Below are 72,089 nucleotides of genomic sequence, written 5' to 3'. Positions count from 1 at the left end.
GGCCGACCTTACTCTTTTCAACCTGGATAATGTTGTGAGGGATGGTAAGATTATCCCTGATGACCAGGATGATGATGATGTTGAACCTCCCCCTGTGTCTTCTGCGAAAGTGTCAACCTCTTCAGTTCCCCCAGTTGTGTCTGATCCGGATTGCCAGATTCTGAACCGGGATGATGGAACCGTGGATGTTGTGCCTATTCAGACTCGGCCTCCTTCTCCCCGTACTGATGCTGCCGGGAAGGCTCCCGATCTTTGCTGATTTTTCTTTGGATATTCGTGTAGTCGGCCTGGCTTGTGGGCTTTTAAACTCCTTATTTGTAGTTTGAATATTTTGCTGACTGTTGATATTCCTTTTGGTTGCTGGTTTGGCAACTTTACTTTGAAAAACAATAAGTAGCTTTCAAGCTTTTGGGCCTGACCCTGAAGCTTTATAATATTATATTTTATATCCTGCTTGTTTGCGCTTGTCTTAGCACTTTTTGAAAATGTCGGAGCTTTCGGCCTCTTTGGATTGCTTTGCACTTGTTGCTTGTGGGTTGGATCCTTTGAGGTCGTGGATGGGTGGTTCCAACTTGTTTCTTGGTTTTCTGGCTCTTACTAGCAACCCATAACCGTTTTCTTTTCATTGGTCCTTTTTCCAGTTATTTTTGTAGTCCTCTTTTTTGGACCTTTGTCAGGTCTCTTTCAGGGACTACTCTATAACTTGTTGGTTGTAGGAGACCGTCTTCTTTGCGTCGTCCTTTTTCAAGTTATTTTTGTAATCCTCTTTCTTGGACCTTTGTTAGGTCTCTTTCAGGGATTACTTTTATAACTTGTTTGTAGGAGGTCGACTTCTTCATGTCGTCCTCTTCTAAGTTATTTTTGTAATCCTCTTTCTTGGACCTTTGTCAGGTCTCTTTCAGGGATTACTTTTATAACTTGTTTGTAGGAGGTCGACTTCTTTATGTCGTCCTCTTCTAAGTTATTTTTGTAATCCTCTTTCTTGGACCTTTGTCAGGTCTCTTTCAGGGATTACTTTTATAACTTGTTTGTAGGAGGTCGACTTCTTTATGTCGTCCTCTTCTAAGTTATTTTTGTAATCCTCTTTCTTGGACCTTTGTCAGGTCTCTTTCAGGGATTACTTATATAACTTGTTTTTGTAGGAGACCGACTTCGTTAGGTCGATCTCTTCTAAGTTATTTTTGTAATCCTCTTTCTTGGACCTTTGTTAGGTCTCTTTCAGGGATTACTTATATAACTTGTTTTTGTAGGAGACCGACTTCGTTAGGTCGATCTCTTCTAAGTTATAGCAATTCCTCTTTTATAGGGTTGGCCAGACCTCTTTCCAGGAATTTGCTGATAACTTGGGTTGACTTGGTCCGACTTCTCTATGTCGGCCAGTCTTTAAGTTATTATTTAGCAATCCATAAGACCTCGTCAGGTTTTTTTTTCGGATCACTTTCGATAACTTCTTGCATTATTATGTGTTCATCTTTGCCGATTTGTAGAAGGTGGTTTTTGTCTTTTTTCGGTCGACCTTTAGATGAATCGCGTTTTCATCTTTATTGGTCTTCCATCGTGATCGTGCAGTGAATCTGTTTTTTACTTTCTGCCGATCTGTTACTTTATAATCGGACGATGCATGCTTCAGATTAATGCATCTTGAGAATTTGTAGAATATCTAAAAATATATTTTATTCAAAAGCAAGTGCAAATATATACATGCGGGAGTTTTTTCATCCCTTTAAGTCGGATAATTTCTGGATCTCAACTTGGTGCCTCATTAAAAAACCTTTTCAGGAAAAAGAGTGCCTATGAGATCTGTTACCTTCTCTAGCTATAATACCTTCTTAGGTTGCAGGCGTGCCATGATCTGGGAAGCTCTCGTCCATCGAGTTCGGAGAGTCTGTAATAGCCTTTTCCAAGTACTTCTATGACTCGGTAGGGTCCTTTCCATTTTGCTGCCAGCTTTTCTTCTCCAGGTCGAGTTGTTCCAATATTATTTCGGATTAGAATGAGATAATTCTCAGCGAAACTCCTTGGCACTACCCTTTGATTATATCTCGAAGCCATTCGGCGCTTTAGCGCTTCTTCTCTGATCCGAGCTCTTTCTTGGATTTCTGGAAGTAGGTCGAGCTCTTCTCTTTGAAGTTGAGAGTTGGCTTGTTCATTGTAGTGGACCACTCTAGGGGACCCTTCCTCGACCTCTATTGGGATCATTGCCTCCACTCCGTACGCTAATCAAAATGGTGATTCGTTTGTGGTAGAATGTGGCATTGTTCGATATGCCCATAGGACTTGTGGAAGTTCTTCGGCCCAAGCTCCCTTTGCTTCTTGTAGTCTCCGTTTCAGCCCAGCCAATATGACTTTGTTGGCAGCTTCAGCCTGTCCATTGGCTTGAGGATGTTCGACGGAGTTGAACTGGTGTTTTATGTTCAAGTCGGCTGCTAATTTCCTGAAACCTGCATCTGTGAATTGAGTGCCATTGTCCGTGGTGATGGAGTGTGGAACCCCGAACCTCGTGACAATGTTCCTATATAGGAATTTCTGGCTTCTTTGAGCAGTGGCATTGGCTAGGGGATCTGCCTCAATCCACTTTGTGAAATAGTCTATCCTAACTATGAGGAATTTGACTTGTCCCGATCCCTGGGGAAAGGGTCCGAGAAGGTCCGAGTCCCCATTTTGCAAATGGCCAAGGTGAAGTTACGCTGATGAGTTCTTTTGGCGGGGCAATGTGGAAGTTGGCATGTTTCTGGCATGGGAAACATGTCTTTACAAACTCTGTAGCTTCTTTTTGTAGAGTTGGCCAGTAAAATTCTGCCCGAAGTACCTTTTTGGTGAGAGCTTGTGCTCCAAGATGATTACCACAAATGCCGTTGTGTACTTCGTCTAAGATTTCCCTTGTATTGGAGGTCGGCACACATTTTAACAATGGTAGCGAGATCCCTCTCTTGTATAGGGTGTTGTTTATGATAGTATAGTACTGAGCCTCCCGTTTTAACCTCTTTGCCTCCTTCTCATTTGTGGGCGGTGTTTCTGTTTTGAGGTAATTAATTATGGGGGTCATCCATCCTTGATCCTGACTTGTTATGGCTAGGACTTTTTCCTCTTCCGATATTGATGGATTTTGCAGCATTTCCTGGATGAGGCTTCTATTGTTGCCCCCTGGTTTGGTGCTGGCTAGTTTCGAGAGTGCATCAGCTCGGGCATTTTGTTTGCGGGGTATGTGGCAGATCTTATATTCCCCGAGTTGTCCAAGCTGTTCCTTGGTTTTATCCAAATATTTTTTCATGGTGGGATCTTTGACTTGGTAGCTCCCTGTTATTTGCGAGGTGATTACTTGTGAATCGCTGAAGATGTTGAGTTTTTGAGCTCCAACCTCCTTAGCCAACTTCAAACCAGCTAGTAACGCTTCATATTCCGCCTGGTTGTTCAAGGCGGGGAACCCAAATTTGAGGAAAAGCTCAACTTGGGTTCCTTGGTTGCTTTCTATTATCACACATGCGCCGCTTCCAGTCTTATTTGAGGAACCGTCCACGTAGAGATTCTATTTTGTGGGGGTTTCCAGGGTATCTGTGAATTCTGCAATGAAGTCGGCTAAGTACTGTGATTTGATGGCTGTCCGAGCTTCATATTGGAGGTCGAACTCGGATAATTCGACTGTCCATTGTAAAATTCTGCCTGCTAGATCTGTTTTCTGCAATATCCCTTTTATGGGCTGGTCGGTTCGAACCTTAATGGTGTGAGCCTGGAAGTACGGGCGAAGTCGTCGAGATGTTAGTATGAGAGTATAGGCAAACTTTTCTATTTTTTGGTAGTTTAGCTTGGATCCCTGCAGCACTTTACTAATGAAGTATACAGGTTGTTGCCCTTTGTCGTCCTCCCGAACCAGTGCTGAGGCTACTGCCCGACTTCCTACCGCAAGGTACAATATGAGTGGTTCTTCCTTTCGTGGTCGAGTTAGAATAGGTGGTTGTCATAGGAAGTTTTTGAAATCCTGGAAGGCTTGCTCGCATTCCTTTGTCCATTCGAAATTTTTTCCTTTCCTTAAAGTGGCATAGAAGGAGAGAGATCTTATCGCTGATCCCGCTAAGAATCTGGATAAGGCTGCCAATCTCCCGTTGAGTTGTTGTACCTCTCTGACACAAGTTGGGCTCTTCATGTTGAGTATGGCCTGGCATTTGTCTGGATTCGCTTCAATTCCTCTTTGTGTGAGCATGAAACCTAAGAATTTTCCCGCTTCTACTGCAAAGGTGCATTTTGCGGGATTGAGTCGCATGTCGTGCTTCCTTATAGTGTCGAACACTTAAGCCAGGTCGAATAATAATGTCTCTTCGCTTTGTGTCTTTATCAACATGTCGTCCATATAGACTTCCATGATTTTTCTGATGTGATCTGAGAAGACTTTATTCATTAGCCTTTGATAAGTAGCTCCCGCATTCTTGAGATCGAAAGGCATCACAATGTAGCAGTAATTTGCTTTTGGCATCAAAAATGATGTCTTTTCTTGATCTGGTGGATACATGGGGATTTGGTTGTATCTGGAATATGCATCCATAAACGAGAGGTATCTATATCTGGAGGAAGCATCTACCAGAGCGTCGATACTTGGGAGTGGGTAAGGATCTTTTGGGCAGGCTTTGTTGAGTCGGTGTAGTCGGTGCACATTCGCCACTTCCCATTTGATTTTTTCACCAAGACAACGTTAGCTAGCCATAGTGGGTACTTGACTTCTCTTATGAATCCTGCCTCCAGTAGTGCTTGTACCTGTTCTTCCACAGCTTGGGATCGCTCTGGCCCAAGTTTTCTTCGTCTCTAATGTACCGGCCGAGATCCTGGATAGACCACCAACTTGTGACACATTAGCTTGGGGTCTATGTCTGGCATGTCTGCAGCTTTCCATGCAAAGAGATCGACATTATCTCGCAAGAACTATACTAGTAATTCCTTTGCATCTCCTTTTAGGATCATGCCAATATTAGTCGTTTTGTCCGAGGTGTCTCCGATCTGAACTTTTTCTATTTCACCTTCGGGCTGTGGACGGAGTTCTTCTCGTCTCTGAACTCCACCAAGCTCAATTGTATGGAACTCTTCTCCTCTGCCTCTGAGGTTTAGACTTTTGTTATAACAGCGGCGTGCCATCTTTTGATCTGCTTTTATTGTGGCTATCCCCTCTGTAGTTGGGAATTTCATGCATAGATGTGGAGTCGAGACTATTGCGCCGAGTTGATTTAGTGTTGTCCGACCTATTAAGGTATTGTAGGCTGAACTCACGTCGACCACAATGTAGTCTATCTTGAGTGTTCTGGATTGGTTCCCTTTTCTGAAGGTTGTATGTAGTGACACGTATCCCAGTGGTTGTACTGAGGTATCTCCCAGTCCGAACAGGCTGTTCGGGTATGCTCTAAGCTCCTTTTCTTCTAAGCCGAGTTTGTCGAAGGCTATTTTGAATAAGATATTGGCAGAACTCCCTTGGTCTATTAATGTGCGGTGGAGATTGGCGTTTGCTAGTATGATGGTGATGACCATGGGATCGTCGTGTCCTGAGATGATATCGGATGCGTCTTCTTTGGGGAACGTGATCGCAGGGATGTCGGGTGCTTCCTCCTTTCCTTCGACATGATATACTTCTTTGAGGTATCTTTTGCGGGATGATTTGGAGATTCCACCTCCTGCGAATCCTCCATGTATCATATGGACATGTCTTTCTGGCGTACGAGGTGATCGCTCAGCTCGTCCAACATCTTCATCTCTTCGTCTTTTTCTTTGCTCATCATCTCGGGTGGCCAGATACCGATTTAGTTTTCCTTCTCTTACTAATTTTTCTATAATGTTTTTTAAGCCGAAGCATTCATTGGTGGAATGCCCTCGGACCCGATGATATTCACAGTATTCGTTCCGATTTCCTCCTCCTCTTTTGCCTTTGAGTGGTCGAGCTAGGGGTATCTTTTCTGTGTTACAGACTTCTTTGTAAATATCCACAAGGGACACCCGAAGAGGGGTGTAATTATGATACTTTTTGATTTTTTTGACCATTCGATCTTCCTTCTTCTTGGATTCTTTATCTCGGTAGGTGAAACTGGATTTCGAGGCTTCTCCAAGTCGGAAATTTTCTTCCATGTTGATGTACTTCTCTGCCCGCTCTTGCACCTCGTCTAGAGATGTGGGGTATTTCTTTGATATAGATTGGCTGAAAGGTCCCTCTCGTAGGCCATTAATGAGGCCCATGACAGCAGCCTCTGTTGGCAAGCTTTGTATGTCTAGGCATGTTTTGTTGAATCTTTCCATGTAGTTGCGAAGACTTTCCCGATCTCCTTGCTTGATACCCAGTAGACTGGGAGCGTGCTTAGCCTTGTCTTTTTGGATGGAGAACCTGGCCAGGAATTTTTTGGCCAGGTCGTCGAAGTTTGAGACGGACTTTGGAGGTAGGTTGTCGAACCATCTAATTGCTGTCTTTGTGAGAGCCGTTGGGAAAGCTTTGCAGCAAACGGCATCTGGAGCGTCGGTGAGGTACATTCTGCTTCTGAAGTTGCTGAGATGATGGTTGGGATCTGTGGTGCCATCATACAAAGTCATATCCAGAAGTTTGAAGTCTTTAGGGATTTTAGTCTTCATGATTTCCCTAGTGAATGGATCTTGATCCTTGCGAGAGTTGTCCTCAGGGGTGGTCCGGGTAGCCTTTGCTTTGAGATCGGCTTCAAGTTGTAGGAGTTTATCTTCTAATTCTCGACGTCGCCTTACCTCTCTTTGTAGATCCTTGCCAACTTCTCGTTGATGCTGGCTTTCTTTTTCGAGTTGCTTTAAACGATCTTGAAGCGCTTCTATTACTCCTGGATTTGATGAGTTTTTGTCTCCATTAGATTTCGGAGTATCTTTTGGTGTAGTGCCCGCGTTTTTATGCGGTGTTCTATCCTCTAGATCTGAATCATGGTCATTGTCATGGTCGTCCGCCATGGTGGTGGGATGACTTCCAGTTTCCCCGGCAACGGTGCCAATGTTCCGAGGGTTACCTGAAACTGTAGGCCGATCTCGAATGAGATCTTCTGTACTGGTCGGAGATGACGTGTCCGGCTGGCTGATTGTGGCCAGAGCTGTTGTGTCCGACTTGTTGGACTAGCTGCACTTCTGATCCTTGGTCACCGGAGGGTGGAGGGTACCTGCAAGAGACTCCGATGCTTAAGTTAGTACGGGTATTAAGCAGGTTTTTAGTAGAATCAGAGTATGAGTTATACCTGGGTGCTCCAGTGTATTTATAATGGTGTTCCGAGGGTTACCTGAAACTGGAGGTCGATCTCGGATGAGATCTTCTGTATTGGTCGGAGATGGTGTGTCTGGCTGGCTGGGGAAGGCCGGAGCTGTTGTGTCCGACTTGTTGGACTTGCTGCATTGCTGATCCTTGGTCACCGGAGGGTAGGAGTACCTACAAGAGACTCCGATGCTTAAGTTAGCATGGGTATTAAGCAGGTTTATTGTAGAATCAGAGTATGAGTTATACCTGGGTGCTCCAGTGTATTTATAGTAGTGAGATGTGACCTTCTTTGGATAAGATAAGTTAGTTATCTTATCTTATCTTATCTTTTGTTGAGGTCAGCTTATCTTTCGTGGAACCGCCCTTGTCTCTATCGGCTTGGGCTGCCTTTGGATCTGGGTCGTATTCCTTGAGTTGGGCCCTTCTTTGGGCTTTTCCTGCCGCTTTGGCCGACTTCTTCGTAAAGAAGTCGGTCCTCTTGACCTAAAGAGGTCGGTCGCTTTGCTACTGAACATCCCGGCTCGGTCATCTTGACCCAGGATATGAACAGTGCCCCTGCTTGAGCTCGGTCTTCTTTTTGAGGTCGAGTTCTTAACTTCGGTCCTTCTCTAGTGAAGCCGTACTCAAGCATTTTGTTGATTCCTTTGTAGAAGCTTTTGAATGTAGAACGTTTTTCCTCTAAAAGCGCGCGCTTTTATATCGGCGCTTTGGGAACGTGCGAGGGTTTAATGTTTTCATTAATTTTAAAATTAATTGCCCCGTTTCCTTTTGGCTCTTTATTTTGATTTTTGAAAACTCAGAAACGGTTTCTCTCCTTCGCCCTTTTCGTAACTTCTTTTCTCCGCTCTCTTTGCTCTCTGTTTTTCGTTTGCACTTCTGCTTTTCTTGTGTTGTGGCGTTTGTTTGGCGATTTTCTGGGCAGCTTTTATTTCTACGCCTCCATTTTTCTTCCTCGAAGCTTCTTTCGTCTCCAGGTTAGTCCCATTTCGTGCTTTCTCTTTGTTTTTGTGATGAGGTTTTGATTTTGATTTTCCTTTAGAGAAAGTTTGGATCTTTCTGTTTCTATCGTGCCTTATTGTTGTTGAAATGTGCGTTCTGGGAGTTTCTCTATCTTCTGCATGATCCTTTTTGTTTTTGCTTGATGCTTTTAAGGCTTTGCATGTTCCTTGTTGTTTCTGTTCTGATACCGCTATCCGCATCTGTTCGTTGCTTTATTTGAAGGTTGCTTTTATCTGATTCTGAAAAAGGTTGTATCTTTAATGGTCTCTGTTTGGCGTGCTTGATGTTTGGGGATGGTTTTTGCTGGTTTAGACTGTAAGGCAATGTTTTTGAAGACTTTTGTGTTTTACTCTGATGGAAAATGCTTGCTATTTGAAGCCTTCTTTTCTTGTTTTGAGAGATACTGGGGTGCGAGAAGTAGATTTTTACTAGAAACCTTGCTTTATTATTGCCTCCAAAGGATGCCCCAGGACTTTGGTTTGAGTCTTGGGGTTTTCCTTTTCTATGTGTTCGCCTGTATCTGATTGAGTTATTTTCTCCCTTGTCCGAGATGTTTTTAGTAATCTCATCTTCTTTTCTTACTTGTAGGATTAGTTGGCCTCATGTCTTCTTGCAATAACATTGTAGAGATGTCTTCTAGAGTTCCCGAGGGGATGTCCGATTGGCTGGACTCCCTTGTCTTGTTGTGTGTTTCTGTTGTGGATGCTGAATTTTGTACAGAGCTGAGGAAGTGCCATAGGATTTGTGGTAACAGTGCCCGTGAGGGGGATTATGAGCTTGTTGCCCCTGATTCTGATGGAAGAGTTTGTTTTCTGACTTCCATCGAGGGGGAGCGTCCCTTCTTCTATGCTTATGAATACTTCTTCAGCCAATTAAACGTTACTTTTCCTTTTACTGCTTTTGAAACTGACCTGTTGTGGTCATGTAACATTTCTCCGTCCCAGCTTCATCCGAATTCCTGGGGTTTTATCAAAACATTTCAACTGCTTTGCCAAGAGTTAGGTATAACACCTTCTGAAACTCTTTTCCTTTATCTTTTCGTCTCGGCCAAGCCTGGAGGTTCCTCCAAAAAGAAAGCTTCCTGGGTTTCTTTCAGATCAGCCCAGGGGCATAAAGTTTTTGCCATGTATGATGAGTCATTTAAATATTTTAAGAACTATTTCTTCTAAGTCCGTGCTGTTGAGGGGGTCCGCCCCTTTTTTCTTGATGAAAATGACGAACCTGCTTTTCCTCTAGAGTGGCAAAAGAATGTGAGAGTGCCACGTTATACATGGGAGATGCTTAATGAGGTTGAGCGGGCCTTTGTAGTTGTTCTTGAAGACTTGTGGGGGAAACCTCCCCATCTGGATACGAAGAGATTCTTGAGTGATCTATCTTTGGTTCGAACTGCTTTGGGTACTCTCTGACTTGTTTTTATACTTGCTTTTGAGCTTTTCTTCTCCTATGTTGTAACTTGTCTTTTGTGGTTGATTCTCTATTTTCAGAGATGTCAAAAAATAATGATTCCATGAAGGCCTACAAGAAGGCGAAGAAGGCAACTGCTGCTCTAAACATCTCGGCCAAGGCGGCCGGAGAGGGATCTTCTCAGGTTCCAGTGAAGCCTCCTGTGCCGAGTTCTCCCAGACCGAGAAAAACAATTCCTATTCCTCGGGTTCGTCTGGTCGATCCTCCACAATCTTCTGCTGCAGCTTCTGGTGCCCCTCCTAGTAAGAAGCAAAAAACGATTGAGCCTTTCAACCTTGATGCTCCTAACTTTGATGCGGTCGAGTTTGTATATCAACAAATCGGCCCTTATGGTGTCCTTCCTATGGATGACGTGTTACTTCTTCATCATTTTAGTTATATAACTTGGAGTAGTATCAAGATGGCACACATGGGAGCGGCTCTATATCGAACTGCTCAAAGTCTTCCTCTCCATGCCACTAAAGCTTTTATGGAGGAGGCCAAACAGAAGTTTAATCGGATGAAAGGCTTGAAGGAGGAGCTTGAAGTGAAGGTGGCCAAGTTGGAAAAAGATTTGGAGAATGAGAAGGCGAGTTCCATCTCTCTGGCAGCTTCTTTGAGGCTGGCCGAGGACACGGCTATGAGACATAAGGATAGTTATGTGACATCTTACCGGGAGGTGTTGCGCCTGAGGGAGGAGTTGGAGAATGCCCGAGCTGATTACTCCGAGCTCCAAGGTCATCTTGTTGGTAGTGTAACTGCTTCCTATGAGAACCTGAAGGAACAAGTTCGGGTTATTGCTCCCGAGGCCGACCTGACCCTCTTCAGCCTAGATAACGTTGTCAGGGATGGCAAGATTGTCCCTGATGACGAGGATGATGATGATGTTGAACCTCCCCCTGTGTCCTCTGCCAAGGTGTCAACTCCTGCTGTTCCTGCCGAGGTCGGCCCTCCCGCTTCTGATCCTGACTGCCAGATCTTAAACCGGGATGACGGTACTGTGGATGTTGTTCCTCTCCAGACTCGCCCTCCGTCTCCTCGGACTGATGCTGCTAAAAAGTCTTCTGACCCTTAGCCCATTTATTCTGGATATTTATGTATTTGGCCCGGCTTGTGGGCTTTTTAAACTCTTTATGTTTTGTTAACTGCTGATACTTTCTCGTTGCTTGCCTAGCAACTTTTTTTTTTTGACAAACAAAAGTAACATTCTAGCTTTTGAGGTAGATTTTGGTGGCCTCTGAAGCTTTATAACTTTGTAGATTATATCATGCTTTCGCGCTTAACTTGGTATCTTTTTTGTTTTCTGAGGATGTTGGAACCCTGCCGCTCGTCCTCTTTAGATTTGCTTTATTGTTTGTAGCTTGGATCCTTTGAGGTTATGGTTATGTGGGTCCAACTTGTTTTTCGGTTTTCTCGCTCTTGCTTGTATTTCTGATGATCTATAACCGATTTCTTCAAGTTGGTCCTCCAAGTTATTTTGGTAGTCCTTTGTCCGGTCTCTCTCAGGGGTTACCTTTGTAACTTGCTTTGTAGTAGGCCGACTTCTTTACGTCGTCCTTTTCTAAGTTATTTTTGTAATACTCTTTCTTGGATCTTTGTCAGATCTCTTTCAGGGATTACTTTTATAACTTTTTAGTAGTAGGAGTCCGACTTCGTTATGTCGGTCTCTTCTAAGTGATTTTTGTAATCTTCTTTCTTGGATCTTTGTCAGATCTCTTTCAGGGATTACTTTTATAACTTTTTAGTAGTAGGAGTCCGACTTCGTTATGTCGGTCTCTTCTAAGTTATTTTTGTAATCCTCTTTCTTGGATCTTTGTCAGATCTCTTTCAGGGATTACTTTTATAACTTTTTAGTAGTAGAAGTCCGACTTCATTATGTCGGTCTCTTCTAAGTTATTTTTGTAATCCTCTTTCTTGGATCTTTGTCAGATCTCTTCCAGGGATTACTTTTATAACTTTTTAGTAGTAGGAGTCCGACTTCATTATGTCGGTCTCTTCTAAGTTATTTTGTAGTCCTCTTTTTTGGACCTTTGTCAGGTCTCTTTCAGGGACTACTTGTATAACTTTTTCATTTTGGGCTGACTTTGTCATGTCGGGCCCTTCTAAGTTAAAGTAATCATCTTTAATAGGGTTGGCCAGACCTCTTTCCAGGGTTTACTTATAACTTGGGTTGACTTGGTCCGACTTCTTAACGTCGGCCAGTCTTTAAGTTATTATTTTAGCAATCCGTAAGACCTCGTTAGGTTCTTTTTTAGATCACTTTCGATAACTTCTTACATTATTCTGTGTTCATCTTTGCCGATTTGTAGAAGGTGGTTGCTATCTTTAGATCGTCTTTTGGGTGAATCGCGTTTTCACCTTTATCGGACGATTGTCTTTATCGTGATCGTGCAGTGAAACTGTTCATACCCTGGGTCGAACTGTCCGACCCGGGATGATTGGTGGCAAAATGACTGACCTCTTCAGGTCCAACTATCCGACCTCTTCTTAAAGAGATCGGACAAATCGACAGGAGAGCCCAGGAAAAGGCCCAAATGTAGGAACACGATGATGCGCATAAACTAGTTATGCTACGATTTAGGAAATTGCACGATCGGCAAAATTCCTTCCGGCAAGTGCACCGGTTATCGTCAAGTAAAAACTCACAATAGAGTGAGGTCGAATCCCACAAGGATTGGTTGAGTGAGCAATTCGGATTAGAAGTGTGTTCTAGTTAAGCGGAATCAAGATTTAGATGAGAATTGCGGAATGTAAAATTGGCGGGAAAAGTAAATGACAAGAAATTTAAATGGCGGAATCTTAAATTGCATGAAGTCAAGAGCAGAAGCTAGATTGCTGAAATTAAAAGGGAATGGGGGTGATTGCATGAATGTAATTGCAGAATGTAAAGAGAAAGTGGAAATCAGAAATGGGAAATTCATTGGGTTATAGGAGATATTGAGATCTCCGAATCAAAACATATTTATCTCCTCCTCAAGCAATGCGTTCATTGAATTTTGCTTGGCAATCTTATATGATTGGATCCCAATCCCTTGGCTCACCAATTCTCTCTAAAAACGAACAAATTCCCAATCCCTTGGTTTAAATGTTCATAAGAAGAGATGATGCTCGATCACTGATTATACCACACAGTTTCATGAACCACAATTTGGTAAGATTACATGTCACAATATCCATCCAAACCCCAATCCAATTCACTGTGAGAAAGCTTCTCTAGCATGAATCCTCCATTCCTTTCCCAAGGTTCCGAAGGATTCCAATTATGGGTAGTTTCTTTCCCAAGACAACTACCCAATGGAATTAGATCGAGAAGCTTTCTAACAAAATTCAAGAGAAAAGATTGAAGAAGAAGATAAACTATTATTGATTCATTGAATTACAATAGAGCTCCCTAACCCAATGAAAGGGGGTTTAGTGAGTCATAGCTCTGAATTCAATTACAAAGATATGAAAACTAGCTAAAAGTCAAAGTAAAAGTCCTTCCTAACTTCAATTCTATCCTATTTATACACTTTCTATATTGAGCTTCTGTTGTGTTTCTTGGGCTTTGAGGCCTCTCCCTGCTTTCCTTTTGCTTTGGGTTTATGATCCATAATCTTGATGAGGCTGTTGATCCAAAATCTGTAACATTCATTGAGCCAACTTAGTGATAATCAAATAATAATACATGACTCAACAAATTGAAATTTCAGACTCATCAATCCTTCAGGCCCAATCCCATAAACCATGATATTCAATTGGGTTTCATGCCAGAGTAAGTTTAAGTTAATGTTTGTGCTTAAAGACTAACTTAAACCGCAATATTTTTGGCCCAGAAACCTTTTCCAAGAGTGGCGTTTAAGTTGCAGTTTAAGCTTAAACTGCAGCTTAAACGCCAGACACTTCCAGTGAAGCCTTTTGTAGAAGCACGTTTAAGCTTCAGTTTAAGGTTAAACTGAAGCTTAAACGTGGAAATGGAAGAAGGCAGCCCTGGAGAGTCATATAGTCGAACACGTTTAAACCGAACCAACAATTTCAAGATCAATTAAACCGGATAGAAGGAATGATGGCAACCATGAGTCAAGACATAACCGAATTGAAAAGCTTCATGGATGATGTGAGAGCTACCTTAAGAAACCATGGTGAAAAACTCAAGAGGATGGAGTCTCAAGTAGGAGAGCTATCTCAACAGGCCGTCAAATCAACTGCAGTGTTCCCTAGTGACACAGAAAAGAATCCTAAAGGGGAACAAAAGAGAGTGAGATGGGAAGAATGCAAGGCCATCACCATATTGAAGGAAGTTTCAGAAGAAGAAGGAATCAGGCCCTCAGAGCAGGAGCCAGAAATCTTGAAGGAAGGTGTGGAAGAAGTTAAGCAGGAAAGTGGAACTGAGCAAGCCAAGGAACTGCAAAAAGGCATGCTGGAAATATACCAACCAAAAGCGCCATTTCCTCAGAGGTTAGGAGGAGGTGAAAAAGGGAAAACCTATTCAAGGTTTTTAGAGACATTTAACTCTCTCCATGTCAATATTCCCTTTCTTGAGATTCTCCATCAAATGCCTACACACATCAAGTATTTAAAGGAATTGTTAAGCAAGGAAAGAGTTTTGAAGGGAGGACAAACGGTAACAATGAACAAAGAATGCAGTGCTCTCATCAAGAAGGACACACTCTCTAAGAAAACGGACCCAGGAAGTTTTCATATCCCTTGCATCATAGGGGAAACAAAAATTGACAGAGGATTCTGTGATCTAGGAGCTAGCATAAATGTGATGCCTCTAACTCTTATGAAGAGGCTACAACTGAATGAGGTGAGATCCACTGATGTAATCATACAACTGGCTGACAAAACTCAGAAGCAAGCTGAAGGGGTAGTTGAAAATGTGCTGGTGAAAGTGGGGGATTATTACTTCCCCACAGACTTTGTCATTGTGGACATGGAGGAAAGCTACTTACACCCTATCATTCTGGGCAGACCATTTCTAGCCACTACTAGAGCGCTAATAGATGTAGAACAAGGAGAGCTAATTCTGAGAATACATGATGAACAGCTCATTTTCAAAGTTTTCAAACCTGCATCTGAGCCTGAACCAGAACCTGAAAAGCCTAAGGATGATAGTAGCCATCTGTGTTTGGAGGAAAGTAATCCAGCAGCTGAAACTCTAAAACAGTCCTTGGAAGGCAAACAAGAGTTGCAAGAGTTAAAGCCACAAGAATCAGTGGAAACAGATCAGAAGGATCCTCCTGACATAAGGGTCAATGAAGAAATCCTCAAGAGAAAGGGAAGAGTGATAGGGAGATTGCCAAGAGGGTGGAGAAACAAGAAAATTCCCACTGAAGGTTTTTCTCCGGGAGATAACGTGATATCAAGTCATTATCTGCCAATCCCACCTGGCCTCAAAACCATTCCTTCCCAGCTCCCTCAAGTGTTCACAATCAGGAAAGTTCTTTCTATGGAACATTTAGAGGTCATGAATGAATCAAGTGGGGACGTTTCCATAGTGAGAGGAGAAGACGTCAAGCACTACAATCCACCCTAACAAGGAAGCTGACCGTCAAGCTAATGACGTTAAAGAAGCGCTTGTTGGGAGGCAACCCAACCTGAGGTAATACCCTTTTGCTGTTCTTTTATGTGTTTCAATAAAAAGGGTGAGGTAATTTCTGTGCATTGCAAAGAATTAAGTTTGGTGTTTCACGCCAAACAATGAAGTCGTGGATCAATAATTCAAAGGGGAATGTGTGACTCTAAGTTTGGTGTTCCACCATAAAGATCACTTGAACACAACAACCTTTGAATTATAAGAAAGGAACAACTATTCTAAGCAGTCACAGAAATGCTTAAAACCCTTAGTAGCAACTTCATTCCAAAGAAAACTCAAGGATTCAAAGAACAGAGAAGTAAGTGGGAGACTAAGTTTGGTGTTCACACACCAACTTAAAACTCAGATACTTACCCACACAGAGTTGAGCTAACCACTCAAGTGCTTGAGAAGCAAGCAACTTCATCACTCTTTGCAGGAAAGAAAACAAGGATCTTAAAACATTAAGCAACAATTAGGAGAAGAAGAAGAAATCAAGGTGTTTCCTGGCAACAAAGAGAAAACAAGGAATTTCACAAGGTGGTATTGTTCCTTGATAATTCTTTAAAAAGGGCAAACAAAAGTATACTTGTTCTGGTTTAAACTGTAAATGTTAAATCTTTCTGGAATGTGAAGTTTTTAGTATAGTTGTCTGTTTATTGCTTTTAATAAAGTGAGCACCTAGATGTTTGGATATAACTTCACCTTCTTAAACAAGTGCTTGCCATGCTTGTTCTGTTTCCAAAAATAAAAGAAAAGTTTGAACAAAAGTAACTTGGCTAAATTAGTGACAAATCAAGTAGAATTAAGTGGTGGTATGCATGCTTGATTGTTTAGTCAGATCACTGGAATTAGAGTGTAGAATTATCATTCTTTGTGTAGAAATTGAAAACTGTCTATGGATCTTGATGAATAAATGTCTTTGGCCATGAAAAAGAAAGAAAAAGAAGAAGAAAAAGCCACTGAAAAAGGGCAACCAAAAAGCCAAAAAATTGAGAAAATAAGCTAGGTACCAATGGTTTGAACTTCTGAGACAAATGCCTGTGGTGTTTATGTATTAAGGATATGCTTGGATGAATAGGTTCTGAGGAGTGTTTCAACACTTGGTAACTTGGGTTAACTAACCCGGGATTATCAACCAAAAGTCCATTATCAAGAGCAACCTAAATACAAAACATTTAGTTACACAAAGAGGTGCTGGGCACCAATGTCTCAAGAAGAAATGTGAACTAAAATGCCTAAAGTGGATATGTGTAGTGCACTGAAAAAAAAAAAATCCCAAAGGCTTGTGCAACACATGACACTAAGCAAACAAGGAGCAAAAGAAGCTCTAAAAAAAAAGAAAAGAAAAACAAAGAAGAGAAAAGTGCCAAGGACATAAGAATAACAAGAGGCCATAGCAGTGTTTGATGGATGCAATGAAAAAGTGATAATCTTACCTGATAAGAATGAAAAAGTGATGCTGCAACTTTCTGCATAAAACCCTTCTGAGGAACTTCAAATGCTTGCTAATATAGCCAATGTAATTTCTTTCTGTTTCATACTTTCTTCTCAATAATTCAGAACTTGCTTGGGGACAAGCAAGAATTAAGTTTGGTGTTGTGATGCCAAGGCATCTTAGGCTAGTTTCACTAGTATTTTTCTGTTAGTTTTAGTGGTTTTATGCACTTTCTTGAGCTTAAAGTAACCAAGAATGGTTAAAAGAATAACAAAGCAATGAACCATCCAAACAATATGATTTTGATGCAATTTCCATGAGTTTTAGTTATATTACTTGAATGCTATGAATGGAAGATTTCTCATGAAATTTTGCAAGACTTTGATGCAATTGTTTGGATGATTTCAGGGAAGAAGAGGCTAAGCAAGGAAGCAACAAAAACAATAAAGGAAGCTTGAATATCACATGTGGAGTTTAAGTTCCAGTTTAAGCCTAAACTGGAGCTTAAACGCCAGAATCAGGAAGGCTAAGAAATGCTGGAATTGAAGTTTAACCTCCAGTTTAACCTTAAACTGGAGGTTAAACGCCAGAATGAAAAGTCTCACCAAAGAAGCATTCCACGTTTAACCTCCAGTTTGACCTCAAACTGGAGGTTAAACGCCAGAATGATAAGGCCACTCAGGAAGGAGTTCCACGTTTAACCTCCAGTTTAACCTTAAACTGGAGGTTAAACGCCAGAGTGGGAAAAGCACCAGGGAGCCATTTTCCACGTTTAAGCTCCAGTTTGACCTCAAACTGGAGCTTAAACGTGTTCGACCAAGTTTTCTCCTCCAGGGTTGCTCTCTCCATTTCCACGTTTAAGCTCCAGTTTGACCTCAAACTGGAGCTTAAACGTGTTCGACACCTCCAGGGCTACCCTTCTAAGCTTCCACGTTTAACCTCCAGTTTAACCTTAAACTGGAGGTTAAACGTGTTCGACCTCCAGGATGCCTCCTTCCATTTCCATGTTTAACCTCCAGTTTAACCTTAAACTGGAGGTTAAACGTGTTCGACCTCCAGGGCTGCCCTTCCTATATCCACGTTTAAGCTTCAGTTTAACCTTAAACTGAAGCTTAAACGTGTTCGACTACATGACTCTCCAGGGCTGCTTTCTTCCATTTCCACGTTTAAGCTTCAGTTTAACCTTAAACTGAAGCTTAAACGTGCTTCTACAAAAGGCCTCACTGGAAGTGTCTGGCGTTTAAGCTGCAGTTTAAGCTTAAACTGCAACTTAAACGCCACTCTTGGAAAAGGTTTCTGGACCAAAAATATTGTGGTTTAAGTTAGTATTTGAGCACAAACATTAACTTAAACTTATTCTGGTATGAAACCCAATTGAATATCATGGTTTATGGGATTGGGCCTGAAGGATTGATGAGTTTGAAATCTCAATTTATTGAGTCATGTGTCATTATTTGATTATCACTAAGTTGGCTCAATGAATGTTACAGAATTTGGATCAACAGCCCCATCAAGATTATGGATCATAAACCCAAGGCAAAAGGAAAGCAGGGAGAGGCCTCAAAGCCCAAGAAACACAACAGAAGCTCAATATAGAAAGTGTATAAATAGGATAGAATTTAAGTTAGAAAGGACTTTTACCTTCACTTGGAGCTAGTTTTTCATATCTTTGTAATTGAATTCAGAGCTATGACTCACTAAACCCCCTTTCATTGGGTTAGGGAGCTCTATTGTAATTCAATGAATCAATAATAGTTTATCTTCTTCTTCAATCTTTTCTCTTGAATTTTGTTAGAAAGCTTCTCGATCTAATTCCATTGGGTAGTTGTCTTGGGAAAGAAACTACCCATAATTGGAATCCTTCGGAACCTTGGGAAAGGAATGGAGGATTCATGCTAGAGAAGCTTTCTCACAGTGAATTGGATTGGGGTTTGGATGGATATTGTGACATGTAATCCTACCAAATTGTGGTTCATGAAACTGTGTGGTATAATCAGTGATCGAGCATCATCTCTTCTTATGAACATTTAAACCAAGGGATTGGGAATTTGTTCGTTTTTAGAGAGAATTGGTGAGCCAAGGGATTGGGATCCAATCATATAAGATTGCCAAGCAAAATTTAATGAACGCATTGGTTGAGGAAGAGATAAACATGTTTTGATTCGGAGATCTCAATATCTCCTATAACCCAATGAATTCCCCATTTCTGATTTCCACCTTCTCTTTACATTCGGCAAGTACATTCATGCAATCACCCCCATTCCCTTTTAATTTCAGCAATTTAGTTTCTGCTCTTTAATTCATGCAATTTAAGATTCCGCCATTTCAATTTCTTGTCATTTACTTTTCCCGCCAATTTTACATTCCGCAATTCTCATCTAAATCTTGATTCCGCTCAACTAGAACACACTTCTAATCTGAATTGCTCATTCAACCAATCCTTGTGGGATTCGACCTCACTCTATTGTGAGTTTTTACTTGACGATAACCGGTGCACTTGCCGGAAGGAATTTTGCCGATCGTGCAATTTCCTAATTCGTAGCATAACTAGTTTATGCGCATCAAGTTTATGGCGCCGTTGCCGGGGATTGGTTTTCGATTGACAATTCTCCAATTGGAAGCTAACTAGATTGAGCAATTTCTCTTGCTTTGTTAATTCTGTTCAAGTTACTTGTTGAATTTTAATTTCTGCACTCGGTTACATGCTTTCTTTCTTTATGCCTTTAAATTCAAGCAACTAACTCACTGACTCACTAACTGTTTGAATTAATTCCTCAATTGCTCTAACCATACTCTTCCATTAACCAAGAGTATTTCACTTGTTTGTGCCTGTGCTGTGTTCTTGTATGACAGGTAGGAGAGGAGAGACATCAACTCCTCCATATACCGAACCAGAGAGGACCCTTCATAGACTGAGAAGGGAAGCAAGAGGGAAGAGAGTAGTGGGAGAAGAGGAATCTGAAGGAGAATCTGAGGACAATTTTGAGGAAGCTTTAGATCTCAACATGGATAGAGAAGTTCACAACCATGAGAGAGCTGATGGAAACCATGCCATTCCTGAGAGGAGGGTTCTTAGTTCATACATAAACCCAACCTCTGGGAATTGTGGTAGTAGCATCCAGAAACCACCCATTCAGGCCAACAATTTTGAGCTCAAGCCACAGCTAATATCACTTGTGGAGAATCATTGTTCATTTGGTGGGAGTGCTAATGAAGATCCCAACCAACATCTCACAAAATTCTTGAGAATTTGTGACACTGTGAAGTCCAATGGAGTCCAGGAAGATGCCTATAAACTGCTTTTGTTCCCATTTTCACTTAGGGACAAAGCAGCTAAGTGGCTGGAATCATTCCCAAGGGGGAGTCTAACAACATGGGATGAGGTGGAAAGTAAGTTTCTGGCACATTTCTACCCCCCACAAAAGGTCAATAGGCTTCGATCTGAGGTTCAGACTTTTAGACAACAAGATGGTGAAACTCTCTACGAGGCATGGGAGAGATTCAAGGACTTGACAAGGAAATGCCCACCAGACATGTTCCATGATTGGGTGCAATTGCATATTTTCTATGATGGACTCTCTTATGAATCAAGGAAGGCTGTAGACCATTCATCAGGAGGTTCATTGAACAGGAAAAAGACTGTGGAAGAGGCCATTGAAGTGATTGAGACAGTGGCTGAGAATGAGTACTACTATGCATCAGAAAGGCACAACACTAAGGGAGTCATGGAGCTGAAACATGTTGATACAATTCTAGCCCAAAACAAGGTGTTTGCCAAGCAACTAGCAGAGCTTACCAGGCAATTAGAAACAAAGCAAGTGGCTGCAATACACACACAAGATCAAGAGGAAGTAAGCATTGAAGGAGGTGATTGGGAAGAGGCCAACTATGTGGGAAACCAACAAAGGCAATCATATGATCCACATTCCAACACTTATAACCCAGGATGGAAAAATCACCCAAACTTTGGGTGGGGGAACCAACAAACCCAACCACAAAACCACAAACCTTACAACCACAACCAACATAACAATTCCACATACCAAAACTCCAACCAAAGATCATACCAAGCCACACAAAACACTTACCCCCAACCATCATATCATGGCCAAAATAATCAACCTACCCAACTTAATCCGAACCAACAATTTCAAGATCAATTAAACCGGATAGAAGGAATGATGGCAACCATGAGTCAAGACATAACCGAATTGAAAAGCTTCATGGATGATGTGAGAGCTACCTTAAGAAACCATGGTGAAAAACTCAAGAGGATGGAGTCTCAAGTAGGAGAGCTATCTCAACAGGCCGTCAAATCAACTGCAGTGTTCCCTAGTGACACAGAAAAGAATCCTAAAGGGGAACAAAAGAGAGTGAGATGGGAAGAATGCAAGGCCATCACCATATTGAAGGAAGTTTCAGAAGAAGAAGGAATCAGGCCCTCAGAGCAGGAGCCAGAAATCTTGAAGGAAGGTGTGGAAGAAGTTAAGCAGGAAAGTGGAACTGAGCAAGCCAAGGAACTGCAAAAAGGCATGCTGGAAATATACCAACCAAAAGCGCCATTTCCTCAGAGGTTAGGAGGAGGTGAAAAAGGGAAAACCTATTCAAGGTTTTTAGAGACATTTAACTCTCTCCATGTCAATATTCCCTTTCTTGAGATTCTCCATCAAATGCCTACACACATCAAGTATTTAAAGGAATTGTTAAGCAAGGAAAGAGTTTTGAAGGGAGGACAAACGGTAACAATGAACAAAGAATGCAGTGCTCTCATCAAGAAGGACACACTCTCTAAGAAAACGGACCCAGGAAGTTTTCATATCCCTTGCATCATAGGGGAAACAAAAATTGACAGAGGATTCTGTGATCTAGGAGCTAGCATAAATGTGATGCCTCTAACTCTTATGAAGAGGCTACAACTGAATGAGGTGAGATCCACTGATGTAATCATACAACTGGCTGACAAAACTCAGAAGCAAGCTGAAGGGGTAGTTGAAAATGTGCTGGTGAAAGTGGGGGATTATTACTTCCCCACAGACTTTGTCATTGTGGACATGGAGGAAAGCTACTTACACCCTATCATTCTGGGCAGACCATTTCTAGCCACTACTAGAGCGCTAATAGATGTAGAACAAGGAGAGCTAATTCTGAGAATACATGATGAACAGCTCATTTTCAAAGTTTTCAAACCTGCATCTGAGCCTGAACCAGAACCTGAAAAGCCTAAGGATGATAGTAGCCATCTGTGTTTGGAGGAAAGTAATCCAGCAGCTGAAACTCTAAAACAGTCCTTGGAAGGCAAACAAGAGTTGCAAGAGTTAAAGCCACAAGAATCAGTGGAAACAGATCAGAAGGATCCTCCTGACATAAGGGTCAATGAAGAAATCCTCAAGAGAAAGGGAAGAGTGATAGGGAGATTGCCAAGAGGGTGGAGAAACAAGAAAATTCCCACTGAAGGTTTTTCTCCGGGAGATAACGTGATATCAAGTCATTATCTGCCAATCCCACCTGGCCTCAAAACCATTCCTTCCCAGCTCCCTCAAGTGTTCACAATCAGGAAAGTTCTTTCTATGGAACATTTAGAGGTCATGAATGAATCAAGTGGGGACGTTTCCATAGTGAGAGGAGAAGACGTCAAGCACTACAATCCACCCTAACAAGGAAGCTGACCGTCAAGCTAATGACGTTAAAGAAGCGCTTGTTGGGAGGCAACCCAACCTGAGGTAATACCCTTTTGCTGTTCTTTTATGTGTTTCAATAAAAAGGGTGAGGTAATTTCTGTGCATTGCAAAGAATTAAGTTTGGTGTTTCACGCCAAACAATGAAGTCGTGGATCAATAATTCAAAGGGGAATGTGTGACTCTAAGTTTGGTGTTCCACCATAAAGATCACTTGAACACAACAACCTTTGAATTATAAGAAAGGAACAACTATTCTAAGCAGTCACAGAAATGCTTAAAACCCTTAGTAGCAACTTCATTCCAAAGAAAACTCAAGGATTCAAAGAACAGAGAAGTAAGTGGGAGACTAAGTTTGGTGTTCACACACCAACTTAAAACTCAGATACTTACCCACACAGAGTTGAGCTAACCACTCAAGTGCTTGAGAAGCAAGCAACTTCATCACTCTTTGCAGGAAAGAAAACAAGGATCTTAAAACATTAAGCAACAATTAGGAGAAGAAGAAGAAATCAAGGTGTTTCCTGGCAACAAAGAGAAAACAAGGAATTTCACAAGGTGGTATTGTTCCTTGATAATTCTTTAAAAAGGGCAAACAAAAGTATACTTGTTCTGGTTTAAACTGTAAATGTTAAATCTTTCTAGAATGTGAAGTTTTTAGTATAGTTGTCTGTTTATTGCTTTTAATAAAGTGAGCACCTAGATGTTTGGATATAACTTCACCTTCTTAAACAAGTGCTTGCCATGCTTGTTCTGTTTCCAAAAATAAAAGAAAAGTTTGAACAAAAGTAACTTGGCTAAATTAGTGACAAATCAAGTAGAATTAAGTGGTGGTATGCATGCTTGATTGTTTAGTCAGATCACTGGAATTAGAGTGTAGAATTATCATTCTTTGTGTAGAAATTGAAAACTGTCTATGGATCTTGATGAATAAATGTCTTTGGCCATGAAAAAGAAAGAAAAAGAAGAAGAAAAAGCCACTGAAAAAGGGCAACCAAAAAGCCAAAAAATTGAGAAAATAAGCTAGGTACCAATGGTTTGAACTTCTGAGACAAATGCCTGTGGTGTTTATGTATTAAGGATATGCTTGGATGAATAGGTTCTGAGGAGTGTTTCAACACTTGGTAACTTGGGTTAACTAACCCGGGATTATCAACCAAAAGTCCATTATCAAGAGCAACCTAAATACAAAACATTTAGTTACACAAAGAGGTGCTGGGCACCAATGTCTCAAGAAGAAATGTGAACTAAAATGCCTAAAGTGGATATGTGTAGTGCACTGAAAAAAAAAAAAATCCCAAAGGCTTGTGCAACACATGACACTAAGCAAACAAGGAGCAAAAGAAGCTCTAAAAAAAAAGAAAAGAAAAACAAAGAAGAGAAAAGTGCCAAGGACATAAGAATAACAAGAGGCCATAGCAGTGTTTGATGGATGCAATGAAAAAGTGATAATCTTACCTGATAAGAATGAAAAAGTGATGCTGCAACTTTCTGCATAAAACCCTTCTGAGGAACTTCAAATGCTTGCTAATATAGCCAATGTAATTTCTTTCTGTTTCATACTTTCTTCTCAATAATTCAGAACTTGCTTGGGGACAAGCAAGAATTAAATTTGGTGTTGTGATGCCAAGGCATCTTAGGCTAGTTTCACTAGTATTTTTCTGTTAGTTTTAGTGGTTTTATGCACTTTCTTGAGCTTAAAGTAACCAAGAATGGTTAAAAGAATAACAAAGCAATGAACCATCCAAACAATATGATTTTGATGCAATTTCCATGAGTTTTAGTTATATTACTTGAATGCTATGAATGGAAGATTTCTCATGAAATTTTGCAAGACTTTGATGCAATTGTTTGGATGATTTCAGGGAAGAAGAGGCTAAGCAAGGAAGCAACAAAAACAATAAAGGAAGCTTGAATATCACATGTGGAGTTTAAGTTCCAGTTTAAGCCTAAACTGGAGCTTAAACGCCAGAATCAGGAAGGCTAAGAAATGCTGGAATTGAAGTTTAACCTCCAGTTTAACCTTAAACTGGAGGTTAAACGCCAGAATGAAAAGTCTCACCAAAGAAGCATTCCACGTTTAACCTCCAGTTTGACCTCAAACTAGAGGTTAAACGCCAGAATGATAAGGCCACTCAGGAAGGAGTTCCACGTTTAACCTCCAGTTTAACCTTAAACTGGAGGTTAAACGCCAGAGTGGGAAAAGCACCAGGGAGCCATTTTCCACGTTTAAGCTCCAGTTTGACCTCAAACTGGAGCTTAAACGTGTTCGACCAAGTTTTCTCCTCCAGGGTTGCTCTCTCCATTTCCACGTTTAAGCTCCAGTTTGACCTCAAACTGGAGCTTAAACGTGTTCGACACCTCCAGGGCTACCCTTCTAAGCTTCCACGTTTAACCTCCAGTTTAACCTTAAACTGGAGGTTAAACGTGTTCGACCTCCAGGATGCCTCCTTCCATTTCCACGTTTAACCTCCAGTTTAACCTTAAACTGGAGGTTAAACGTGTTCGACCTCCAGGGCTGCCCTTCCTATATCCACGTTTAAGCTTCAGTTTAACCTTAAACTGAAGCTTAAACGTGTTCGACTACATGACTCTCCAGGGCTGCTTTCTTCCATTTCCACGTTTAAGCTTCAGTTTAACCTTAAACTAAAGCTTAAACGTGCTTCTACAAAAGGCCTCACTGGAAGTGTCTGGCGTTTAAGCTGCAGTTTAAGCTTAAACTGCAACTTAAACGCCACTCTTGGAAAAGGTTTCTGGACCAAAAATATTGTGGTTTAAGTTAGTATTTGAGCACAAACATTAACTTAAACTTATTCTGGTATGAAACCCAATTGAATATCATGGTTTATGGGATTGGGCCTGAAGGATTGATGAGTTTGAAATCTCAATTTATTGAGTCATGTGTCATTATTTGATTATCACTAAGTTGGCTCAATGAATGTTACAGAATTTGGATCAACAGCCCCATCAAGATTATGGATCATAAACCCAAGGCAAAAGGAAAGCAGGGAGAGGCCTCAAAGCCCAAGAAACACAACAGAAGCTCAATATAGAAAGTGTATAAATAGGATAGAATTTAAGTTAGAAAGGACTTTTACCTTCACTTGGAGCTAGTTTTTCATATCTTTGTAATTGAATTCAGAGCTATGACTCACTAAACCCCCTTTCATTGGGTTAGGGAGCTCTATTGTAATTCAATGAATCAATAATAGTTTATCTTCTTCTTCAATCTTTTCTCTTGAATTTTGTTAGAAAGCTTCTCGATCTAATTCCATTGGGTAGTTGTCTTGGGAAAGAAACTACCCATAATTGGAATCCTTCGGAACCTTGGGAAAGGAATGGAGGATTCATGCTAGAGAAGCTTTCTCACAGTGAATTGGATTGGGGTTTGGATGGATATTGTGACATGTAATCCTACCAAATTGTGGTTCATGAAACTGTGTGGTATAATCAGTGATCGAGCATCATCTCTTCTTATGAACATTTAAACCAAGGGATTGGGAATTTGTTTGTTTTTAGAGAGAATTGGTGAGCCAAGGAATTGGGATCCAATCATATAAGATTGCCAAGCAAAATTTAATGAACGCATTGGTTGAGGAAGAGATAAACATGTTTTGATTCGGAGATCTCAATATCTCCTATAACCCAATGAATTCCCCATTTCTGATTTCCACCTTCTCTTTACATTCGGCAAGTACATTCATGCAATCACCCCCATTCCCTTTTAATTTCAGCAATTTAGTTTCTGCTCTTTAATTCATGCAATTTAAGATTCCGCCATTTCAATTTCTTGTCATTTACTTTTCCCGCCAATTTTACATTCCGCAATTCTCATCTAAATCTTGATTCCGCTCAACTAGAACACACTTCTAATCTGAATTGCTCATTCAACCAATCCTTGTGGGATTCGACCTCACTCTATTGTGAGTTTTTACTTGACGATAACCGGTGCACTTGCCGGAAGGAATTTTGCTGATCGTGCAATTTCCTAATTCGTAGCATAACTAGTTTATGCGCATCAGGCTTTTTAGGTTCTAGTTCAGGCTCAGGTGCAGGTTTGAAAACTTTGAAAATGAGCTGTTCATCATGTATTCTCAGAATTAGCTCTCCTTGTTCTACATCTATGAGCGCTCTAGTAGTGGCTAGAAATGGTCTCCCCAGAATGATAGGGTGTAGGTAGCTTTCCTCCATGTCCAAAATGACAAAGTCTGTGGGGAAGTAATAATCTCCCACTTTCACCAGCACATTCTCAACTACCCCTTCAGCTTGCTTCTGAGTTTTGTCAGCCAGTTGTATGATTACATCAGTGGATCTCACCTCATTCAGTTGTAGCCTCTTCATAAGAGTTAGAGGCATCACATTTATGCTGGCTCCTAGATCACAGAATCCTCTGTCAATTTTTGTTTCTCCTATGATGCAAGGAATATGAAAACTTCCTGGGTCTGTTTTCTTAGAGACTGTGTCTTTCTTGATCAGAGCACTGCATTCTTTGTTCATTGTTACCGTTTGTCCTCCCTTCAAAACTCTTTTCTTGCTCAACAATTCCTTTAAATACTTGATGTGTGTAGGCATTTGATGGAGAATCTCAAGAAAGGGAATATTGATATGGAGAGACTTAAATGTCTCTAAAAACCTTGAATAGGTTTTCCCTTTTTCACCTCCTCCTAACCTCTGAGGAAATGGTGCTTTTGGTTGGTATGTTTTCATCGTGCCTTTTTGCAGTTCCTTGGCTTGCTCAGTTTCACTTTCCTGCTTAGCTTCTTCCACACCTTCCTTCAAGATTTCTGGCTCCTGCTCTGAGGGCCTGATTCCTTCTTCTTCTGAGACTTCCTTCAATATGGTGATGGCCTTGCATTCTTCCCATCTTACTCTCTTTTGTTCCCCTTTAGGATTCTTTTCTGTGTCACTAGGGAACACTGCAGTTGATTTGGGGGCCTGTTGAGATAGCTCTCCTACTTGAGATTCCATCCTCTTGAGTTTTTCACCATGGTTTCTTAAGGTAGTTCTCACATCATCCCTGAAGCTTTTCAATTCAATTATGTCTTGACTCATGGTTGCCATCATTCCTTCTATCCGGTTTAATTGATCTTGAAATTGTTGGTTCGGATTAGGTTGGGTAGGTTGATTATTTTGGCCATGATATGGTGGTTGAGAGTAAGTGTTTTGTGTGGCTTGGTATGATCTTTGGTTGGGGTTTTGGTATGTGGAATTGTTATGTTGGTTGTGGTTGTAAGGTTTGGGGTTTTATGGTTGGGTTTGTTGGTTCCCCCACCCAAAGTTTGGGTGATTTTTCCATCCTGGGTTGTAAGTGTTGGAATGTGGATCATATGATTGCCTTTGTTGGTTTCCCACATAGTTGGCCTCTTCCCAATCACCTCCTTCAATGCTTACTTCCTCTTGATCTTGTGTGTGTATTGCAGCTACTTGCTTTGTTTCTAATTGCCTGGTAAGTTCTGCTAGTTGCTTGGCAAACACCTTGTTTTGGGCTAGAATTGTATCAACATGGTTCAGCTCCATGACTCCCTTAGTGTTGTGCCTCTCTGATGCATAGTAGTACTCATTCTCAGCCACTGTCTCAATCACTTCAATGGCTTCTTCCACAGTCTTTTTCCTGTTCAATGAACCTCCTGATGAATGGTCTACAGCCTTCCTTGATTCATAAGAGAGTCCATCATAGAAAATATGCAATTGCACCCAGTCATGGAACATGTCTGGTGGGCATTTCCTTGTCAAATCCTTGAATCTCTCCCATGCCTCGTAGAGAGTTTCACCATCTTGTTGTCTAAACGTCTGAACCTCAGATCGAAGCCTATTGACCTTTTGTGGGGGGTAGAAACGTGCCAGAAACGTGCCAGAAACTTGCTTTCCACCTCATCCCAGGTTGTTAGGCTCCCCCTTGGGAATGATTCCAGCCACTTAGCTGCCTTGTCCCTAAGTGAAAATGGGAACAAAAGCAGTTTATATGCATCTTCCTGGACTCCATTGGACTTCACAGTGTCACAAATTCTCAGGAATTTTGTGAGATGTTGGTTTGGGTCTTCATTAGCACTTCCACCAAATGAACAATGATTCTCCACAAGTGATATTAGCTGTGGTTTGAGCTCAAAATTGTTGGCCTGAATGGGTGGTTTCTGGATGCTGCTACCACAATTCCCAAAGGTTGGGTTTATGTATGAACTAAGAACCCTCCTCTCAGGAATGGCATTGTTTCCATCAGCTCTCTCATGGTTGTGAACTTCTCTATCCATGTTGAGATCTAAAGCTTCCTCAAAATTGTCCTCAGATTCTCCTTCAGATTCCTCTTCTCCCAGTACTCTCTTCCCTCTTGCTTCCCTTCTCAGTCTATGAAGGGTCCTCTCTGGTTCGGTATATGGAGGAGTTGATGTCTCTCCTCTCCTACCTGTCATACAAGAACACAGCACAGGCAAACAACAAGTGAAATACTCTTGGTTAATGGAAGAGTATGGTTAGAGCAATTGAGGACTTAATTCAAACAGTTAGTGAGTCAGTGAGTTAGTTGCTTGAATTTAAAGGCATAAAGAAAGAAAGCATGTAACCGAGTGCAGAAATTAAAATTCAACAAGTAACTTGAACAGAATTAACAAAGCAAGAAAAATGCTCAATCTAGTTAACTTCCAATTTGAGAATTGTCAATCGAAAACCAATCCCCGGCAACGGCGCCATAAACTTGATGCGCATAAACTAGTTATGCTACGATTTAGGAAATTGCACGATCGGCAAAATTCCTTCCGGCAAGTGCACCGGTTATCGTCAAGTAAAAACTCACAATAGAGTGAGGTCGAATCCCACAAGGATTGGTTGAGTGAGCAATTCGGATTAGAAGTGTGTTCTAGTTGAGCGGAATCAAGATTTAGATGAGAATTGCGGAATGTAAAATTGGCGGGAAAAGTAAATGACAAGAAATTTAAATGGCGGAATCTTAAATTGCATGAAGTAAAGAGCAGAAGCTAGATTGCTGAAATTAAAAGGAAATGGGGGTGATTGCATGAATGTAATTGCAGAATGTAAAGAGAAAGTGGAAATCAGAAATGGGAAATTCATTGGGTTATAGGAGATATTGAGATCTCCGAATCAAAACATATTTATCTCCTCCTCAAGCAATGCGTTCATTGAATTTTGCTTGGCAATCTTATATGATTGGATCCCAATCCCTTGGCTCACCAATTCTCTCTAAAAACGAACAAATTCCCAATCCCTTGGTTTAAATGTTCATAAGAAGAGATGATGCTCGATCACTGATTATACCACACAGTTTCATGAACCACAATTTGGTAAGATTACATGTCACAATATCCATCCAAACCCCAATCCAATTCACTGTGAGAAAGCTTCTCTAGCATGAATCCTCCATTCCTTTCCCAAGGTTCCGAAGGATTCCAATTATGGGTAGTTTCTTTCCCAAGACAACTACCTAATGGAATTAGATCGAGAAGCTTTCTAACAAAATTCAAGAGAAAAGATTGAAGAAGAAGATAAACTATTATTGATTCATTGAATTACAATAGAGCTCCCTAACCCAATGAAAGGGGGTTTAGTGAGTCATAGCTCTGAATTCAATTACAAAGATATGAAAACTAGCTAAAAGTCAAAGTAAAAGTCCTTCCTAACTTCAATTCTATCCTATTTATACACTTTCTATATTGAGCTTCTGTTGTGTTTCTTGGGCTTTGAGGCCTCTCCCTGCTTTCCTTTTGCTTTGGGTTTATGATCCATAATCTTGATGAGGCTGTTGATCCAAAATCTGTAACATTCATTGAGCCAACTTAGTGATAATCAAATAATAATACATGACTCAACAAATTGAAATTTCAGACTCATCAATCCTTCAGGCCCAATCCCATAAACCATGATATTCAATTGGGTTTCATGCCAGAGTAAGTTTAAGTTAATGTTTGTGCTTAAAGACTAACTTAAACCGCAATATTTTTGGCCTAGAAACCTTTTCCAAGAGTGGCGTTTAAGTTGCAGTTTAAGCTTAAACTGCAGCTTAAACGCCAGACACTTCCAGTGAAGCCTTTTGTAGAAGCACGTTTAAGCTTCAGTTTAAGGTTAAACTGAAGCTTAAACGTGGAAATGGAAGAAGGCAGCCCTGGAGAGTCATGTAGTCGAACACGTTTAAGCTTCAGTTTAAGGTTAAACTGAAGCTTAAACGTGGAGATAGGAGGGGCAGCCCTGGAGGTCGAACACGTTTAAGCTCCAGTTTAAGGTTAAACTGGAGCTTAAACGTGGAAGAGGAGAAAGCCATCCTGGAGGTCGAACACGTTTAAGCTCCAGTTTAAGGTTAAACTGGAGCTTAAACGTGGAAGAGGAGAAAGCCATCCTGGAGGTCGAACACGTTTAAGCTCCAGTTTAAGGTTAAACTGGAGCTTAAACGTGGAAGAGGAGAAAGGTAGCCCTGGAGGTGTCGAACACGTTTAAGCTCCAGTTTAAGGTTAAACTGGAGCTTAAACGTGGAAATGGAGAAAGCAACCCTGGAGGAGAAACTTGGTCGAACACGTTTAAGCTCCAGTTTAAGGTCAAACTGGAGCTTAAACGTGGAAATGGCTCCCTGGTGCTTTTCCCCTTTCTGGCGTTTAACCTCCAGTTTAAGGTTAAACTGGAGGTTAAACGTGGAACTGCCCCCCTTGGTGCTCTTCTCACTTCTGGCGTTTAACCTCCAGTTTAAGGTTAAACTGGAGGTTAAACTTCAGTTTCAGCATTTCTTAGCCTTCATGATTCTGGCGTTTAAGCTCCAGTTTAGGCTTAAACTGGAACTTAAACTCCACATGTGATACTCAAGCTTCCTTTATTGACTTTGTTGCTTCTTTGCCTAGCCTCTTCTTCCCTGAAATCATCCAAACAATTGCATCAAAGTCTTGCAAAATTTCATGAGAAATCTTCCATTCATAGCATTCAAGTAATATAACTACAAACTCATGGAATTTGCATCAAAATCATACTGTTTGGATGGTTCATTGCTTTGTTCTTCTTTTAACCATTCTTGGTTACTTTAAGCTCAAGAAAATGCATAAAACCACTAAAACTAACAGAAAAATACTAGTGAAACTAGCCTAAGATGCCTTGGCATCACACGACCCAAATCCAAAGGCAGTTCAAGCCTACAGAGATAAAGGCGGTTCCCTTAAAGATAAGCTAACTTCACTCAAGATAAAGATAAGATAAGATAAGATAACTAACTTATCTTATCAGAAAGGTCAGCCCACACTACTATAAATACACTAGAGCATCCAAGTATAACTCATACTCTGATTCTACATAAAAACCTGCCTAAGACCCGTGCTAACTTAAGTATCGGAGTTCCTTGCAGGTACCCCCCACCCTCCGGTGGCCAAGGATCAGCAGCGCAGCAAATCCAACAAGTCAAACACAACAGCTCCGGCCGCCACCAGCCAACTGGACACGTTATCTCCGACCGGTACCAAAGATCTCATCCGAGATCGACCTCCAGTTTTAGGTAACCCTCGAAACATTGGCGCCGTTGCCGGGGAACCTGAAAGTCATCCCAAAACCATGGCGGACGGCCATGACAACGACCACGACTCGGATCTGGAGAACAGAACACCGCACAAGAACGCGGACACTATGCTAAAGGATACTCCGGAATCCAACCGGGACAAAAACTCACAAAATCCGGGAGCCATGGAAGCACTTCAAGATCGCTTAAAGCAACTAGAGAAAGAAACCCAGCAACAACGGGAGATCGGAAAGGATCTACAAAGAGAGGTACGGCGACGTCGAGAACTAGAAGAAAAACTACAGCAATTAGAGGCCGACCTCAAATCAAAAGCTCCTCGGACCACTCCTGAGGAAAATTCACGCAAAGAACAGGATCCATTCACTAGGAAAATCATGAAGACCAAAATCCCAAAAGATTTCAAGCTCCCGGATATGGTTTTGTATGATGGCACTACAGATCCCAACCATCATCTCAGCAATTTCAGAAGCGGAATGTACCTTACCGATGCCTCAGATGCCGTTTGCTGCAAAGCTTTTCCAACAACTCTCACGAAAATGGCGATCAGATGGTTCGACAACTTACCTCTGAAGTCCATCTCAAACTTCGACAACCTGGCCAAAAAGTTCCTGGCCAGATTCTCCATCCAGAAAGATAAGGCCAAGCACGCACCCAGCTTACTAGGGATCAAACAAGGAGATCGGGAGAGCCTCCGCAACTATATGGAAAGATTCAACAAAACATGCATGGACATACAAAGTTTACCAACAGAGGCCGCCATCATGGGGCTTATCAATGGCTTACGAGAGGGACCTTTCAGCCAATCTATATCAAAAAAGTATCCTACCTCCTTAGACGAAGTCCAGGAGTGAGCAGAAAAATACATCAACATGGAAGAGAATGCTCGGCTAGGAGAAATCTCATAATCTGGGGCCTCCTACCGAGACAAAGACAAGGACTCCAAAAGAAAAGAAGATCGACAGGGTGAGAAAATCAAAAAATACCACAACTACACTCCTCTCAAAGCATCCCTGGTCGACGTGTACAAAGAAGTCTGCCATACAGAAAATATCCACCCAGCGCGGCCACTCAAAGGCAAAAGGGGAGGAGGAAACCGGAAGGAATATTGTGAATATCATCGAATTCAAGGGCATTCTACCAACGAGTGCTTCGACTTGAAAAATATCATCGAAAAATTGGTAAGAGAAGGAAAATTAGATCGATTTCTGGCTACCCGGGATGATGACCAAAGAAAAAGACGAAGAGATGAAGATGATGGACGAGCTGAACGGTCACCGCGGACACCAGAAAGACATGTACACATGATACACGGCGGATTCACAGGAGGTGGGATCTCCAAATTATCCCGAAAGAGATATCTCAAAGAAATATATCATGTTGAGGGAAAGGAGGAAACACCCGACATCCCGGCGATAACATTTACTAAAGAGGACGCATCCGGCATCATCTCGGGACACGACGATCCCATGGTCATCACTATTATACTGGCAAACACCAATCTACACCGCACACTAATAGACCAAGGGAGTTCTGCCGACATCTTATTCAAAACAGCCTTCGACAAGCTCGGTTTAGACGAAAAGGAACTTAGAGCATACCTGAACAATCTGTTTGGACTAGGAGACACTCCGATACAACCGCTGGGATACGTATCGCTACACACAACTTTTGGAAAAGGGAACCAATCTAGGACCCTCAAAATAGACTACATTGTGGTCAACGTAAGTTCAGCCTACAATGCTCTCATAGGTCGGACAACACTCAATCAACTCGGCGCAATAGTAACAACATCGCATCTATGCATGAAATTCCCAACTGCAGAGGGGATAGCCACGATAAAAGCAGATCAAAAGATGGCACGTCGCTGTTATAACGAGAGCTTAAACCTCAAAGGCAGAGGAGAAGAGTTTCATACAATTGAGCTTGGCGGAGCTCAGCATCGAGAAGAACTTCGTCCGCACCCAGAAGGTGAGGTAGAGAAGGTTCAGATTGGAGACACCTCGGACAAAACGACTAATATCGGCACGGTCCTAAGAGGAGACTCAAAAGAATTACTGATACAATTCTTACGAGATAATGTCGACCTCTTCGCATGGAAAGCCGCAGACATGCCAGGCATAGACCCCGAGCTAATGTGCCACAAGTTGGCGGTCTATCCAGGATCTCGGCCGGTGCAGCAGAAGCGAAGAAAACTCGGACCAGAACGATCCCAAGCTATGGAAGAACAAGTACAAATGTTACTGGAGGCAGGATTCATAAGAGAAGTCAAGTACCCACTATGGCTAGCCAACATCGTCTTGGTGAAAAAATCAAACGGGAAGTGGCGCATGTGTACCGATTACACCGATCTCAACAGAGCCTGCCCAAAAGATCCATACCCACTCCCAAGTATTGACGCTCTGGTAGATGCTTCCTCCGGATATAGATACCTCTCGTTTATGGACGCCTATTTGGGATACAACCAAATCCCCATGTATCCACCAGATTAAGAAAAGACCTCATTCTTAACACCAAAGGCGAACTACTGCTACATCGTGATGCCTTTCGGTCTCAAGAACGCGGGAGCTACTTATCAAAGGCTAATGAATAAAGTCTTCTCAGATCACATCGGAAAAATCATGGAAGTCTATGTGGACGACATGTTGATAAAAACACAAACCGAAGATACATTATTGTCCGACCTGGCTCAAGTGTTTGACACTATAAGGAAGCATAACATGCGACTCAACCCCGCAAAATTCACCTTCGCAGTTGAAGCAGGCAAATTCTTGGGTTTCATGTTCACACAAAGGGGAATTAAAGCGAATCCAGACAAATGTCAAGCTATACTCAACATGAAGAGCCCAACCTGCGTCAAAGAAGTACAACAACTCAACGGTAGATTGGCCGCCCTATCCCAATTCTTAGCAGGAGCTGCGATAAGATCTCTCCCCTTCTATGCTACTTTAAGAAAGGGAAAATAGTTCGAATGGACGACAGAATGTGAACAAGCTTTCCGAGACTTCAAGGAGTTCTTAGGACGGCCACCTGTCCTATCTCGACCACGAGAAGGAGAACCATTCATATTATATCTCGTAGTAGGAAGCCGGGCGATAGCCTCAGCATTAGTCAGAGAAGACGAGAATGGGCAACAACCCGTCTACTTCATTAGCAAAGCACTACAAGGATCCGAGCTGAAGTACCAGAAAATAGAAAATTTGCCTATACTCTCATCCTAACATCTCGATGACTCCGCCCGTACTTCCAGGCTCACACCATTAAGGTTAGAACTAATCAGCCCATAAAAGGAATATTGCAGAAAACAGATTTAGCAGGCAGAATTTTACAATGGGCAGTCGAGTTGTCAGAATTCGACCTCCAATATGAAGCTCGGACGGCCATCAAATCACAGTATCTGGCCGACTTCATCGCAGAATTCACAGATACCCTGAAAACTCCCACAGAATGGAATCTCTACGTGGACGGTTCCTCAAATAAAACTGGAAGCGGTGCTGGCGTGATAATAGAAAGCAACCAAGGAACCCAAGTTGAGCTCTCCCTCAAGTTCGGGTTCCCGGCCTCCAATAACCAAGCAGAATATGAAGCATTATTAGCTGGTTTGAAGCTGGCTAAAGAGGTCGGAGCTCAAAAACTCAACATTTACAGCGATTCACAAGTGGTCACATCACAAATAATAGGGAGCTACCAAGCCAAAGACCCCACCATGAAAAAATATTTGGATAAAACCAAGGAACTACTCGGACAAGTCGGGGAATATAAGATCTGCCACATACCCCGCGAACAAAATGCCCGAGCTGATGCACTCTCAAAACTAGCCAGCACCAAACCAGGGGGCAACAATAGAAGCCTCATTCAGGAAATGTTGCAAAACCCGTCAATCTCGGAAGAGGAAAAAGTCCTGGCCATAACAAGTCAGGACCAAGGATGGATGACCCCCAAAATCAACTACCTCAAAGAAGGAACACTCCTCACAGAAGAAAAGGAGGCAAAGAAGTTAAAAAGGGAGGCACAGTACTACACCATCATAAACAACATCCTGTACAAAAGAGGAATCTCAATACCTTTACTAAAATGCGTGCCAACCTCCAACACAAGGGAAGTGCTAGAAGAAATACACGGCGGCATTTGTGGCAATCATCTCGGAGCACGAGCTCTCGCCAAAAAAGTACTCCGGGCGGGATTTTATTGGCCAACTCTACAGAAAGAAGCCACAGAATTTGTAAAGACATGTCCACCATGTCAAAAACATGCCAACTTTCACATCGCCCCGCCAGAAGAGCTCATCAGCGTGACTTCGCCTTGGCTGTTTGCAAAATGGGGACTCGATCTTCTCGGCCCCTTTCCACAGGGATCAGGACAAGTTAAATTTCTCATAGTGGGAGTAGATTACTTTACAAAGTGGATCGAGGCAGAGCCCCTAGCCAATGCCACCGCTCAAAGAAGCCAGAAATTCTTATATCGAAATATTGTCACAAGATTCGGGGTTCCATATTCAATAACCACAGACAATGGCACCCAATTCACAGATGCAGGCTTCAGAAAACTAGTAGCCGACTTGAATATAAAGCACCAGTACACCTCCGTCGAACATCCACAAGCCAATGGGCAGGCCAAAGCTGCTAACAAAGTCATATTGGCCGGATTAAAATGGAGATTACAAGATGCAAAGGGAGCCTGGGCAGAAGAGCTCCCACAGGTCCTGTGGGCATATCGAACAACGCCACATTCCACCACGAAGGAATCCCCCTTCCGATTAGCATACGAAACAGAGGCGATGATTCCAATAGAGATTGAGGAAGGGTCACCCAGAATAGTTCACTACAATGAGGAAGCAAACTTCCAACTTCAGAGAGAAGAGCTCGACTTGTTACCCGAAATCCAAGAAAGAGCTCAGATCAGGGAAGAAGCTCTAAAACGCAGAATGGCTTCCAGATATAATCAAAAGGTAGTGCCGAGAAGTTTCATAGAAAATGATCTCATCCTAATCCGAAATGATATCGGAACAACTCGACCAGGAGAGGGAAAGCTGGCAGCAAACTGGAAATGACCCTACCGAGTTGTAGAAATACTTGGAAAGGGCTACTACAGACTGTCTGAACTCGATGGACGAGAGCTTCCCAGGTTATGGCACGCCTGCAACCTCAGAAGGTACTACAGTTAGAAAAGATAAAAGATCTCATCATTGGATGCACTCTTTTTCTTGAAAAGGTTTTTTAACGAGGCACCAAGTTGAGACTTAGACAATCCCATATGTATATATTTGCACTTTTCCTTTAAATAAAATATATTTTAGATACTCTACAAAGATTTCAAGACGCATTAATCTGAAGCATTCATCGTCCGATTATAAAGCAACAGATCGGCAGAAAGTGAAAAACAATTTCACTGCACGATCACGATAAAGACAAACCGTCCGATAAAGGTGAAAACGCGATTCACCCAAAGGACAATCTAGATATGACAACCACTTTCTACAAATCGGCAAAGATGAACACAGAATAATGTAAGAAGTTATCGAAAGTGATCTAAAAAAGAACCTGACGAGGTCTTACGGATTGCTAAAATAATAACTTAAAGACTGGCCGACGTTGAGAAGTCGGACCAAGTCAATCCAAGTTATAAGTAAACCCTGGAAAAAGGTCTGGCCAACCCTATTAAAGAGGATTACTTTAACTAGAAGGGCTCGACATGACAAAGTCAGCCCAAAATGAAAAGTTATAAAAGTAATCCCTGAAAGAGATCTGACAAAGATCCAAGAAAGAGGATTACAAAAATAACTTAAAGGAGACTGATATAATGAAGTCGGACTCCTACTACTAAAAAAGTTATAAAAGTAATCCCTGAAAGAGATCTGACAAAGATCCAAGAAAGGGGATTACAAAAATAACTTAAAGGAGACCGATATAATGAAGTCGGACTCCTACTACTAAAAAAGTTATAAAAGTAATCCCTGAAAGAGATCTAACAAAGATCCAAGAAAGAGGATTACAAAATAACTTAAAGGAGACCGATATAATGAAGTCGGACTCCTACAACTAAAAAAGTTATAAAAGTAATCCCTGAAAGAGATCTGACAAAGATCCAAGAAAGAAGATTACAAAAATAACTTAAAGGAGACCGATATAATGAAGTCGGACTCCTACTACTAAAAAAGTTATAAAAGTAATCCCTGAAAGAGATCTGACAAAGATCCAAGAAAGAGGATTACAAAAATAACTTAAAGGAGACCGATATAATGAAATCGGACTCCTACTACTAAAAAGTTATAAAAGTAATCCCTGAAAGAGATCTGACAAAGATCCAAGAAAGAGGATTACAAAAATAACTTAAAGGAGACCGATATAATGAAGTCGGACTCCTACTACTAAAAGTAATCCCTGAAAGAGATCTGACAAAGGTCCAAGAAAGAGGATTACGAAAATAACCTGGAAAAGGTCGACCTAACGAAGTTGATCTCCTACAAACGGGAAGATCGTAAAAAGTGATCCCCGAAAGAGACCTGACAAAGGTCCAAAGAGTTTAGCAGGGGACCAACGCAAAGAAATCGGTTACAGAGCGCTAAAGAACACACACAAAGCGAGAAAACCAAACAAGTCGGACCCCTACAACTACGGAGATTCAAGCTACAAAACAAAAACCCAAGGAGGTCGGGCTGCAAGATGTCAGCATTGGCAGGAGGAAGCCTAGCCAAAAAACCTGTTCTTTACAGAGTCATAAGGCCTCGAAAGGCCACCAACACTTACTATCCAAAAGACGGCAAGTTAATTGTTTGTTTTTCAAAAATAAAAAGTTGCTAGAAAAAGCAACTAAGAAATGTCAGCAAAAAGTTTTCAAACTCCCACAAGCCGGGCCAACTACTTCAAAGAAAAAGATCAACAAGCATCAGAAGCCTTCTCGGCAGCATCAGGAGCCTTCTTAACAGCATCAGAACAAGGAGAGGAGGGCGAGTCTGAATCGGCACCGCATCTACAGTACCATCCTCCCGGTTCAGGATCTGGCAATCCAACTCGGGCCCAACTGGAGGAGCGGAAGAAGTCGGCACCTTGGTAGAAAACATAGGGGGAGGAACCACCTCATCGTCATCACCCTCATCATCAGGGACAATCTTGCCACCCCTGACAACATTATCCAAGCTAAAGAGGGTAAGATTGGCCTCGGGAGCAATGATTCGAACTTGTTCTCTCAAGTTCTCATAAGCAGCAGTCACGCTGCCAACGAGATGACCTTGGAGCTCAGCATAGTCTTCCCGGGCATTGTCAAGCTCCTCTCTCAGGCGCCTCCCCTCCCTATAGGATGTAACATAGCTATCCTTATGCATCAAGGCCGCATCTTCAGCCAACCTCAAAGAAGCAGCCATCGCTTTAGAACTCGCCTTCTCGTTCTCCAAGTCTTTTTCCAGTTTAGCCACCTTCACCTCAAGCTCCTTCTTCAGTCCCTTCATCCGGTCGAATTCTTGTTTCGCCTCTTCCATAAATGCCTTGGTAGCATGGAGAGGGAGATTCTGAGCAGTCCGATATATGGCAGCCGACATGTACGCCATCTTAACATGATTTCGAGCCATAAAATCCAAGTGATGAAGGATGGACACATCGTCCATGGAAAGTGCACCGTAGGGGCCGATCTGTTGATCCACGAATTCAATGGCATTAAAATCAGGAGCATCGAGGTCAAAAGGCTCAGCAGTCTTTTGTATTTTATTGGGAGGAGCAACAGAAGGGGCAGCAGAGGTGACGTGAGAATCTGCCAAATGAACTCGGGGAGTAGGGATCACCTTCTTCACCCTGGCAGAACTCTGCACCGATGGCTTCCCGCGCACTTGGGAAGATCCTTCCCCAGCTGCCTGGGCAGCGGCATTTCTGGCAGCAGTCGCCCTCTTATAAGCTTTCATGGATTCATTATTCTTCATTGCCTCTGCAAATAAAACAGAAAATTCAGCTACAAGTCGGACAAGTCCGAAAAGACAGTTACAAAGCAACATAAACAAAATCATAAAAGAAACACAAGATACCCAGTTCAGATTGAAGAAGAGAAGGATTGGTTAGGAATTTCTTTGTGTCGAGATGGGGAGGTTGACCCCAGCGTTCTTCCAAGATAGTCACAAAGGCCCGCTGAGCCTCATCCAACATCTTCCACGAATACCGGGAGACCCTCACGTCTTTTTGTCATTCCAAGGAAAAGGCAGGTTCGTCATTTTCATCCAGAAAAAAGGGCCGAGCTCCTTCAACAGCTCGGACCTTGAAAAAGTAGTTCTTAAAGTCACGAAATGACTCGTCAAACATGGAAAAAACTTTCTTTCCTTGAGTAGAACGAAAGGAGACCCAAGCTGACTTCTTTTTTACCACACCGGGCTTAGTCAAAACAAACAAATAGAAAAAGAGAGATTGGGAAACAGGAATACCAAAACCGTCGCACAGCAACTGGAAAATTTTTATAAAACCCCAGGAGTTGGGGTGAAGTTGAGAAGGGGCAACATTACAAGACCATAACAAGTCGGTTTCAAATGGAGTAAAAGGAAGAGTAATACCCAGTTGACCAAAGAAAAAATCGTAAGCATAAAATAAGGGGCGATTGTCAAAAACTCGAGTCGAAAAACAGACTCTCTCGTCAGAAGAGGGAGGGACAAGTTCATAATTCTTCTCATCACCAGAATTACTACAAACACTGTGAAACTGCCTAAGCTGAGTACAAAATTCGGAATCAACCAGCGAGACACACATAAGAACCATGGAGTCCACCCAATTAGCCATACCCGCAGGAACCTGGGAAGACATTTCTGTTACGTTATTTTGGGAAGACATGAGGTCAACTAAATCCTACAAAAAGAAAGGAAGAATGGATTACATAAAAACATCTCGGACAGAGGGCAAAACATCTCGACGGGCGGATAAACAAAAAGGGAAAACCCCAAGACTCAAGACAAAGGTCTTGGGGCATCCCTTGGAGGCAGTAAACAAGCAAGGTTTTCAAGTTATTTCTACGGCTTATATCCCAGCACTCGTCAAAACAAAATCTAGAAAGAAAACAAAGGAAGCAAAAACGCAAAGGACCACATTTCTACAGTTTACCAGCAAAAAACACTACTTCTACAGTATATCAGAAATGTCAAAAAAGACCAAGCAACAAAGGCGCAAAACTTTCTTTTGAAATCAAGCAAAAAATCATCAGCCAAGGCACAAACAGAAACGGCGGCAACATGCAAAAGAAAAAGATTTGCACCAAAAAAACAAAGAAATTCCAGAGCATGCAACAAAGTCAAGCATGATAAAAAACGGAAAGATCCAAACTTTCTCCAAAAAGAATATCAAAAGGAAAACCCCATCACAAAGACAAAAACAAACGAGGAAAATACGAAATGAGACTAACCTGAAGACGGAAGAAGCTGCGAGGAAGAGTGGAAGCACAGAGACAAAGGCTACCCAGAAAAACGCCAAGCGACGAAAGCAAAAGCGAAAGCAAAAGACAGAAAGCGAGAGAGTGAAAGAAGAAATGTGAAGAAGTTACGAAAAGGGCGAAGGAAAGAAACCGTTTTCCTGAATGCAAAATTCAAAAAATAGAGAAGTTAGGGGAAACGGGGCAATTAAATGCCAATTAAATACGGATATTAAAACCGCTTGCATTCCCAAAACAGCGTCGATATAAAAGCGCGCGCTTTTAGAGGAAAAACGTTCTACATTCAAAAGCTTCTACAAAGGAATCGACAAAATGCTTGAGTTCGGCTTCATTAGAGAAGGACCGAAGTCAAGAACTCGACCTCAAAAAGAAAACCGAGCTCAAAGCAGGGGCACTGTTCATACCCTGGGTCGAACTGTCCGACCCGGGATGATTGGTGGCAAAACGACTAACCTCTTCAGGTCCAACTATCCGACCTCTTCTTAAAGAGATCGGCCAAATCGACAGGAGAGCCCAGGAAAAGGCCCAAATGTAGGAACACGACCCAAATCCAAAGGCAGTTCAAGCCTACAGAGATAAAGGCGGTTCCCTTAAAGATAAGCTGACTTCACTCAAGATAAAGATAAGATAAGATAAGATAACTAACTTATCTTATCAAAAAGGTCAGCCCACACTACTATAAATACACTGGAGCATCCAGATATAACTCATACTCTGATTCTACATAAAAACCTGCCTAATACCCGTGCTAACTTAAGCATCGGAGTTCCTTGCAGGTACCCCCCGGACACGTTATCTCCGACCGGTACCAAAGATCTCATCCGAGATCGACCTCCAGTTTCAGGTAACCCTCGGAACAGAAACTGTTATTCACTTTCTGCCGATCTGTTACTTTATAATCGGACAATGAATGCTTCAGATTAATGCGTCTTGAATACTTGTAGAATATCTAAAATATATATTTTATTCAAAGGAAAGTGAAAATATATACATGTGAAAATTTTTCATCCCTTTATGTCAAATAGTGTTTGAGTCTCGACATGGTGCCTCATTAAAATACCTTTTCAGGAAAAAGAGTGCATCCAATAGTGAGATCTTTTACTTTTCTAGCTGTAGTACCTTATTAGGTTGCAGGCGTGCCATGATCTGGGAAGCTCTCGTCCATCGAGTTCGGACAGTCTGTAGTAGCCCTTCCCAAGTACTTTTACAACTCGGTAGGGTCCTTTCCAGTTTGCTGCCAATTTTCCTTCTCCTGGTCAAGTTGTTCCAATATCATTTCGGATTAGGATGAGATCGTTCTCCGTGAAACTTTTCGGCACTACCTTCTGGTTATATCTGGAAGCCATTTGATGTTTTAGTTCTTCTTCCCTGATCCGAGCTCTTTCCTGGATTTCAGGTAGTAGGTCGAGTTCTTCCTTCTGAAGTTGAGAGTTGGCCTCTTCATTGTAGTGGACTACTCTGGATGACCCTTCCTCGATCTCTACTAGGATCATTGCCTCCACTCCATATGCTAGTCGAAAGGGTGATTCATTTGTCGTGGAGTGTGGCGTTGTTCGATATGCCCATAGGACTTGTGGAAGTTCTTCGGCCCAAGCTCCCTTTGCATCTTGTAGTCTCCGTTTCAACCCAACTAATATGACTTTGTTGGCAGCTTCGGCCTGTCCATTGGCTTGAGGGTGTTCGATGGAGGTGAACTGGTGCTTTATATTCAAGTCGGCTACTAGTCTCCTGAAGCCTGCGTCTGTGAATTGAGTGCCATTGTCTGTGGTGATGGAGTATGGAACCCCGAACCTCGTGACAATGTTCCTGTATAGGAATTTCCGGCTTCTTTGAGCGGTGGCGTTGGCTAGGGACTCTGCCTCAATCCATTTTGTAAAATAGTCTACTCCGACTATAAGGAATTTTACTTGTCCTGATCCCTTGGGAAAGGGTCCGAGAAGATCAAGTCCCCATTTTGCAAATGGCCAGGGCGAGGTTACACTGATGAGCTCTTCTGGCGGAGCGATATGGAAGTTGGCATGTTTCTGACATGGTGGACATGTCTTTACAAATTCTATAGCTTCTTTCTGTAGGGTTGGCTAATAAAATCTCGCTCGGAGTACTTTTTTGGCAAGAGCTCGTGCTCCGAGATGGTTGCCGCACATTGACGAACGTGATTTTTGCTAGTAAAGAAATTGTAAAAATAGTCGCGTTGTAGATATAGTTTCTAAACCAACAGAAATCCCTTCGTACAAACGTTTTGGGTGTCACAAGTAACAAACCCCTTTTTAAATTGTTAACCAAAGTATTCAAACCTTGAGTCGTCTTCTCAAGGAACTGCAGGGAAGTATGTTCTTATTATTGGCTATAAAGATTGTAAATCAGGGTTTAGAGGATGAGAAGCAAGTGAATTAAATGACAAATAAAGTAAATGAAGAACAAGTAATTTAAATAGCAAGTAAATTAAATAAATGACTGTAAATAAGCTTTTGGCAAGGTATGAGAAATTAGAGGTCATATCCTAGCTATCCTTATCAAAGATGATGATAATTGAATCTTAATTCCGCTTTGTTAACCTTTACTAAAGTAAAGGAAAGTCAAGGGATTAATTAATTGATCTTCGAATCCTATTTATTTCCTAAGAAAATATTGGGATTATTGAAGCTCAAATTAACAAAGATAACAATTGTCAATCATGTTTGAGTTTGATAGCTCCTGAGTTACTGATTTCTTAACCAAGACCAAAAGGGGGGAAAATAAATCTATCGAAATAAAAATGCCTTCAGATTGGGAATGACAGTAACATAAATAAAAGAAAGCGATATTAAACTGAAATACCTCAAATAACATTAATTCAAAATAGTAATCTGTAACATGGGAGTATTCATAAATTCAATTATAAAAGTAAACAAGCAATTAAAGCAATAAATAAAAGTAAAAGGGAAGCTTAAAGTAAATGAATATTAAAACCTGGGATCGAGAGTTACTCCTAAAGAGAGAAGTCCTAAATCCTAATCCTAAAGAGAGAGAGATTCTCTCTCTAAACTAAATCTAAATCATGAAAACTAAAACTAAAGTGGTCACACACTGTGAATGGATGCATTCCCTCACTTCATAACCTCTGGTCTATGCCTTCTGGACTTGGATTTGGGCCAAAAAGGGCTTCAGAAATCGCTGGGAGCGTTTTCTGCAATTTCTGGTGCGTGGCCTCTATCACGCGTCCGCATGGGTCACGCGGTCGCGTCGTTCGGAGCTTTTCTTGCCACGCGGTCGCGTCAGTCATGCGACCGCGTCATGTGCATTCTGCTTAAGGCGTGCGATCACGCCGGTCATGCGGCCGCATCGCTGCTTCTTTGCGCTTGGCATGCGTCCGCGTCGCCCATGCGATCGCGTGGATGCCAGTTTCTTCAGAAGCTCCGTTTTGTGCTTTCCTTCCATTTTTGTATGTTTCCTTTCCATCCTTTAAGTCATTCCTACCTTAGAAGATCTGAAAACTACTCAACACACTAATCACGGCATCGAATGGAATTAAAGGTGATTAAAATAATTAATTTAAAAGCATAGGAAACATGTTTTTCACATACATCACATAATAAAGAAGGAAAAGTAAAACCATGCAATTAACATGAATAAGTGGGTGAAGGATTGAATAAATCACTCAAACTAAGCACAAAATATATCATAAAATATGGGTTTATCACACATGCCGCCGTGTACTTCTTCTAGCACTTCCTTTGTGTTGTTGGTCGGTACACATTTTAGTAGCGGTATTGAGATCCCTCTTTTGTACAGGATGTTGTTTATAATAGTGTAGTACTGTGCCTCCCTTTTTAATCTCTTTGCCTCATTTTCCTCTGTGGGGAGTGTCTCTGCTTTGAGGTAGTTAATTATGGGGGTCATCCATCCTTGGTCCTGACTTGTTATGGCTAGGATTTTTTCCTCTTCCGAGATTGACGGGTTCTGTAGCATTTCCTGGATGAGGCTTCTATTGTTGCCCCCTGGTTTGGTGCTGGCTAATTTTGAGAGTGCGTCAGCTCGGGCGTTTTGTTCGCGGGGTATGTGGCAGATCTTATATTTTCCGAGTCTACCGAGCTGTTCCTTGGTTTTATTCAAATACTTTTTCATGGTGGGATCTTTGGCTTGATAGCTCCTTATTATCTGCGAGGTGACTACTTGTGAATCGCTGTAAATGTTGAGTTTTTGAGCTCCAACCTCTGTAGCCAGCTTCAAACCGGCTAATAACGCTTCATATTCCGCCTGGTTGTTTGAGGCCGGGAACCCGAACTTGAGGGAGAGTTCAACTTGGGTTCCTTGGTTGCTTTCTATTATCATGCCTGCGCCGCTTCCAGTCTTATTTGAAGAACCGTCCACGTAGAGATTTCATTCTGTGGGGTTTCCAAGGCATCTGTGAATTCTGCGATAAAGTCGGCCAGATACTGTGATTTAATGGCCGTCCGAGCTTCATATTAGAGGTCAAATTCTGATAACTCGACTGCCCATTGTAAAATTCTTCCTGCTAAATCTGTTTTTTGCAGTATTCCTTTTATGGGCTGGTTGGTTCGAACCTTAATGGTGTGAGCCTAGAAGTACGGGCGAAGTCGTCGAGAATTAGAATGAGAGCATAGGCAAACTTTTTTATCTTCTGGTAGTTCAGCTCGGATCCCTGTAGCGCTTTGCTAATGAAGTAGACGGGTTGTTGCCCACTTTTTTCTTCTCTGACTAGTGCTGAGGCTATTGCCCGGCTTCCTACTGCGAGATATAATATGAGCGGTTCTCCTTCTCGTGGTCGAGATAAGATAGGCGGCCGTCCTAAGAACTCCTTGAAGTCTTGGAAGGCTTGTTCACATTCTGTCGTCCAATCGAACTGCTTTCCCTTCCTTAAAGTAGCATAGAAGGGGAGAGATCTTATCGCTGCCCCTGCTAAGAATCTGGATAGGGCGGCCAATCTCCCGTTGAGTTGCTGCACTTCTTTGACACAGGTGGGGCTCTTCATGTTGAGTATGGCTTGGCATTTATTCGGGTTTGCTTCAATTCCTCTTTGTGTGAGCATGAAACCTAGGAATTTGCCTGCTTCTATCGGAAAGGTGCATTTTGCAGAATTGAGTCGCATGTCGTGCTTCCTTATAGTGTCGAACACTTGAGTCAGGTCGGACAGTAATGTGTCTTCGCTTTATGTCTTTATCAACATGTCGTCCACATAGACTTCCATGATTTTTCCGATGTGGTTTGAGAAGACTTTGTTCATCAGCCTTTGATAAGTAGCACCCACATTCTTGAGACCGAAGGGCATCACGATGTAGCAGTAATTTACTTTCGGCGTTAAAAATGAGGTCTTTTCTTGATCTGGTGGATACATGGGGATTTGGTTGTATCCCGAGTATGCGTCCATAAACGAGAGGTATCTATATCCAGAGGAAGCATCTACCAAAGCGTCGATACTTGGGAGTGGGTAAGGATCTTTTGGGCAGGCTTTGTTGAGATCGGTGTAGTCAGTACACATTCGCCACCTCCCATTTGATTTTTTCACCAAGACGACGTTGGCTAACCATAGTGGATACTTGAATTCTCTTATGAATCCTGCCTCTAGTAGTGCCTGTACCTGCTCTTCCACAGCTTGGGATCGCTCCGGTCCAAGTTTTCTTCGTCTCTGCTGCACCGGCCGAGATCCTGGATAGACCGCCAACTTGTGGCACATAAGCTTGGCGTCTATGCCTGGCATGTCTGCGGCTTTCCATGTGAATAGATTGACATTATCGCATAAGAATTGTATCAGTAATTCTTTTGAGTCTCCTCTTAGGATTGTTCCAATATTAGTTGTTTTGTCCGAGGTGTCTCCGATCTGAACCTTCTCTATCTCGCCTTCTGGCTGCGGACAGAGTTCCTCTCGTCGCTGCACTCCGCCAAGCTCAATTGTATGGAACTCTTCTCCGCTGCACTTTCGTTATAACAGCGGCGCGCCATATTTTGATCTACTTTTATTGTAGCTATCCCTTCTGTAGTTGGGAATTTCATGCATAGATGTGAGGTCGAGACTATTGCGCCGAGTTGATTGAGTGTTGTCCGACCTATTAGAGCATTGTAGGTTGAACTTACGTCGACCACAATGTAGTCTATTTTGAGGGTCCTGGATTGGTTCCCTTTTTGAAGGTTGTATGTAGTGATATGTATCCTAATGGTTGTACCGGGGTATCTCCCAGTCCGAACAGACTGTTCGGGTATGCCTTAAGCTCCTTGTCTTCTAAACCGAGTTTGTCAAAAGCTATTTTGAATAAGATGTCGGCGGAGCTTCCTTGATCTTGGAGATTGGTGTTTGCCAGTATGATGGTAATGACCATGGGGTCGTCGTGTCCCGAGATGATTCTAGATGCGTCCTCTTTAGTGAACATGATTGCAGGGATGTCGGGTGCTTCCTCCTTTCCTTCGACATGATATACTTCTTTGAGATATCTTTTACGAGATGATTTGGAGATTCCTCCCCCTGCGAATCTGCCATGTATCATGTGGACGTGTCTTTCTGGTGTACGAGGTGATCGCGCGGTTCGTCCGATATCTTCGTCCCTTCGTCTCTTTCTTTGATCATCATCTCGGGTTACTAGAAACCGATCTAGTTTTCCTTCCCTCACCAACTTTTCTATGATGTTCTTTAAATTGAATCACTCATTGGTGGAGTGACCTCGCACTCGATGGTATTCACAATACTCATTCCGATTTCCTCCCCCTCTTTTGCCTTTGAGTGGCCGAGCTGGGGGTATTTTCTCCGTGTGGCAGACTTCTTTGTATACGTCAACTAGGGATACCTTGAGAGGAGTGTAATTGTGGTATTTTTTATTTTCTCCCCTTGCCGATCTTCTTTCCTTTTGGATTCCTTGTCTTTATCTCGGTAGGGGACCCCAGATTTTGAGGTTTCTCCCAATCGAGCGTTTTCTTCCATATTGATGTAATTTTCTGCTCGCTCCTGTACTTCGTCTAAGGAGGTAGGGTACTTTTTTGATATAGATTGGCTAAAAGGTCCCTCTCGTAGGCCGTTGATGAGTCCCATGATGGCGGCCTCTGTTGGTAAGCTTTGAATATCCATGCATGTTTTGTTGAATCTCTCCATGTAGTTGCGGAGGCTCTCCCGTTCTCCTTGCTTGATCCTTAGTAAACTGGGGGCGTGCTTGGCCTTATCTTTCTGGATGGAGAATCTGGCCAGGAACTTTTTGGCCAGGTCGTCAAAGTTTGAGATGGACTTTGGAGGTAGGTTGTCGAACCATCTGATTGCTGTCTTCGTGAGAGTTGTTGGAAAAGCTTTGCAGCGAACGGCATCTGAGGCGTCGGTAAGGTACATTCTGCTTCTAAAATTGTTGAGATGATGGTTAGGATCTGTGGTGCCATCATACAAAATCATATCCGGGAGCTTGAAGTCTTTTGAAATTTTGGTTTTCATGATTTCCCTGGTGAATGGATCTTGTTCTTTGCGTGAATTTTCCTCAGGAGAAGTCCGAGGAGCTTTTGATTTGAGATCGGCTTCTAATTGCCGTAGTTTTTCTTCCAATTCTCGACGTCGCTATACCTCTCTTTGCAGATCCTTTCCGATCTCCCGTTGTTGTTGGGATTCTTTCTCAAGTTGCTTTAAGCGATCTTGAAGTGCTTCTATTGCTCCCGAATTTGATGAGTTTTTGTCTCCGTTGGATTCCGGAGCATCCTTCAATGTAGTGTCCACGTTCTTGTGCGGTGTTCTGTTTTCTAGATCTGAGTCGTGGTCGTTATCATGGCCGTCCGCCATGGTGTTGGGATAACTTCCAGGTTCCCCGGCAACGGCGCCAATGTTCCAAGGGTTACCTGAAACTGGAGGTCGATCTCGGATGAGATCTTCTGTATTGGTCGAAGATGGTGTGTCCGGCTGGCTGGTGGCGGCCGGAGCTGTTGTGTCCGACTTGTTGGACTTGCTGCACTACTGATCCTTGGTCACCGAAGGGTGGGGGGTACCTGCAAGAGACTCCGATGCTTAAGTTAGCACGGGTATTAAGCTGGTTTATTGTAAAATCAGAGTATGAGTTATACCTGGGTGCTCCAGTGTATTTATAGTAGTGAGATGTGACCTTCTTTGGATAAGATAAGTTAGTTATCTTATCTTATCTTATCTTTTGTTGAGGTCAGCTTATCTTCCGTGGAACCGCCCTTGTCTCTATCGGCTTGGGCTGCCTTTGGATCTGGGTCGTATTCCTTGAGTTGGGCCCTTCTTTGGGCTTTTCCTGCCGCTTTGGCCGACTTCTTCGTAAAGAAGTCGGTCCTCTTGACCTAAAGAGGTCGGTCGTTTTGCTACTGAACATCCCGGCTCAGTCATCTCGACCCAGGGTATGAACAAATGGTGTGGAGTGACCTTTTTAGATAAGATAAGTTAGTTATCTTATCTTATCTTATCTTATCTTTGGGTGAGGTCAGCTTATCTTCAAGGGAACCGCCCTTATCTCTGTAGGCTCGGACTGCCTGTGGATTTGGGTCGTGTTCCTCTATTTGGGCCCTTTATTGGGCTTTCCTGTCGATTGGCCGAGCTCTTTAGAAGAAGAGGTCGGATAGTCTGACCTGAAGAGGTCGGTCGCTTTGTCGCCAATTATCCCGGATCGGATAGCTCGACCCAGGGTATGAACAATTACTGAAAAGTTGTATAATAATTAAGTCCTCTAAACTCATTTTTCTTACTTCAGACTCATGAACTAACGACATCGAATTTAAAAATTTTAAGTCCTTCTTTCACTTCTTTAAGCTATCTCCCTTCCAAAATTTTCTTTTTCTTTTTCTTTTTCTTTACAACTCTAACCACATTTTGTTACAAATATAATCATATATATATATATATATATATATATATATTATTTGTTTAAATTTTTAAATAAAATAATTTCATGACATAGTACCATAACTTTTATAACCGAAAGGTATAGAATTCGATTCTTATTATCTTCTAAAAGAAAAAATGCATAAAATAAAATAAAAAAGAAAAAAAATTTATGCCAAAAAATTGAGACAAAACTCAAAACAGACTCTTAATTGATTGAACATGTTAGAGATATAATAATTTATAGGGATAAGTATTGTTTTGGTCTTTAACGTTGAGGGTCAGAATCGAAACCGTCTCTGATATAAATGTTGATTTAGAATCGTCCTTAATGTCGTATTTGAATTTAAAAACGTCCTTTGTAATAAAAACTTTTTGTAAATGACGAAGCTACCCTTTTCAGCTTTTGTGTTTCGCACAAAACACTTCACCTCTTCATATGCTTGTAAATCCTCAACGTTAACCATAACATTAATCACAATATTTCATAAACCAATGTAGTTGCAGCGTGCCCTAACTAAGAATCAGAAACGACAGAAGCTGTTCTTGGACTGAAGAGAGCAGGCGATTTCGGGTTACTGGAAGGCAGGATTGTGAACAGTCCATCAGGCAGTACTCGCAGCGTTGGCGTAAGTATGTTTCCGTCCTTCCATTGACTATGGTAACTCTCCTCGTAGTAGTTAATTTCGGGTTAGAAGGTTAGATTTTGGTAGTTTGTTGATGGTTGAATGGAGTCGATGTTTATTGAGACTAGGGATTAACATCACTGTGAAATAGGCAGGTCTGTGTGGTTCTTTTTTTTAATTTTTTCTTCTATTATTGCTGCATTATGGTACTGGGTATAAGGTGTTGGAGAATACAATGGGTTATTTTAAACTGAAAGTCTACCATGGAAGATGGTTTACCTATCAGAACGGGCTATTACAGTATGTGGGAGGAGAAACAACAGTGATAGAAGAGATTGATGGTGATCGGTGGTCCTTATTTGAAGCCTATGCAGAGTTAAAGCAGTTTGGTTATGTGGAGGAGAATATCTCTGCGTTGTGGTTCAAGGATCCTACACATGAAGACTTGGAGAAAATTTTGTAGTTGTTTAAAGGTGATGCATATTCGATTGCCATGTGTAAAATAGCTGAGTTGAGAGATTATGTGGAGTTGTATGTTGTGCACAAGGTTGAGGAGGAAGACGTGTTTCCTGCTGCTGGCTACATTGATGTTGGGGGGATCATAGCATGGTTGATGAAAGTGAGGGACAAGAGCTGGTTGTGTATGGTGGAGAACAGGCTGGTATGAACCAATCTGAACTAGGTGCTGATAACTCTGGGGCAAAGACTAGGGACATTGATGATGATGTTAATCAGGAAGCTGAGTTGGGTAATTCTGGTGATAGTGACAGTGTTGATTCAGAGTATAAACCATATGAAGAAGAGGACGACAGTGAAGATGATTTACACTTTACCGACAGTGAAGATGAGCTTGATCCTGATGTTAGTGGGTTTCAGGATGTTAATGTCATGAATGAAAAACGTAGGGCAGTAAAAAAGAAGGGTGTCGTAATTGACAACTTTGAAGATGACGAGGGAGCAAATAGTGAAGAGTTAGAAATTGACCACGAGGTTGGAACTGATGTTCAGATTCAGACCATCAGGGACAGAGGTATCTAGTTCACAAGCATCAAAAAGACATGAATCAATACAAGTGGGAAGTGGGCACAGTGTATGCATCTCAGAAAGAGTTCAAGGACACTATGACTGCATATGCCGTACAGACCGCTAGGGAAATCACATTTAGGAAGTGTGATTTGCAGAAGGTTCGGGCTATTTGTTCTAGAAAGTGTCCCTTTTGGCTGTATGCTGCGAAAATTTAAGAAGAGGATACTTGGCAGCTTCGCAGCATGAATTTGACTCACACATGTACACAAGCACACAGGGTGGGGATTTTACACTCGAAATGGCTTGGCAACGCATTTAAGAATAAGGTTGAATCAAATCCCAAGGTGAAGATAAGGGAGTTGGTTTCAAAGGCTCAAAAAAAAGTGGAACTTAACTGTCACTAAGTCAATGGCAACGAGGACTAAGCAGATTGCATTGGATGAAATCCAGGGAACCTTCCGAGAGCAGTATATGAGGATATATGATTATGGACATGAGCTCCTGCGGGCAAATCCAGGCTCCTCCATTCGCATACAAGTGCAAAAGTCCTCTGATCTTGATAATGAAGCACAAGCCTCATCCATGACCAATTACTGCATTTTCCAAAGGATCTACGTGTGCTTGGAAGCATGCAAGCAGAGCTTCCAGCATTGCATGTCCTTCATTGGTCTAGATGGCTATTTTTTGAAGACACCCCAAGGAGAACAATTGCTCACTGCCATTGGTTGGGATCCGAATGACCAAATGCTACCCATTGCATATGCAGTTGTAGAGGTCGAGACCAATGACTCATGGACTTGGTTCCTAAATCATCTTGCATCTGACATTGGGGCTGAGAAGATGGAAAGATCCACATTCATGTCTGACCAGCAGAAAGTAAGCATGGTTCACCACATTTTACTTATGCACATTTACATGGTGAATTACTGCATTTCAAGTATCACTAACTGTATGCTCCTCAATTTCATGAGTGTAGGGTTTGTTGCCAGCATACAAGGATGTTATACCAGGAGTGGATAATCGATTCTGTGTGAGGTACTTATACAGCAACTTTAGAAAAAGGTTTCCAGGGTTACAATTGAAGCAACTCATGTGGAAGTGTTCTAAGGCGACTCACTGGAAGGATTGGGAGAGATACATGGCCGAACTGAAAGCTGTGAATCAGGAAGATTTTCAGTACCAAAATGCTATCCCTCCTAAGTATTGGTCTAGATCTAGGTTCACCTATAATTCTAAAGTAGATACACTGGTTAACAATATGTCTGAGAGCTTTAATGCTGCCATAGTTGATGCTAGAGAGAAGCCCATAGTTACGATGTTAGAGGAGATCAGGGTTAAACTAATGACTAGATGGGCAGAGAATAAGGATCTTGCTCAGAACTATTCAGGGACAATATTACCTAGGATTAGAATCAGGTTAGAGAGGAGGTCTAGATCTGCTAGAGAATGACGGCCATATTGGTCTGTAGCTCAGAAATATGAGGTTGTTAACGGATTAGACAAGTTTGCTGTTGACTTAGGATCTTATGAATGCTCATGTAGAAGGTTGCAGATGAGTAGAATACCTTGTGTCCATGCTATTAGTTGCATCAAATTCAAGGAGCTTGGATTGGAACTTTATGTGGCCTACTGCTATAAGAGAGAAGCATACTTGAGGTGTTACGAGGCATTCATACACCCATTGAACGGAGCTGATCTATAGGAGAGAACAGCACATTCTGATGTTATGCTGCCCCCTTATAGAAGGCCTAGTCACAGGCTAGTCAAAACAAGGAAACCAGCTGCTGAAGATGAAGAACAGAGCAGCCGCACTCACATGTCAAGGAAGGGGGAGAAACAAAGGTGCTCTATATATGGTTCAGCTAGACATAATAAAAGCAGATGCCCTAAACCTATTGAGGATGAAGTATGTTAATTAATTTTTCTGGTTACTTGTCTGAGATTTGTTCATAAGCCTTATATTCATCTCTGTTCACTGCAATTATTTCTTAGGCCCAACATTCAAAGAAACTAAGCAAAGGCAAGTAGAAGAAGGGAAGCAACAAATCACAGCCTCCAGCTACTAAGGGAGGAAAGAAGACTGCATCTTCACAGCCCACTTTTAAACTCACTGTCAAGCGAAAAGCTGCTTCAGCAATACAGCCACCAACTTCAGCCCAGTCCAATTTTGCAACACAGCCAAAAAGGCTTAGAGGCAGGCCCAAGGGAACCACTAAGCCCAACTCTTCAGCCCAACATGATCCACAAACCAAGAGGATTGCCAGCCCAATAAATTCAGTACCTTCTTCATCCTCATCACAGCCAACCACCAGAACTCTTCCAGCATCTCAGCCAACCCTTGCCACAGCTTCAAGCCAACCTACTTGACACTTTTCTGTCAGGCTTTCTGGAGGACCTCACGTTTCTCCAAAGAAACTTAAGTTAATGACAAAGTTGCCTCCAAAAAATGGGAATTGCTTTAGAGAAATGGAAAACTTAGCATCAAATTGTCATATTTCTATACTATGCATGTTGGTTTATTTTTACTTAAGTTTGTGTTAAGGTTCTGATAATGTCAGTGTGGACTTGTTAGCTACTTTTTGTTGCTTATATTTTGCCTGTGTGCTACTGACTGTTGTACTGAATTATTGGCTTGGACCAGCCAACCCTTTTGTTTTTGGGTTTATTTTGAGTTAAGTTTCTTTTAAGGTTCTGATAATGTGAAACACTATGTTTATTATATATTTTAACATTTACCATGTTAATGACACTGTTATGGCATTGTTCAGTAATGGAACCCATGTATTTGCCAAGAAAAAATTCCACTCTCATTTCATTTCCCAGCCATGCTTACAAAATAGTCATTTATACATGTTGAAATAGATTCAACACAACAGATTCAGGAAACCTCCCTAATAGATAAACCCTAGCCCAATTTACCTACAACAACAACAACAGCAGCATACTCCTACACACTTTTCATACCAAGTTCAATGGAATTACACACTGTTGTGGTGCTTTAGAAAAATTCTGCAGCAGCAAATACACAAACTCAACCCACCCAAAAAAAATCCTAAAACAGCAACGACCTTCAGCTTCCACTCTGCCGCTTTCGTTCTTGATTTCAGCGTTGAAACCTTCTTCCTTATTCTAGCAATTTCTAAGTGTTCCACCTCTGTCTCTGGATCTACCCAATGAAAGAAGTTGCAGCCTTGTTGCACTTGCACATACCCACCGTGTTCACTCTCCATTCCATCACCCAAACGACCCAATTCAAAGGAAAAGAAAAAAACAAACCTCAAAGTAGACACAGCCCCAAAATCTGCGACCTGGGTTCTCCTTGGTCCCCGAGATTCGCAACACCGGCTTCTCACCATAGAAACAAAGTAGCAACCTACCATGTGACGAAGATCTGCTTCGAGATGAGGTTAAGCTTTGGGCAGCCATGGCGTTCTCCCTCTAGGAGGTCTTCGATAGTGAAATCTGCAACAGTGGCTTTCACATTACTTTACCCTTTTTTCCTTTCAATTCAATGTATATTTATAATGCTTTTCCATTTTTTTATTTTATATATATATATATAATTGTTTTCTGTGGTCATAACTACCGGTAACGACAAAAGGGTGTTTATGTCCGAAAAAATTATAAAGGACGTTTTTAAATTTAAATACGACATTAAGGATGATTCTAAATCAAAATTTACATCAGGAACGATTTCGATTCTGACCTTCAACGTCAGGAACCAAAACAATATTTATCCCTAATTTATATTCTCTTCCTATCAATTTAACACCTTAAATTTTTGGAAGAAGTGATTGCATAACACATTCAAAAAAATTTATTCAATATCAAAATATCTAAAAAAAAAACCTTTTTTTTATAATAGTATTTTTATATTTTATTAATTCTCTCTTTTTTTTGGTTGTCTTTCTCTTCTTATTTAATAGTAAAGAGTATACCGAATTAAGAAAATATTGGAAACCAAATTTTTATAACCGACAATCAGCTACTTAATAATTCTTTTTTCCTTTAAACGTCTCTTTCTCTTACCTTAATTTTTGCTCACCTATTATTTTATTGGCTAAAAAGTTGATTGCATAGCACCACCGGATAGATTAATAAGAAAAAATTAATTAATAGCTCTTTGAAATTTAAAAAAAAAAACAACTTAATTTGCAACAAAAAATAAAACGAAAAAGGAAAAAATATAACGAGAATGAGGGAGTAGTAAATTATGTCTTAAGTATGCTTTGATCATTACGATGTCTTATTTATAGACTAAACTATGCGTTGTGCGAAATTGATTTTAGAGTGATGTATGTGTGGTTGTTTCAATACTATGTTGTACGAAATATTTAGAAATTAAAGAATAGGGAAATGGGAATAGGGAAATTCTATGATGATGAACAAAAAACAAAATGGAAATAAAAATACGTAGCTGATCCATATTTTACAACCGGATCATAAATATAATAGTTACTTTTTTTTATATGAATAAACTATTGCTGGACTGAACTAGCTGAGATTTTTTCATAAATTAACTTTAGAATGACTCATATTTTAATTTAGGGTAAATATATATTTTGTCTCTAAAATTTTACAAATATTTTAAAAATATCCTTAAGTTTTATTTTGTTTCAATTTTGTCCCACCAAAAGTTTTCGATTTGCATCAAATATACTCCTGACGGCTAATTTTTTTAAAAATTTAAGATCAATTCAACAACAATTTCATAAGAACAACCTTCAATACAAGTAAATCAAGCATAATTTTCATGCATTATTGTTAGATTGGTCTTAAATTTTTTTTAAAATTTAGCCGTCGAAGATATATTTGATGCAAATCGAAAACTTTTGAGATAAAATTAAAATAAAATAAAACTTAGAGGTATTTTTAAAACTTTTGTCAAACTTTAAAAACAAAAAATATATTTTACTCTTTAATTTATGAGTATAATAGCTGGGTAATATTTTATTTTTTTTGGAATAAATTATTTAATATAAAAAATCATATAATCATAAAATAAAATTTAACCTTTAAAAGTTCAAAAGATAGTTATTTTTAGTTGTGATACTATTTTACTAAGTTAAAAAAATTGTCATATTTCATTATTATTATTATTATTATTATTATTATTATGGACATTGAAACTCTAAATTTATTTTGTTCTCATATGTTGTGTAATATTAATTGTTATTATTATGACTATACAAGTCTGATTAATTAATTTTAAGATTTAATTCTGGTTTCATATTTAGTTTTTTGTTTTTCTTAGATGTTGGCCAAAAACAAATTATCAATTATAATAGTCACAAACATTTTGAAATAAAATATTTTTGAAATAATACCAAACTAATCCTTTATTATTATTTTTTTCTAATCAATCAACTAAAACTCCATAGACAAATATTATATACACGTCTTACGTGCATGTATATGACACATACTTTTTAGTTTTTGTACTTTGAATGAAATTATTATTCATTGATAAATAGTATATTATTTTTTATATTCTTAATATCTCGCAAAAAAAAAAAAACAATATAATACATTAACGTATATAAGATATTATAATAGAGTTAAGAACTAAATGCTGATCCAATCATCCAATAGTTAATTTGTCTACTATTTCTTATCTGTAATAATTAGAGCTTTTATTTTATATAAATTATGTATACAAAATTAATATACATAATTTTGGAAAAAATTTAAAATTTAAAAAGTAATCAATTATATAAAAAATTTTACGTGAATTAAAATAATCCTTAATTAATTTTATTATCTAACATGGGAGGATAAACTAATTACTATGACTGCAATAAAGAAAGAAAAACGGATACCAATTCTAAAAGCCTAGAGCCCCCCCCCCCCTCCTTCTCTCTCTCTCACTCTCAACAAGGGGTGTCTTTGGTTCTGTTCTTAAAATAATTTTATTTTTGTTATATTACTATATTTATAAAGTCAATAATTTTATATCAAAAATTAGTGAATTTAATCAATTATTTCTGTTACTTTTCAATTTTTTATTGAAGTCTATCTTATAAAGATACTCAAATTAAATTTGTGATCGATTTTTAGGTTTTGTCGTAAACTTAATTGGGTACTTCTAATTACATAAATAATTGGGCAAAAAACTAGAATAAACCAAGGGAAGTTGCAAATTACTTAAATAAGCCAAAGTGAAATTCGTTTCTGCAATAAGCCAAACCCTATATTTATATAATTCGAACCAGTATGGTTCGAACTCTTCATAAGTAATTCGAACCAGAGTGGTTCGAATTATGAAGAGAGAAATTCATTCAAGTAAATCGAACCAGGGTGGTTCGAATTACTTGGGAGGAAAACGTAGCACATAATTCGAACCACCCTGGTTCGAATTATATAGGGAGGAGCTGCACCAAGTAATTCGAACCAGGCTGGTTCGAATTACACAAAATGAATTCGAACCAGTCCGGTTCGAATTAGTGGTAGACAGTGCAGTATATATATGGTTCTAGACGTGAGTTGCTCTCATAGAGGGTGTAATATGGCTAGTGAGGAGAGTTTCGGGGTTTTGGTTCACCATAGAGGATCCATTAAGACAAAAACTCGCTCCGGTGTGAAGTTCACAGATAAGGATCCTCTCTGTATCGTCGTGAAACCAACGACTAGCTATGATGATCTTGTTAGATCTGTGCTAATGAAACTCGGTCTGGAAGGTGCGAAGCGAGTGAAGAAGTTTTTCTATCGCATTCCAATCACTGTCTTGCAGGATACGGTGAAGTATGATTGCTTCACGATTGGTAGTGATGAGGACCTGCAAGTCATGTTTCTATGTCGGAGGCAGTTTCCCGAGGTTAGGACACCAGAGTTGTTGGCAAAGTTGGTTGATGTGGTATCCAGCTCAGGGGGTTCGAACCGGAATGCCACCACTGAAGCAGTGGCAGCTGGTTCGAGTTCCAGGCCGGCCGTTGCTTCTTCGTCCGTCCCTGTGTACGAGCCAGCGGTCGAACCAGTCGCCTCCCCGTCTTTTGCTGTTGATCTGAATGATGGAGTAGGCGACGTGGTAGGATCAGTTGATATACTGCCGAACGCTTTACAGGGAGTTCCACCGGTTGGCGTCGGTGACGGAGTGTTGGGTGATGTAGAGGAGGACGACGTCGAGCCGGATATGATTGAGGATGACAGCGGCGACGAGGTTGGAGCGACTGAGCCTGCATTGGTAGTTGGTGGTTCTAGTTCTGGCACACAGCAGTATCCACCACATTTTTCCTCTTTGGACCTAGATGCCATGAGGCAAGAGGGTGTTTCAGGGCACTCTGTTGGATTCGGAGCTAGAGATGCTGAAGGGACTGCTGGTTTGACAGAGTTCCAGGTTGGTCAGCAGTTTCAGGATAAAGACGAGGCCCTGTTAAGTGTGAAGACTTACAGCATCCGGCGACGGGTACAGTACAAGGTTGTGGAGTCTGATCATCGCCGTTATGTGGGCAAGTGTTCTGAGTTTGGGAATGGGTGCACATGGTTGATTCGACTGAGTCTGTGGAAGCGCAAGGGCATTTGGGAGGTCAAGCAGTACAATGGACCTCACACTTGTCTTGCGACCTCCATCTCGAGTGACCACAGGAGCTTGGATTATCATGTGATTTCCGCGTTCGTTATGCCAATGGTTAGGGCTGATGCATCCGTCAGCATCAAGGTGCTCCTAAATGCCACGGCAGCACACTTCGGGTTTAGGCCGACTTACAGGAGGGTCTGGATGGCGAAGCAGAAGGCAATTGCCCTCGTATACGGTGACTGGGATGAGTCATACAACGAGCTCCCCAGGTGGGTTTTGGGAGTCCAGTTGACGATGCCCGGTACTGTTGCAATCCTACGGACGAGCCCCGTTCGAGTTAGTGGACAAGTAGACGAGTCTCAAGCTTTTTTCCACAGACTTTTCTGGACGTTTCCACCGCTCATCCAGGCATTTCTCCATTGCAAGCCTTTAGTTAGCATTGATGGGACCCATCTGTATGGGAAGTACGGGGGTACTTTGCTCATCGCGATTGCACAGGACGGGAACTCCAACATTCTACCTGTTGCATTCGCACTAGTAGAAGGTGAGAATGCAGAGTCTTGGTCATTCTTTCTCTCCCACCTTAGACAGCACGTGACACCGCAGCCCGGTCTTCTGGTTATATCGGACAGGCATAACGGCATAAAGGCGGCGCTTGAGGCTCCGGACGGAGGTTGGTTACCTCCATCTGCATACCGTGCATTCTGCATTCGACACGTAGCGGCTAATTTTTCCCTTACCTTCAAGGGCAAGGATGCACGTAGGCTTCTAGTGAATGCCGCATATGCCAAGACCGAGGTTGAGTTTGATTACTGGTTTGATATTCTTCGGTCTGAAGACCCGGCGATGTGTGAGTGGGCGAACCGGATTGATTATTCCTTATGGACTCAGCATCGTGACGAGGGACGGAGATTCGGTCACATGACGACGAATATCTCAGAGTGTGTGAACTCAATCCTAAAGGGTGTCAGAAACCTCCCTGTTTGCTCTTTGGTGAAGGCAACATATGGAAGGCTTGCGGAACTCTTTGTTCGCAAGGGTAGAGAGGCTGAGGCCCAGATGGGAACCGGACAGCAATTCAGTCAGTACTTGGTGAAGTGTATAGAGGCCAACTTGAAGAATTCGAGGTGCTTCACGGTGACTTTGTATGACCGGGATAACTCCGAGTTCACCGTAGCCGAGACCACTCCGACGGGCTCTTTCTCATTAGGTACCTACAGAGTATCGCTTGCGTCCCAGACCTGTGACTGCGGGTACTTCCAGGCACTTCATTTCCCATGCCAGCACGCACTTGCATGCTGCGCCTACTCACGGGTTACCTGGTCCTCTTATGTTCACAGCGTGTATCAGATTAGTTCAGTGTTCCGTGTGTACCAGATGGGATTCACACCGCCGATACCGGAGGGATTCTGGCCACCTTACGACGGGCCAACCGTGATCCCGGACCCTGCCAAGAGGCGTTGATGAGTATTTTGGTGAAAAATAAATTTCTCCCAAAACACACAAATCTAACCGGCAAGTGCACCGGGTCGCATCAAGTAATAATAACTCACAGGAGTGAGGTCGATCCCACAGGGATTGATGGATCAAGTAACTTTAGTGGGTGATTAGTTTAGTCAAGCTAACATTGATGTGAATTGTGTGAAATTGTAACCAACAGAAAGTAAATGACAATGAATTTAAAGTTGCAGAATGTAAATTGGCAAGTAACTTAAAGAGCAAGAAATGTAAATTGCAAGAATCTTAAATGACAAAAAATATAAATTGTATCAAATGTAAAGGGAATTGGGAATTGGATTTGCAGAAATTAAACAAGGAAAAGTTAAATTGCAACAAGCAGAGAAGTAAAAGATGGATTTGATTGATTCGGAGCCAAAACAGAAATGTAAATAAACATGAAAAGCAATAAACAGAGAATGTAAAATTGGAATTAAGATCTCAGGACCCAAGAGACTAGATAACCAAGTCTAGATCTCAATGCCTTCCTAGATCCAACAAGAACAATTGCAAGAGAAATTAAAGAAAAGTAAATTGCAGAAGCCAAGAGAAGGTGAAGTAGTAAACAGGAATGGAAATTCAATTGTGCAGAGAAAGTAAACAAGAAAATTCTCAAGGTGAGATTGAAACAGAATTTCTTCAATTCTCAACCCAAGATTCAAAACGAAATTGAAAACTAAGAGAGAGCTCTCAAATCCTAATGCTCCCTAGTGGAGCCAGCCTCCCCACAAATATGAAAATGATGCCTTATATAGGCTTTACAAAATGAAAATGAAATTAAAAACAAATTACAATTAAATGAAATTCCTATTTTATCTATTTCTTGTGCCTTTGAGTGATGATCATTTGGGCCCTTGCTCTTGATGGAATTGGGTTGATAAAGGCCTTGGTTGATTGCTCTTGGAGTTTGAAGAGGAACCGAATTGAACCGGGTTGAGTTTGCAAAAGTTGGACCAAAAGTTGGAGCTAAAGTTAGGGGTCTAACTTTGGCTCCAACTTTTCATAGCAGCCCACAAAACTTGCTGGTATGAACGTTGGTGCCAACGTTAGGGGTCTAACTTTGACCCTAACGTTGGCCTCCCTTATGCACATTTATGGGGCCAACTTTGTCCTCTTTTCATGTTGCCAATTTTATGCCCAATATAGACTATCATATATGGTTGGAAAGCTCTGAATGTCAGCTTTCTAACCCACTTGGAATCACTTCAATTGGACATCTACAACTCAAGTTATGATCATTTGAAGAGGGCATGGTCGCTGGCTTTGGTGTGCAGCGTTTGAGGTAACGTTAGCCCTCAAACGTTGGCGAAAACGCCAGTTCTGGAGGCTCAAATGTATTGTCCACCCCATACTATTATACATTGTTAGAAAGCCCTGGATGTCTACTTTCCAATGCCGTTGGGAGCACATTATTTGGAGCTCTACAGCTCGAGTTATACTCCTTTGAAGGTGCAGAGGTCAGTTGGCCTCACTGCAGGTTGCCACCATGTTCGTTTATGCACATTGCGGGGCAGTTTTCTCCCTTAATTTTAGTGTCCACCATGCAGTGCCATATATGCTTGGAAAGCTCTTGATTCCTACTTTCCAATGCTTCTTGAATCACCTCATTTGGAGCTCTGTAGCTCAAGTTATTCTTGTTGGAAGTATACCCCTTGTATGCCTTGTGGTGTGTGGCGCCAACGTTAGCCTCCAAGTTAGGGGGCTAACGTTGGCGCAAACGTTGGCCCTTCTCCCTTTGTAATTCATGTGCCAACGTTAGCCTCCAAGTTAGGGGGCTAACGTTGGCGCAAACGTTGGCCCTTCTCCCTTTGTAATTCATGTGCCAACGTTAGCCTCCAAGTTAGGGGGCTAACGTTGGTGCAAACGTTGGTGCCCAGGGGAGATCTTCTCAAGTTCCAACGTTAGCCTCCAAGTTAGGGGGCTAACGTTGGGGCTAACTTTTGCTCCTCTTCCTTGAATATTCATGTGCCAACGTTAGCCTCCAAGTTAGGGGTCTAACGTTGGCGCAAACGTTGGATGGCCAGGGATGAAATTTCAAGTTCCAACGTTAGCCTCCAAGTTAGGGGGCTAACGTTGGGGCTAACTTCTTGCTTCTTGGTTCAATTTCACTTATTCCATTGTCCTCTCTTCACTCCTAGCCATTCCTCTTTGCTTCAACCTTTCTCCAAGCCTTCTTCACCTATCATTAATCAACCAAACACATCAAAGCTATGCTCAAAATCATGAGATATTCATTCTTTCATAATATGTGTCAATTTTAGCATAAAACCTCATGAAATAGCATGAATTCATACATGGTTGATTAAATCAAAGGAAGCATGAAAATCTACCCACTTGGCTTGCTTATGGCTCAAGAAAGTACATAAAACCTATTGAAAACAAAGGAAAAAGGCATAGAAAAACATGACATGATGACATGTCATCACAATACCAAACTTAAACCTTGCTTGTCCCCAAGCAAGAAGAGAATCATGCAATAAAGATTGACAATCCAAGGTAAGAAGAATAGCAACTCAATGTTCATGGTAAGCTAGTTTTCTAAGCATGCTACAATCACAAAAGAAATGTAAATGATTGATGCTTCCATCTAGCTCAATTTATGAAATCTTTCTTTTATATTTCTTCCTTGAAACAAGCTTTTGAATTTTTTATTTAGCTTCTCCTTTTGGGTGCTTTGCCCCATGAGTTGATAACAAAGCTACGACTTCTAAATGCTTTGTTTTCAAGTATTACCACTTGATACATAAGCACCACAAGCATTTGATTAGAGGACTTCATTAAGCTCATTTTTCTTTTCTTTTCTTAACTCTCTAATCATTGATGCTCAGAGCCTTGAGCTTTGAGGGAGTGCTTTTGCACTTTGAGCCTAGCCTTGACTTCTAAGTGTTTTGTTTTCAAGCATTTGGCTTGATACATAAACACCACAAGTACTTAGCAAATAAATTGCCATTGGTACTCAGAGCCTTCAGCTTTCTCAATTTTTCCCTTTTTCTTTTCTTGCTTTATTTTGCATTTGCTTTCAAGGTTTTCATGATTTTAAAAGATTTCACAAAACGTGCTAGATGAAAACTTCAATTAAATAAAATCTAATGCAATTAAGCAACAATCAAACATACTAGCTTCCCAATACTTTTATGCACATGCTAAAATCTTCTTTAATGCCTTGTTTGTTTATGATCATGATACCTTGTTGCTTTTGAATTCACAAAACTCAAGTTGGTAATCATAATGACATAGCACCATGTTTCAATTTAGAAATCAACTATGCCTTTTCATACACACATGCATACAGAGAAGGTAAAGACAATCATGCAGTTTATAGTGCTTGAAACAAATGAGAGGAAAGAGAACTTTACAACCTTGTAGTTCATCTTCTCTATTGTTGTCATTTTCCTCCCATTCTCCTCCTTCCCATACCAAACTCAGAATACTTGTTCATCCTCAAGCAACTATTAGAACCGTGGCTATGGGGCTAAGATGGATCATGAATGTCTTACACAAGAAATGTTAGTAGTACATGTGTTTCAAGCAAGCAAAATTAAAGATAATAATCAAGGCATAAGAGACAGAGACATTGTGATTGCAAGCTTAAGAAGGTGAGCATAATACTTTGCATAAAGAATAAGTGGCACACCAAACTTAGTGTGACACTTTCACTTGGAATCAATGCAAGTATCCAGTAAAGATTTGAAGCAAATTGTGTTGCATAGCAACACCAAACTTAGAATGCAATCCTATGTCAATTTATTTGAACTAAAACTAAACAAAAGAAACTGTTATATGTTAAATACAATCACCAAATGAAGAGTCTGTTATGAATAAGGATGTCTTGGTGATGTATTAACAAAAACAGTTAATGAAGGAAAGCATTAAAAACAAGTAAATAAATGAAATAAAGAGAAAACAAAAATTATCCAACTAAGAAGAAAAATAACACTGTAAAAGGCAATATGATTATGCAGACAAGTGATGTTGCTGGATTGATTTGCATAGAAAAATAGGTGGCACACCAAACTTAGAATCTTGGTGTGTCACTTTCATGTAAAATTGATGCAATCATCCATGAAGATGGAAAACAGTTTGTTGCAGGGCAACACCAAACTTAGAATGTAACCATATGCCAATTTATTGAAATTTAAACGAAGCAAGGAAAAGAAATGTACCTACTGTCTACCTGTTCTTTACTTTCTTCCTCTTCTTCCAATTTGTTAATAGAAATGACTTCAAAGGAGGAGAAGATTCAGCTATTACCCCTTGTCTTGGTCTCTCCTCAGCAAGCTTTCTTTTGTACATGGCTTGATTGAGCTTGCTTGCTATTGGTCCAGGGGTTGGATTGCTTGTGGTTGACCTCCTCTTGAATGTTGTCCTTGGTAGTTTGGTCACAATCCTCTTCTTGGTGCTTTTGTTAATTGCCTTCACTTCTTTGAATCCATGTTTTGGTGGTTGTGTGATTTTTGGAGTTTTGTATTCATCCAGAGCCTTTTGTATTGGTGGTTCCATGAACTCCTCCTTTATGTACTTCTCTGTCTCACTTGAGTTTGGAATGACTTCTTCACTTTCTTGCTCCTCCACTTCCTCTTTTACCCCCAACATTTGTTTCAATCGCTCTATCATGGGGGAGGTTTGTCGATCTTCCCAACATTTCTTCATCTCCTCGTCATACCTTTCAATCATGGATTCAGATGTTGAGGCATTTTGGTCCAGGGAGGTTTGTGAGAGTTGTGAGTTTTCATGTTCTCTTGTCATCTCAAGTGAAGTTTCAGGTTCAACCACCTCATTCTTCATTGAAAGTTCACTTGATGTAGTGGCCTCCTTATCTTGCTCTTCCACTTTCTCCTTCATATCCATCAATTGGCCTTCATTTTTCTTGCTCAGTGGTTCTAAGCTCCTCCTTATTTTCTCTACTTCTCCATTCATATTTTTGAAGAAAGCTTCTTGCCTTTTCTCGGATATTTGTGCTTCTTTCGCATATTTTTCAAGCTTGGACTCAAGCTCTGAAAGCCTTGAGTGGTTCATGGAAGTTTGTGTGGGTGGTGAGTTTTGAAAGGGGCTTTCGGTTGAAGTATGGTCAAGTGATGATATCTTTGGATGATTATCATATGGAGCACTAGAATTCCCTTCCCAGCCACCATTAGAATCATGACTTGCATTATTTTGTGGTGGAGAGAAATATCCCATATGATTTTCTTTCTCATCTTGTGGTTCTGAAGCATAGCTCCATGAATTGGAGTGCCCAGAATTTGAAGTTTCTTGGTGATATCCCCAGCCATCATTAGAGTTTGGTGATGGTGGGTGATATCCCATAGAATTTGTTTGATCATAAGATGAGTTGAACTCCATTTGAGTTTTGTAAAACACACAACCAAGGAAAATTGAAATTACTCATATCAGAGATGAGAATTTCTTAGTGAGGCAAAAACTCAAACACCTTGGTTTCACTTTGAAACAGAAAACAAAAATAAAGAAAATGCTTGATCTAGACTTCTCACCCACATAATCATTGTTGATCTAATCAATCCCCGGCAACGGCGCCAAAAACTTGATGAGTATTTTGGTGAAAAATAAATTTCTCCCAAAACACACAAATCTAACCGGCAAGTGCACCGGGTCGCATCAAGTAATAATAACTCACGGGAGTGAGGTCGATCCCACAGGGATTGATGGATCAAGCAACTTTAGTGGGTGATTAGTTTAGTCAAGCTAACATTGATGTGAATTGTGTGAAATTGTAACCAACAGAAAGTAAATGACAATGAATTTAAAGTTGCAGAATGTAAATTGGCAAGTAACTTAAAGAGCAAGAAATGTAAATTGCAAGAATCTTAAATGACAAAAAATATAAATTGCATCAAATGTAAAGGGAATTGGGAATTGGATTTGCAGAAATTAAACAAGGAAAAGTTAAATTGCAACAAGCAGAGAAGTAAAAGATGGATTTGATTGATTCAGAGCCAAAACAGAAATGTAAATAAACATGAAAAGCAACAAACAGAGAATGTAAAATTAGAATTAAGATCTCAGGACCCAAGAGACTAGATAACCAAGTCTAGATCTCAATGCCTTCCTAGATCCAACAAGAACAATTGCAAGAGAAATTAAAGAAAAGTAAATTGCAGAAGCCAAGAGAAGGTGAAGTAGTAAACAGGAATGGAAATTCAATTGTGCAGAGAAAGTAAACAAGAAAATTCTCAAGGTGAGATTGAAACAGAATTTCTTCAATTCTCAACCCAAGATTCAAAACGAAATTGAAAACTAAGAGAGAGCTCTCAAATCCTAATGCTCCCTAGTGGAGCCAGCCTCCCCACAAATATGAAAATGATGCCTTATATAGGCTTTACAAAATGAAAATGAAATTAAAAACAAATTACAATTAAATGAAATTCCTATTTTATCTATTTCTTGTGCCTTTGAGTGATGATCATTTGGGCCCTTGCTCTTGATGGAATTGGGTTGATAAAGGCCTTGGTTGATTGCTCTTGGAGTTTGAAGAGGAACCGAATTGAACCGGGTTGAGTTTGCAAAAGTTGGACCAAAAGTTGGAGCTAAAGTTAGGGGTCTAACTTTGGCTCCAACTTTTCATAGCAGCCCACAAAACTTGCTGGTATGAACGTTGGTGCCAACGTTAGGGGTCTAACTTTGACCCTAACGTTGGCCTCCCTTATGCACATTTATGGGGCCAACTTTGTCCTCTTTTCATGTTGCCAATTTTATGCCCAATATAGACTATCATATATGGTTGGAAAGCTCTGAATGTCAGCTTTCTAACCCACTTGGAATCACTTCAATTGGACATCTACAACTCAAGTTATGATCATTTGAAGAGGGCATGGTCGCTGGCTTTGGTGTGCAGCGTTTGAGGTAACGTTAGCCCTCAAACGTTGGCGAAAACGCCAGTTCTGGAGGCTCAAATGTATTGTCCACCCCATACTATTATATATTGTTAGAAAGCCCTGGATGTCTACTTTCCAATGCCGTTGGGAGCACATTATTTGGAGCTCTACAGCTCGAGTTATACTCCTTTGAAGGTGCAGAGGTCAGTTGGCCTCACTGCAGGTTGCCACCATGTTCGTTTATGCACATTGCGGGGCAGTTTTCTCCCTTAATTTTAGTGTCCACCATGCAGTGCCATATATGCTTGGAAAGCTCTTGATTCCTACTTTCCAATGCTTCTTGAATCACCTCATTTGGAGCTCTGTAGCTCAAGTTATTCTTGTTGGAAGTATACCCCTTGTATGCCTTGTGGTGTGTGGCGCCAACGTTAGCCTCCAAGTTAGGGGGCTAACGTTGGCGCAAACGTTGGCCCTTCTACCTTTGTAATTCATGTGCCAACGTTAGCCTCCAAGTTAGGGGGCTAACGTTGGCGCAAACGTTGGCCCTTCTCCCTTTGTAATTCATGTGCCAACGTTAGCCTCCAAGTTAGGGGGCTAACGTTGGCGCAAACGTTGGTGCCCAGGGGAGATCTTCTCAAGTTCCAACGTTAGCCTCCAAGTTAGGGGGCTAACGTTGGGGCTAACTTTTGCTCCTCTTCCTTGAATATTCATGTGCCAACGTTAGCCTCCAAGTTAGGGGTCTAACGTTGGCTCAAACGTTGGATGGCCAGGGATGAAATTTCAAGTTCCAACGTTAGCCTCCAAGTTAGGGGGCTAACGTTGGGGCTAACTTCTTGCTTCCTGGTTCAATTTCACTTATTCCATTGTCCTCTCTTCACTCCTAGCCATTCCTCTTTGCTTCAACCTTTCTCCAAGCCTTCTTCATCTATCATTAATCAACCAAACACATCAAAGCTATGCTCAAAATCATGAGATATTCATTCTTTCATAATATGTGTCAATTTTAGCATAAAACCTCATGAAATAGCATGAATTCATACATGGTTGATTAAATCAAAGGAAGCATGAAAATCTACCCACTTGGCTTGCTTATGGCTCAAGAAAGTGCATAAAACCTATTGAAAACAAAGGAAAAAGGCATAGAAAAACATGACATGATGACATGTCATCAGGCGTGCGAGAGAGGGTCGTCCGAGATCCACAAGGATACGAACGAACATGGACGAGGCAGATCCGAATCGGCCAAAGAGGTGTGGCCTTTGTCGCCAACCCGGACACACCCGCAGGAGTTGCCCACAGCTTGGAGGACCGTCTCACACGGGGGGGCAGTAGTAGCGATCTTGTTATTGTTAGTGTTCATTGATTTTATTTTTCCTGTTACTTGTTATTTAAGATGATTTGTGTTATCTGTTTATCCTTTTACCTTCTAGTAATGAAAAAGTTGCATCTGAATTTGAATATGGTTAGAAATCCCATGACTGCAAAAGTTGATAACTACAGTGTTATATGATTCAATGATAATACATAGTCACTAATCCACTAGGTAAATAACAGATTTTTAAGTACAATAAGATGAGGAAACAACAAGGAAAAATAGCTCTAAAGTAAATCATCTAAAATACATGAGTGAACCCTAACGTCCAAAATACATGAAATGTAAATCATCTAAACAAGTGGGACCCTGTCCCACAACGACGGAGAACCCGTGGCCTCTGACCTCTGCGGATAAACGGCTCCTCATCCTCTATCTCATCTGCGTCTTCATGCGGGGCAGGCTGTGCGGGCGGCGTAAAATGGAGTGGTGCTGGCTAGGAGGAGGTACCACTCCAAACAACTCCTCGAACCAAACCCAGGCTGGACGGCCACCCTCGATGTATATATGGAACTCTGATAGGCAGCCGCTGACGTAACACCCGTCCACTGGCAAACCCAGCTGGTATGCCACGTCCTGCAGTGTGATAGTGCACTCTCCGAACGACATATGAAACGTGTGAGTCTCCGGACGCCATCGCTCAACAAACGCACTGACAAGGGCCTCGTCCAACCGGAACCATCTATCGTTCAGCCTTGCAAGATGGTAAAGACCAGCCATCTGTAGGTACGGAACGTATCTGTCATCCAGGACCATGCCCTGCTACCGCCGCATGCTCCTGATGCATCGCTGAGGCTGCGGAAGAAATGAACCGCATTCTTAGAACCAGCTTAATTACCGGTGACAAACATAATCGACACGATAATTGATAAACCAAAAAATCTTACTATGTATAGCCGCTTAAAAATACCAAGAACGAGAACCATTTGCATAAGAAACTTAAATTAGAAACCACCATAGGCTACTGACATGAAAGATCTAACATTATAAAACCACAACTAAACCGCTTACATAAACCACTACTAGAAACCACTAACGTAAACCGTTAACGTAAACCGCTTACATAAACCACATACATAAACCAGTAACATAAACCACTAAGATAAACCACTAAGATAAACCACCAACATAAACCACTAACAAAAACCACTAACGTAAACCGTTAACGTAAACCGCTTACATAAACCACTAACATAAACCACTAACATAAACCACTAACATAAACCACTAAGATAAACCACTAACATAAACCACGAATATAAACCGCTAACAAAAACCACAAACGTAAACCGTTAACGTAAACCGCTTACATAAACCACATACCTAAACCACTAAGATAAACCACTAACATAAACCACTAAGATAAACCACTAAGATAAACCACCAACATAAATCACTAACAAAAACCACTAACATAAACCATTTACAGAAATCACTAACATAAACCACTAAAATAAACCACCAACTAAACCAATATCTTACTCGCATGCCAAACCACAAACTCACATGTACCGGTAAAACAAAGTTATTTCCGTACTAACCTCTTCGTTGATGACCCCAGCTATATGGGCAACTCCGTCCAAGCGATATAACCGCGCCGGATCGTCCCCCATGAGCAGAGTATTGCGTTCAGGTCTTTCGCGGAGAGAATCTGGGTCGTTTTCTCTGAGATTTGGTGGGGCAGGGGAAGGTGAGAATGGTTCGAATGAGGCTGATTCGAACTCCTTATATAGCCCATTCCCTAGTAATTCGAACCAGGGTGGTTCGAATTACATGAAGAACTCATTTCCCCATAATTCGAACTGTAGTGGTTCGAATTACTTGCATAGGTAGTTCGAACCAGTCTGGTTCGATTTACATTCAATTTTTTCTTTGAAATTCGAATTGCTCTGGTTCGAATTATTTGAGGATGAAGTTCGAACTAGCCTGGTTCGAATTACATAAAAATATGATCTGGCTCATTGCTGTATCGATTTTCATTTTGGCTTATATAGGTAAATTTGGATTGATGTTGGCTTATTATAGTGTTTTGCCCTAAATAATTAATAGTTTAGATCGTACTTAAAAATAGAATATTTTTTATTTTAATAGAAATTTCTGTACTAAAATAGATATTAAATTTAATTTTATGGTTCTAATTTATTTGAGTTGTTAATAAAATTTATAATTTTTAGATTTATATCTACTCAATTTATATATTTTATTTTAGTTTACTTTAACAAAAAATTGAGACGTGCATTTTTAATTATTTATTTAGAAAGTATAGCGAAATGAGTTATATCAATTATAATTAATTATCGATAATTGATATCAATAAATTAATTATATTAATTTATAAGATGAATAACGTGTAATAAATATTGTGAAATTAATTATAATAAATTAATAATTAATAAATAAAAAACTAAAAAGAACTTTTTTTATTACTTTTTAATGGATATACATTTTTATAATTTTACTTTCTCTTTATCTCTTCCTTCCACATTTATTTCTTTTAATTTATTGAACTAAATTAATTATATTAATTATTTGTATTAACTAATTAATAAGTACTTTTTAATGGGTTATTATAACTGTACCTTTAAACCATAGGTTACAAATATTATAAAAAATCTTTTATAAAAATTGTTGCAAAATAAATATTTTAAAAATGGGTCCTTAAAACACAAATTAACTAAATTATTTTTTAATTTAATGTGTTTGATTCATTTAATTGTATTAATTATAACTAATCCTTTTAATTTAATTAGGATAAAAATTTCATCATTTAATATTTTATTTGATTCATTAAATTACATTAATCATAACTTTAAATATTTAATTTAATTAGAATAAATATCAAATTATTTTAAATTCTGTTTGATTCATTAAACTAAATTAATTATAACTAATTTATTATTTAATATGATAGAGATAAATATTAAATTATTTAATAAATAACATATAAAGAAATGAAATAAATGAACTCAATTAATTCAAATTATTATCTTATTATTTTATATATCCTTTTTCTCCTTCTTTATTTTGTACTTCAGATAAAATATTTGTAATTTTTTATTTTTATTTTTTATCTTAATTTTGTTAATATTTTTCTATGATTTTGTTTTATATTAATTTTTTTATTTATTTTGATTAATAATTCTTAAGGGTATTATTATTTTATTTAAAGATAATTTAAAATTTTTGTAATATTTTTATAAAA

The 72,089-nt window shown here is 40.8% G+C and overlaps 2 protein-coding genes, 2 non-coding genes and 1 pseudogene across 4 annotated transcripts; 3 read left to right on the top strand and 2 right to left on the bottom strand.

Annotated features, from left to right (window-relative positions):
- The window catches only part of LOC148566883 (uncharacterized), a 14,290-nt pseudogene extending 7,696 nt beyond the window's left edge, over positions 1–6,594 (bottom strand).
- A 13,502-nt stretch (positions 6,595–20,096) lies between these two features.
- LOC148566882 (small nucleolar RNA R71) lies at positions 20,097–20,200 on the bottom strand. Its single transcript, XR_015882452.1, has one exon. It is a non-coding gene; the product is annotated as a small nucleolar RNA R71 (small nucleolar RNA).
- A 7,847-nt stretch (positions 20,201–28,047) lies between these two features.
- Positions 28,048–28,151, top strand: LOC148566881 (small nucleolar RNA R71). The gene has a single exon (XR_015882811.1). It is a non-coding gene; the product is annotated as a small nucleolar RNA R71 (small nucleolar RNA).
- A 23,932-nt stretch (positions 28,152–52,083) lies between these two features.
- Positions 52,084–54,537, top strand: LOC148566880 (uncharacterized). The gene is made up of 4 exons (XM_088484470.1): positions 52,084–52,551; positions 52,652–53,091; positions 53,419–53,517; positions 54,444–54,537. The coding sequence occupies exons 1-4, from the start codon at positions 52,084–52,086 to the stop codon at positions 54,535–54,537; spliced, it is 1,101 nt and encodes a 366-aa protein (XP_088340596.1).
- Positions 54,538–58,049: 3,512 nt separating this feature from the next.
- LOC148566879 (uncharacterized) lies at positions 58,050–68,863 on the top strand. The gene is made up of 2 exons (XM_088485656.1): positions 58,050–60,645; positions 68,688–68,863. Exons 1-2 carry the CDS (start codon positions 58,142–58,144, stop codon positions 68,845–68,847), a joined length of 2,664 nt encoding a protein of 887 aa, XP_088341782.1. The 5' UTR covers positions 58,050–58,141; the 3' UTR covers positions 68,848–68,863.
- Positions 68,864–72,089: the final 3,226 nt, after the last annotated feature.

This window comes from Arachis ipaensis, chromosome B4 (assembly GCF_059453495.1).
Source record: "Arachis ipaensis isolate K30076 ecotype BB chromosome B4, ASM5945349v1, whole genome shotgun sequence".
Lineage (NCBI taxonomy): Eukaryota > Viridiplantae > Streptophyta > Magnoliopsida > Fabales > Fabaceae > Arachis > Arachis ipaensis.
This window is presented reverse-complemented; position numbering and strand designations above follow the sequence as displayed.

Bases quoted from the DNA above. Each gene is read 5' to 3' on its own strand.
- LOC148566880 (XM_088484470.1), top strand. From the start codon at position 52,084: ATGGCAACGAGGACTAAGCAGATTGCATTGGATGAAATCCAGGGAACC. The intron at 52,552-52,651 runs GTAAGCATGGTT...TCATGAGTGTAG, and splicing joins TCATGTCTGACCAGCAGAAA to GGTTTGTTGCCAGCATACAA. The intron at 53,518-54,443 runs GTGCTCTATATA...GGCATTGTTCAG, and splicing joins AGGAAGGGGGAGAAACAAAG to TAATGGAACCCATGTATTTG.
- LOC148566879 (XM_088485656.1), top strand. From the start codon at position 58,142: ATGGTTCTAGACGTGAGTTGCTCTCATAGAGGGTGTAATATGGCTAGT. The intron at 60,646-68,687 runs GCGTTGATGAGT...ACATGTCATCAG, and splicing joins ATCCCGGACCCTGCCAAGAG to GCGTGCGAGAGAGGGTCGTC.